The sequence below is a fragment of the Triticum urartu genome, chromosome 5A (assembly GCF_056163025.1).
Source record: "Triticum urartu cultivar PI428250 chromosome 5A, HENAU_Tu73, whole genome shotgun sequence".
Classification (NCBI taxonomy): domain Eukaryota; kingdom Viridiplantae; phylum Streptophyta; class Magnoliopsida; order Poales; family Poaceae; genus Triticum; species Triticum urartu.
This window is the reverse complement of record NC_141877.1, coordinates 551211998-551282294: the sequence shown is the minus strand read 5'-3', so window position 1 is coordinate 551282294 and position 70297 is coordinate 551211998. Positions and strand designations below refer to the sequence as shown.

The 70297-nt window shown below is 45.1% G+C and overlaps 5 protein-coding genes, 2 long non-coding RNA genes and 2 pseudogenes across 12 annotated transcripts; 2 read left to right on the top strand and 7 right to left on the bottom strand.

Annotated features, from left to right (window-relative positions):
• Window positions 1-23898: 23898 nt before the first annotated feature.
• LOC125555381 (uncharacterized) lies at window positions 23899-24477 on the bottom strand (annotated as a pseudogene).
• A 2535-nt stretch (window positions 24478-27012) lies between these two features.
• On the bottom strand, window positions 27013-28130 carry LOC147972782 (uncharacterized; annotated as a pseudogene).
• A 1650-nt stretch (window positions 28131-29780) lies between these two features.
• LOC125510490 (uncharacterized) lies at window positions 29781-32786 on the top strand. Of its 3 annotated transcripts, none has more exons than XM_048675688.2 (6): window positions 29781-29997; window positions 30772-30901; window positions 31002-31157; window positions 31246-31437; window positions 31524-31821; window positions 31906-32786. In XM_048675688.2, exons 3-6 carry the CDS (start codon window positions 31098-31100, stop codon window positions 32052-32054), a joined length of 699 nt encoding a protein of 232 aa, XP_048531645.2. In that variant the 5' UTR covers window positions 29781-29997; window positions 30772-30901; window positions 31002-31097; the 3' UTR covers window positions 32055-32786. The 3 variants fall into 3 exon arrangements, with proteins under 3 accessions (XP_048531645.2, XP_087377813.1, XP_087377812.1); XM_087521687.1 differs by lacking the exon at window positions 29781-29997 and having other exon boundaries at window positions 30648-30901; window positions 31906-32009; window positions 32264-32786; XM_087521686.1 differs by lacking the exon at window positions 29781-29997 and having other exon boundaries at window positions 30648-30901; window positions 31906-32009; window positions 32261-32786.
• A 23447-nt stretch (window positions 32787-56233) lies between these two features.
• Window positions 56234-57714, bottom strand: LOC147972781 (uncharacterized). Its single transcript, XM_087524453.1, has 5 exons — window positions 57680-57714; window positions 57460-57640; window positions 57117-57363; window positions 56759-56851; window positions 56234-56657 (listed from the first exon to the last, which is right to left on the bottom strand). Exons 1-5 carry the CDS (start codon window positions 57712-57714, stop codon window positions 56497-56499), a joined length of 717 nt encoding a protein of 238 aa, XP_087380579.1. The 3' UTR covers window positions 56234-56496.
• Window positions 57715-57720: 6 nt separating this feature from the next.
• On the bottom strand, window positions 57721-58875 carry LOC147972780 (uncharacterized). Its single transcript, XR_015603506.1, has 3 exons — window positions 58796-58875; window positions 57917-58688; window positions 57721-57828 (listed from the first exon to the last, which is right to left on the bottom strand). It is a non-coding gene; the product is annotated as an uncharacterized LOC147972780 (long non-coding RNA).
• A 361-nt stretch (window positions 58876-59236) lies between these two features.
• On the bottom strand, window positions 59237-60016 carry LOC147972779 (uncharacterized). The gene is made up of 4 exons (XM_087523649.1): window positions 59907-60016; window positions 59747-59824; window positions 59556-59661; window positions 59237-59469 (listed from the first exon to the last, which is right to left on the bottom strand). The coding sequence occupies exons 1-4, from the start codon at window positions 59985-59987 to the stop codon at window positions 59312-59314; spliced, it is 423 nt and encodes a 140-aa protein (XP_087379775.1). The 5' UTR covers window positions 59988-60016; the 3' UTR covers window positions 59237-59311.
• A 923-nt stretch (window positions 60017-60939) lies between these two features.
• On the bottom strand, window positions 60940-63877 carry LOC125510486 (protein FAR1-RELATED SEQUENCE 5-like). Of its 3 annotated transcripts, XM_087521684.1 has the most exons (6): window positions 63664-63877; window positions 63317-63552; window positions 62861-63202; window positions 62304-62761; window positions 62018-62206; window positions 60940-61831 (listed from the first exon to the last, which is right to left on the bottom strand). In XM_087521684.1, the coding sequence occupies exons 3-6, from the start codon at window positions 63192-63194 to the stop codon at window positions 61172-61174; spliced, it is 1641 nt and encodes a 546-aa protein (XP_087377810.1). In that variant the 5' UTR covers window positions 63195-63202; window positions 63317-63552; window positions 63664-63877; the 3' UTR covers window positions 60940-61171. The 3 variants fall into 3 exon arrangements, with proteins under 3 accessions (XP_087377810.1, XP_048531642.1, XP_048531644.1); XM_048675685.2 differs by having other exon boundaries at window positions 61919-62206; window positions 62861-63552; XM_048675687.2 differs by having other exon boundaries at window positions 62861-63552.
• Window positions 63878-64112: 235 nt separating this feature from the next.
• On the top strand, window positions 64113-68461 carry LOC125507326 (uncharacterized). 2 transcript variants are annotated; one of them, XM_087521685.1, is made up of 3 exons: window positions 64124-64250; window positions 66597-66947; window positions 67143-68461. In XM_087521685.1, exons 2-3 carry the CDS (start codon window positions 66600-66602, stop codon window positions 67773-67775), a joined length of 981 nt encoding a protein of 326 aa, XP_087377811.1. In that variant the 5' UTR covers window positions 64124-64250; window positions 66597-66599; the 3' UTR covers window positions 67776-68461. The 2 variants fall into 2 exon arrangements, 1 of the variants encoding a protein (XP_087377811.1); XR_015602671.1 differs by lacking the exons at window positions 66597-66947; window positions 67143-68461 and adding an exon at window positions 64788-66587 and having other exon boundaries at window positions 64113-64250.
• A 114-nt stretch (window positions 68462-68575) lies between these two features.
• On the bottom strand, window positions 68576-70233 carry LOC125510487 (uncharacterized). The gene is made up of 2 exons (XR_007284638.2): window positions 69947-70233; window positions 68576-69852 (listed from the first exon to the last, which is right to left on the bottom strand). It is a non-coding gene; the product is annotated as an uncharacterized LOC125510487 (long non-coding RNA).
• Between the last annotated feature and the right edge of the window lie 64 nt (window positions 70234-70297).

Here is a 70297-nt window from a genome sequence, read left to right as displayed (position 1 = left end):
TAACGACAAGTCGAGCTTTCTTAATGGTGATACTTACCATCATTGTCCGTCTTCCTTTTAAAGTCCATATGTACCTAACAGCCTTACGACCATCAAGTAGTTCTTCCAAAGTCTACACTTTGTTTTCATATATGGATCCTCTCTCGGATTCTATGGCCTCGAGCCATTTTGGAATCCAGGCCCACCATCGCTTCTCCATAGCTCGTAGGTTCATTGTTGTCTAGCAACATGACTTCCAAGACAGGATTAAGTACCATTCTGAAGTAGTACGCATCCTTGTCATCCCACGAGGTTTGGTAGTGACTTGATCTGAAGTTCCATGATCACTATCATAAGCTTCCACTTCAATTGGTGTAGGTGCCGCAGGAATAACTCCCTGTGCCCTGCCACACACTAGTTGAAGAGACAGTTCAATAACCTCATCAAGTCTCCACCATCCTCCCACTCAATTCTTTCAAGAGAAACTTTTCCTCGGGAAAGGACCCGATTCTAGAAACAATCCCTTATTGCTTTCGGATCTGAGACATGAGGTACACCCAACTGTTTTTGGGTGTCCTATGAAGATGCATTTATCTGCTTTGGGTTCGAGCTTGTCAGCCTGAAACTTTTCACATAAGCGTCGCAGCCCCAAACCTTTTAACAAATGACAGCTTAGGTTTCTCTAAACCATAGTTCATACGGTGTCATCTCATCGGAATTACGTGGTGCGCTATTTAAAGTGAATGTGGTTGTCTCTAATGCCTAACCCATAAACTATCGTGGTAATTCGATAAGAGACATCATGGTATGCATCATATCCAATAGGGTGCAGTTATGATGTTCGGACACACCATCATACTATGGTGTTTCAGGCTGTATTAGTTGTGAAACAATTTCCACAATGTCTTAATTCTGTGCCAAACTCGTAATTCAGATATTCATCTCTATGATCATATCATAGATATTTTATCCTCTTGTCACGACGATCTCTCACCTTCACCCTGAAATTACTTGAACCTTTCAATAATTCAGACTCGTGATTCATCAAGTAAATATACTCAACATCTACTCAAATCATCTGTGAAGTAAGAACATAACGATATCCACTACACGCCTCAGCACTCATTGGACTGCACACATCAAAATGTATTACTTCCAACAAGTTGCTTTCTAGTTCCATTTTACTGAAAACGAGGCTTTCAGTCATCTTGCCCATATGGTATGATTTGCATGTCTCAAGTTATTCAAAATCAAGTGAGTCCAAACGGTCCGTTTGCATGGAGTTTCTTCATGCATATACACCAATAGACATGGTTCGCATGTCTCAAACTTTTCAAAAACGAGTGAGCCCAAAGATCCATCAACATGGAGCTTCTTCATGCGTTTTATACCGATATGACTTACGTGGTAGTGCCACAAGTAGGTGGTACTATCATTACTAACTTATATCTTTTGACATGAACATGTGTATCACTACGATCGAGATTCAATAAACCATTCATTTTAGGTGCAAGACCATTGAAGGTATTATTCAAATAAACAGAGTAACCATTATTCTCCTTAAATGAATAACCGTATTGCGATAGACATAATCCAATCATGTTTATGCTCAATGCAAACACCAATCTCGATGGTAGAGGGAGCGTGCGATGCTTGATCACATCAAGCTTGGGAAAAACTTCCAACACATATCGCCAGCTCACCATTAGCTAGTCTCCGTTTACTCCGCAGCCTTTTATTTTGAGTTTACTAACACTTAGCAACCGAACCGGTATCTAATACCATGGTGCTACTAGGAGTACTAGTAAAGTACACATTAACACAATGTATATCCAATATACTTCTATCGACCTTGCCAGCCTTCTCATCTACCAAGTATCTAGGGTAATTCTGCTCCAGTGGGTGTTCCCCTTATTACAGAAGCACTTAGTCTTGGGTTTGGGTTCAACCTTGGGTTTCTTCACTATTGTAGTAGCTGATTTGTCGTTTCATGAAGTATCCCTTCTTGCCCTTGCCCTTCTTGAAACTTGTGGTTTCACCAACCATCAACAATTGATGCTCCTTCTTGATTTCTACTTTTGTGGTGTCAAACATCGCGAATATCTCAAGGATCATCATATATGTCCCCGATATATTATAGTTCATCACGAAGCTCTAGCAGCTTGGTGGTAATGACTTCGGAGAAACATCACTGTCTCATCTGGAAGATCAACTCCCACTCAATTCAAATGATTGTTGTACTCAGACAATCTGAGCACAAGCTCAACAATTGAGCTTTTCTCCCTTAGTTTGCATGCTAAGAAAATCGTCGGAGGTCTTATACCTCTTGACGTGGGCACGAGCCTGAAATCCCAATTTCATCCCTCGAAACATCTCACATGTTTCGCGACGTTTCAAAATGTCTTCAGTGCCTCAACTCTAAACCGTTTAACTGAACTATCACGTAGTTATCAGAATGTTTATGTCAGATGTTCGCAACATCCACAGACGACATTCGAGGTTCAGCACACTGAGCGGTGCATTAAGGACATAAGCCTTCTATGAAGCAATGAGGACAATCCTCAGTTTACGGACCTAGTCCGCATAATTGCTACTATCAACTTTCAACTAAATTTTCTCTAGGAACATATCTAAACAGTAGAACTGAAGCGCGAGCTACGACATAATTTGCGAAGACCTTTTGACTATGTTCAGGATAATTAAGTTTATCTTATGAACTCCCACTCAGATAGACATCCCTCTAGTCATCTGAGTGATTACATGATCCGAGTCAACTAGGCCGTGTCCGATCATCATGTGAGACGGACTAGTCAACATCGGTGAACATCTTCATGTTGATCGTATCTTCTGTACGACTCATGTTCGACCTTTCGGTCTTCTGTGTTCCGAGGCCATGTCTGTACATGCTAGGCTCGTCAAGTCAACCTAAGTGTTTCCATGTGTAAATCTGTTTTACACCCGTTGTATGTGAACGTTGGAATCTATCACACCCTATCATCACGTGGTGCTTCGAAACAACGAACTGTCGCAATGGTGCACAGTTAGGGGGAACACTTTCTTGAAATTATTATGAGGGATCATCTTATTTACTACCGTCGTTCTAAGTAAACAATATGCAAAAACATGATAAACATCACATGCAATCAAATAATAGTGACATGATATGGCCAATATCATATAGCTCCTTTGATCTCCATCTTGGGGCTCCATGATCATCTTGTCACCGGCATGACACCATGATCTCCATCATCATGATCTCCATCATCGTGTCTCCATGAAGTTGCTCGCCAACTATTACTTCTACTACTATGGCTAACACGTTTAGCAATAAAGTAAAGTAATTTACATGGCGTTTCTCAATGACACGCAGGTCATACAAAAAATAAAGACAACTCCTATGGCTCCTGCTGGTTGTCATACTCATCGACATGCAAGTCGTGATTCCTATTACAAAAACATGATCTCATACATCACATATATATATCATTCATCACATCCTTTGGCCATATCACATCACAAAACACTTGCTGCAAAAACAAGTTAGACGTCCTCTAATTGTTGTTGCAACTTTTTTACGTGGCTGCTATAGGTTTCTAGAAAGAACATTTCTTACCTACGCCAAAACCACAACGTGAATTGCCAATTTCTATTTACCCTTCATAAGGACCCTGTTCATCGAATCCGATCCGACTAAAGTGGGAGAGACAGACACCCGCCAGCCACCTTATGCAACTAGTGCATGTCAGTCGGCGGAACCGGTCTCACGTAAGCGTACGTGTAAGGTTGGTCCGGGCCGCTTCATCCCACGATTCCGCCGAATCAAGATAAGACTAGTAACGGCAAGATAATTAACAATATCGACGCCCACAACTACTTTGTGTTCTACTCGTGCATAGTAACTACGCATAGACCTAGCTCATGATGCCACTATTGGGGAATGTAGCAGAAATTCAAAATTTTCTACGCATCACCAAGATCAATCTATGGAGTAATCTAGCAACGAGGGGAAGGAGAGTGCATCTACATACCCTTGTAGATCGCTAAGCGGAAGCGTTCAAGTGAACGGGGTTGATGGAGTCGTACTCGTCGTGATTCAAATCACCGATGATCCTAGTGCCGAATGGACGGCACCTCTGTGTTCAACACACGTACAGCCCGGTGACGTCTCCTACTCCTTGATCCAGCAAGGGGAGAAGGAGAGGTTGGGGAAGACTCCATCCAGCAGCAGAACGACGGCGTGGTGGTGGTGGAGGAGCGCGGGACTCCAGCAGGGCTTCGCCAAGCACTACGAGAGATGAGGAGGAAGAGAGGTAGGGCTGCGCCAAGAGGGAGAGGATCTCGTGTGTCTTGCAGCCTCAAATACCTCAAGTATATATAGGGGAAGGGGAGGGGCTGCGCCCCCACCTAGGGTTCCCTCCCTAGGGGTGGCGGCAGCCCCCAGATACCAACTGGGTGGCGGCCACAAGGGGGAGAGGGGGAGGCGCACCTGGGGTGGGCCTTAGGGCCCATCTGCCCTAGGGTTTGCCCCCTCCCCTCTTGGAGGCGCCTTGGGCCTTGGTGGGAGGCGCCCCAGCCCATAGGTGGAAGGGGTTTGCCCCCTCCCCTCTTGGAGGCGCCTTGGGCCTTGGTGGGAGGCGCCCCAGCCCATAGGTGGAAGGGGTTTTCCCCCTCCCCTCTTGGAGGCGCCTTGGGCCTTGGTGGGAGGCGCCCCAGCCCACCTATGGGCTGGGGCGCCTCCCACCAAGGCCCAAGGCGCCTCCAAGAGGGGAGGGGGCAAACCCTAGGGCAGATGGGCCCTAAGGCCCACCCCAGGTGCGCCTCCCCCTCTCCCCCTTGTGGCCGCCACCCAGATGGGATCTGGGGGCTGCCGCCACCCCTAGGGAGGGAACCCTAGGTGGGGGCGCAGCCCCTCCCCTTCCCCTATATATACTTGAGGTATTTGAGGCTGCAAGACACACGAGATCCTCTCCCTCTTGGCGCAGCCCTACCCCTCTTCCTCCTCGTCTCTCGTAGTGCTTGGCGAAGCCCTGCTGGAGTCCCGCGCTCCTCCACTACCACCACGCCGTCGTTCTGCTGCTGGATGGAGTCTTCCCCAACCTCTCCTTCTCCCCTTGCTGGATCAAGGCGTAGGAGACGTCACCGGGCTGTACGTGTGTTGAACGCGAAGGTGCCATCTGTTCGGCACTAGGATCATCGGTGATTTGAATCACGACGAGTACGACTCCATCAACCCCGTTCACTTGAATGCTTCCGCTTAGCAATCTACAAGGGTATGTAGATGCACTCTCCTTCCTCTTGTTGCTAGATTACTCCATAGATTGATCTTGGTGATGCGTAGAAAATTTTGAATTTCTGCTACGTTCCCCACCAGTGGCATCGTGAGCTAGGTCTATGTGTAGTTACTATGCACGAGTAGAACACAAAGTAGTTGTGGACGTTGATATTGTCAATTATCTTGCCGTTACGAGTCTTATCTTGATTCGGCGGCATCGTGGGATGAAGCGGCCCGGACCAACCTTACATGTACGCTTACGTGAGACCGGTTCCACCGACTGACATGCACTAGTTGCATAAGGTGGCTGGCAGGTGTCTGTCTCTCCCACTTTAGTCGGATCAGATTCGATGAACAGGGTCCTTATGAAGGGTAAATAGAAATTGGCAATTCACATTGTGGTTTTGGCGTAGGTAAGAAACGTTCTTGCTAGAAACCTATAGCAGCCACGTAAAAAACTTGCAACAACAATTAGAGGACGTCTAACTTGTTTTTGCAGCAAGTGTTTTGTGATGTGATATGGCCAAAGGATGTGATGAATGATATATATATATGTGATGTATGAGATCATGTTCCTGTAATAGGAATCACGACTTGCATGTTGATGAGTATGACAACCGGCAGGAGCTATAGGAGTTGTCTTTATTTTTTGTATGACCTGTGTGTCATTGAGAAACGCCATGTAAATTACTTTACTTTATTGCTAAACGTGTTAGCCATAGTTGTAGAAGTAATAGTTGGCGAGCAACTTCATGGAGACACGATGATGGAGATCATGATGATGGAGATCATGGTGTCATGCCGGTGACAAGATGATCATGGAGCCCCAAGATGGAGATCAAAGGAGCTATATGATATTGGCCATATCATGTCACTATTATTTGATTGCATGTGATGTTTATCATGTTTTTGCATCTTGTTTACTTAGAACGACGGTAGTAAATAAGATGACCCCTCATAATAATTTCACGAAAGTGCTCCCCCTAACTGTGCACCGTTGCGACAGTTCGTTGTTTCGAAGCACCACGTGATGATCGGGTGTGATAGATTCCAACGTTCACATACAACGGGTGTAAGACAGATTTACACATGCAAACACTTAGGTTGACTTGACGAGCCTAGCATGTACAGACATGGCCTCGGAACACAGAAGACCGAAAGGTCAAACATGAGTCGTATAGAAGATACGATCAACATGAAGATGTTCACCGATGTTGACTAGTCCGTCTCACGTGATGATCGGACACGGCCTAGTTGACTCGGATCATGTAATCACTTAGATGACTAGAGGGATGTCTATCTGAGTGGGAGTTCATAAGATGAACTTAATTATCCTGAACATAGTCAAAAGGTCTTCGCAAATTATGTCATAGCTCGTGCTTCAGTTCTACTGTTTAGATATGTTCCTAGAGAAAATTTAGTTGAAAGTTGATAGTAGCAATTATGCGGACTAGGTCCGTAAACTGAGGATTGTCCTCATTGCTTCATAGAAGGCTTATGTCCTTAATGCACCGCTCAGTGTGCTGAACCTCGAACGTCGTCTGTGGATGTTGCGAACATCTGACATACACATTCTGATAACTACGTGATAGTTCAGTTAAACGGTTTAGAGTTGAGGCACCGAAGACATTTTGAAACGTCGCGAAACATATGAGATGTTTCGAGGGCTAAAATTGGGATTTCAGGCTCGTGCCCACGTCAAGAGGTATAAGACCTCCGACGATTTTCTTAGCATGCAAACTAAGGGATAAAAGCTCAATTGTTGAGCTTGTGCTCAGATTGTCTGAGTACAACAATCATTTGAATCGAGTGGGAGTTGATCTTCCAGATGAGACAGTGATGTTTCTCCGAAGTCATTACCACCAAGCTGCTAGAGCTTCGTGATGAACTATAATATATCGGGGACATATATGATGATCCTTGAGATATTCGCGATGTTTGACACCACAAAAGTAGAAATCAAGAAGGAGCATCAATTGTTGATGGTTGGTGAAACCACTAGTTTCAAGAAGGGCAAGGGCAAGAAGGGATACTTCATGAAACGGCAAATCAGCTGCTGCTCTAGTGAAGAAACCCAAGGTTGAACCCAAACCCGAGACTAAGTGCTTCTGTAATAAGGGGAACAGCCACTAGAGCAGAATTACCCTAGATACTTGGTAGATGAGAAGGCTGGCAAGGTCGATAGAAGTATATTGGATATACATTGTGTTAATGTGTACTTTACTAGTACTCCTAGTAGCACCATGGTATTAGATACCGGTTCGGTTGCTAAGTGTTAGTAAACTCGAAATAAAAGGCTGCGGAGTAAACGGAGACTAGCTAAAGGTGAGCTGGTGATATGTGTTGGAAGTTTTTCCCAAGCTTGATGTGATCAAGCATCGCACGCTCCCTCTACCATCGAGATTGGTGTTTGCATTGAGCATAGACATGATTGGATTATGTCTATCGCAATACGGTTATTCATTTAAGGAGAATAATGGTTCCTCTGTTTATTTGAATAATACCTTCAATGGTCTTGCACCTAAAATGAATGGTTTATTGAATCTCGATCGTAGTGATACACATGTTCATGTCAAAAGATATAAGTTAGTAATGATAGTACCACCTACTTGTGGCACTACCACGTAAGTCATATCGGTATAAAACGCATGAAGAAGCTCCATGTTGATGGATCTTTGGGCTCACTCGTTTTTGAAAAGTTTGAGACATGCGAACCATGTCTATTGGTGTATATGCATGAAGAAACTCCATGCAAACGGACCGTTTGGACTCACTTGATTTTGAATAACTTGAGACATGCAAATCATACCATATGGGCAAGATGACTGAAAGCCTCGTTTTCAGTAAAATGGAACTAGAAAGCAACTTGTTGGAAGTAATACATTTTGATGTGTGCAGTCCAATGAGTGCTGAGGCGTGTAGTGGATATCGTTATGTTCTTACTTCACAGATGATTTGAGTAGATGTTGAGTATATTTACTTGATGAATCACGAGTCTGAATTATTGAAAGGTTCAAGTAATTTCAGGGTGAAGGTGAGAGATCGTCGTGACAAGAGGATAAAATATCTATGATATGATCATAGAGATGAATATCTGAATTACGAGTTTGGCACAGAATTAAGACATTGTGGAAATTGTTTCACAACTAATACAGCCTGAAACACCATAGTATGATGGTGTGTCCGAACATCATAACTGCACCCTATTGGATATGATGCATACCATGATGTCTCTTATCGAATTACCACGATAGTTTATGGGTTAGGCATTAGAGACAACCACATTCACTTTAAATAGCGCACCACGTAATTCCGATGAGATGACACCGTATGAACTATGGTTTAGAGAAACCTAAGCTGTCATTTGTTAAAAGGTTTGGGGCTGCGACGCTTATGTGAAAAGTTTCAGGCTGACAAGCTCGAACCCAAAGCAGATAAATGCATCTTCATAGGACACCCAAAAACAGTTGGGTGTACCTCATGTCTCAGATCCGAAAGCAATAAGGGATTGTTTCTAGAATCGGGTCCTTTCCCGAGGAAAAGTTTCTCTTGAAAGAATTGAGTGGGAGGATGGTGGAGACTTGATGAGGTTATTGAACTGTCTCTTCAACTAGTGTGTGGCAGGGCACAGGGAGTTATTCCTGCGGCACCTACACCAATTGAAGTGGAAGCTTATGATAGTGATCATGGAACTTCAGATCAAGTCACTACCAAACCTCGTGGGATGACAAGGATGCGTACTACTTCAGAATGGTACTTAATCCTGTCTTGGAAGTCATGTTGCTAGACAACAATGAACCTACGAGCTATGGAGAAGCGATGGTGGGCCTGGATTCCAAAATGGCTCGAGGCCATAGAATCCGAGAGAGGATCCATATATGAAAACAAAGTGTAGACTTTGGAAGAACTACTTGATGGTCGTAAGGCTGTTAGGTACATATGGACTTTAAAAGGAAGACGGACAATGATGGTAAGTATCACCATTAAGAAAGCTCGACTTGTCGTTAAGATGTTTTCCGACAAGTTCAAGGAGTTGACTACGATGAGACTTTCTCACTCGTAGCGATGCTAAGAGTCTGTTGGAATTATATTAGCGATTACTGCATTATTTATGAAATCTTGCAGATAGGATGTCAAAACATTGTTTCCTCGACGATTTTCTTGAGGAAAGGTTGTATGTGATACAACCGGAAGGTTTTGTCAATCCTGAAAGATGCTAACAAGTATGCAAAGCTCCAACAATACTTCTAAGGACTAGAGTAAGCATCTCGGAGTTGGAATGTATGCTTTGATGAGATGATCAAAGTTTTTGGGTGTATACAAAGTTTATGAGAAACTTGTATTTCCAAAGAAGTGAGTGGGAGCACTATAGAATTTCTGATGAGTATATGTTGTTGACATATTGTTGATCAGAAATGACGTAGAATTTCTGGAAAGCATATAGGGTTATTTAGAAAGTGTTTTTCAATGGAAAGCCTGGATTAAGCTACTTGAACATTGAGCATCAAGATCTATAAGGATAGATCAAAATGCTTAATGGTACTTTCAAATGAGCACATACCTTGACATGATCTTGAAGGTGTTCAAGATGGATCAGTCAAAGAAGGAGTTCTTGCCTGAGTTGTAAGGTATGAAGTTAAGACTTAAAGCTCGACCACGGCAGAAGAAAGAGGAAGGACGAAGGTCGTCCCCTATGCTTTTGTCATAGGCTCCATACGGTATGCCATGCTGAGTACCACACCTAATGTGTGCCTTGCCACATATTTGGCAAGAGGGTACAAAGGTGATCTAGGAGTAGATCACCAGATAGCGGTCTAAATTATCCTTAGAGGAATAAGGATATGTTTCTCGGTTATGGAGGTGATAAAGAGTTCGACGTAAAGAGTTACGTCGATGCAAGCTTAACACCTATCCGGATAGCTCTGAGTAGAGATATCGGATACGTATAATGGAGCAACAATTTAGAATAGCTCCAAGTAGAACAGCTATTTGAAATGGCTCCAAATGTAGCGTAGTAGTTGCATCTACAAGATGACATAGAAATTTGCGAAGTACATATGGATCTGAATGCTGCAGACCCGTTGACTGAAACCTCTCTCACAAGCATAACATGATCAAACCCAGAACTCTTTGGGTGTTAGTCACATGGGGATGTGACCTTGAGTGTTAATCACATATCGATGTGCACTGGATTATTGACTCTAGTGCAAGTGGGAGACTGTTGGAAATATGCCCTAGAGGCAATAATAAATTGGTTATTATTATATATCCTTGTTCATGATAATCATTTATTATCCATGCTAGAATTGTATTGATAGGAAACTCAGATACATGTGTGGATACATAGACAACACCATGGCCCTAGTAAGCCTCTAGTTGACTAGCTCGTTGATCAATAGATGGTTACGGTTTCCTGACCATGGACATTGGATGTCGTTGATAACGGGATCACATCATTAGGAGAATGATGTGATGGACAAGACCCAATCCTAAGCCTAGCACAAGATCATGTAGTTAGTATGCTAAAGCTTTTCTAATGTCAAGTATCATTTCCTTAGACCATGAGATCGTGCAACTCCCGGATACCGTAGGAGTGCTTTGGGTGCGCCAAACGTCACAACGTAACTGGGTGGCTATAAAGGTACACTACAGGTATCTCCGAAAGTGTTTGTTGGGTTGGCACGAATCGAGACTGGGATTTTTCACTCCGTGTAAACGGAGAGGTATCTCTGGGCCCACTCGGTAGGACATCATCATAATGTGCACAATGTGATCAAGGAGTTGATCGCGGGATGATGTGTTACGGAACGAGTAAAGAGACTTGCCTGTAACAAGATTGAACAAGGTATCGGGATACCGACGATCGAATCTCGGGGAGGTATCGTACCGCTAGACAAAGGGAATTGTATACGGGATTGATTAAGTCCTTGACATCATGGTTCATCCGATGAGATCATCGTGGAGCATGTGGGAGCCAACATGGGTATCCAGATCCCGCTGTTGGTTATTGACCGGAGAGGTGTCTCAGTCATGTCTACATGTTTCCCGAACCCGTAGGGTCTACACACTTAAGGTTCGATGACGCTAGGGTTATAGGGAAAGTATGTACGCGGTTACCGAATGTTGTTCGGAGTCCCGGATGAGATCCCGGACATCACGAGGAGTTCCGGAATGGTCCGGAGGTAAAGATTGATATATAGGAAGTATGGTTTTGGCCACCGGAAGTGTTCCGGGCATCACCGGTAGTGTACCGGGACCACCGGAGGGGTCCGGGGGTCCACCAGGTGGGGCCACCAGCCCCGGAGGCCTACATGGGCCAATAGTGGGAAGGGACCAGCCCCTAGATGGGCTGGGGCGCCTCCCACCAAGGCCCAAGGCGCCTCCAAGAGGGGAGGGGGGCAAACCCTAGGGCAGATGGGCCCTAAGGCCCACCCCAGGTGCGCCTCCCCCTCTCCCCCTTGTGGCCGCCACCCAGATGGGATCTGGGGGCTGCCGCCACCCCTAGGGAGGGAACCCTAGGTGGGGGCGCAGCCCCTCCCCTTCCCCTATATATACTTGAGGTATTGGAGGCTGCAAGACACACGAGATCCTCTCCCTGTTGGCGCAGCCCTACCTCTCTTCCTCCTCGTCTCTCGTAGTGCTTGGCAAAGCCCTGCTGGAGTCTCCCGCTCCTCCACCACCACCACGCCGTCGTGTTGCTGCTGGATGGAGTCTTCCCCAACCTCTCCTTCTCCCCTTGCTGGATCAAGGCGTAGGAGACGTCACCAGGCTGTACGTGTGTTGAACGCGGAGGTGCCGTCCGTTCAGCACTAGGATCATCGGTGATTTGAATCACGACGAGTACGACTCCATCAACCCCGTTCACTTGAACGCTTCTGCTTAGCGATCTACAAGGGTATGTAGATGCACTCTCCTTCCCCTCGTTGCTAGATTACTCCATAGATTGATCTTGGTGATGCGTAGAAAATTTTGAATTCAGCAAACATTGCAGCTAGGCTATCCTTAAGCTTTTTTCGCCCAATTTCAGCCCAATCTTCATCGGATTACCCCCCAATACTTTCAGACTCTTTCGGTAACGAGATGTCATTGAAATTCTGTAATTGTGCTGGGGCAACATGATATGCTACGTTACTAGGAAAAGACACATGCGCTCTGGTAGAATTCTCACTTATTCGGCCATGAGCATGAAGGCGCGGAGCCGAATTATGAACATCTACAATTGCATATGGTGCCGAAAAATTAGTAGCATGATGTGTAGCATACGATGTTTGAGGGTAATTGGCCGAATAACTAATAGTAGCATGGCCAATTCCCCTATCCACCGACATGTTTGGATTAACATGTTGCAAATTAGTTGTCGATGAATAAAAAGATGAAACACTATGCTGCATGCCATTGAAAGTTCCTATATGGGGTGTTTCAACTTGATTAACCGAACTCATCATGTTGTTCATCAACATATAGATTTATGGGGTTGCCGATGCATGGGAGTTGGGATACATATGTTGCATGTTGCTAAAATTATATGAAGTTGAAGCATGAAGATTATTCTGAATCGGCTGTTGCACATAATTAGAGGCGTGATTGATAAAACTAGGGCTAGCCGATACAATATGCTCATTAGACGATCTAGCAACAACATATGCATTATTTGCATCTACAAAGGAGAATTGGGTATTTATATTATCTTTGTAGATCACAACTTCTTAATGACGATATCTTCGTAGCAAGAACGGGCCGGAGACCATTCAAAGCTTCGGTCCCCAGCAGAGTCGCCAAAAAGTGTGTTCGCACATGAACACGTCACCGTGTACCTTCGACGCCGGGCGTGATGCACCGCAACTCACGTCGAAGGAGACCCGTCCAGAAGCGCGGTACGCAAGCAATCCGGCGGGCGCTTTTGAAGAACCAAAACCCCACGCGCCCGGTAGGGACCCCGTCAAGGCGCGCGACGGCTATGGGCTGCCCTAGGTCGCCCTGGCCGCCCCTAGGGCCTCGAGGTTCGCCGCCCTGAAATGAAGAAGAATGAACAAAGAACAAGGAAGAAAAAAACAAGGGAGAGAGATAAAGGTAAAGGTAAAAAGTGATATATATTGATAGATCGATTGTGTGTTGTTCAATCGGGCGTCACCCCTTACATATATATGAGGCGGCATGTCCAAATCTTCAAAAGTTACCCTAACTTGGACTACGAGGGCTGGAACTTCCGGTCTGGCCCGGAACTTCCGGGCTCAAATTATATCAAGTAGCCCTCTTGCACTGAATCTGTAGGTCGCATACGACTCCGGATCACGATGGTCCCAAAAGCAAAGTTGTAGATCTTGCAATGGAGAAAAACTCGTCAGTCGATCACTTTTTCATCCAAGTTCATCTTGAGGTTGAATTCGGGCCCGCAAATCTGCAAGTAATGTTAAAACTCCAGTTTTCAGGGCGCACCGCGTGCAAACTTTCGGTTTAGCCCGGAACCTCCCCGGAAGTTGTCCGGAACTTCCGGGGCAAACTTTTGCAGCACACTGTTTTATCTCTAAATTTTGCATACGAACTCCAATTTACACGATGTTTATATCCAAATCGACAATTTCGACGAGACAAAGACAATTCGTGTAGAAAGTTTTCTCATATGAGACCATCTTGGGGGCGTAATCAGCCGAATAGTGTTTTGGATATTAAATCTTAGTAGTTCGAACACATTTTCAGCCTTAGAGATGAGACCGGATGGCTATGGCCCAAATACCAAAGTTTCTCCTTTTGACGATACAAAACTTTCTCACTTTGAGTACTTTTCCATTTGAGGCCTTCTTAATTATGTTTTTGATCATGCCAAAATCTGGTGTCAACACCCGTCCTCCCCTCAACCTCCTCCCACCGTCGTGCTGCCGCCCCCGGTCATCCCTCTAGCCCCGGGGATTCCCAGTTTTTTCCGCCGATATTGCACCACCCCCACACCCCTAAGATAGATAATGGGGGCCCCCCTGCCACAGTAAGATAGATAGTGGGGTCGCCAGCGAGCTCCTTCCCTCCCTCCGGTGAGCTTCTTCCTTCACTCCGGCTGGTCCTTCCTTCACATGAAAATCGACTGACCCAAATTCTATATTCAAGCGACATACATTTAGTTATTTTGAAAAAAATGGGCATGAAAACTGGTTTCTTTGGGCACGAGGAAGCGTCGTCTCCAACAACAGCCCTAAAATAGGGCACCCAGATCAACCAAATCATTTTATTTCTGAACTAAACATTTGAACTACTTCAGCCATATTTCACATTTCAAATAATGATCGACAAAAACATAGTTCAAATACCAACTATAATCATAGTTCAAATACTACATAACACTTAGACTACCAACTTTAAACTACACATTGTCCCGGTCAATGCCGTCGGACTCGTCACTCGATGATGTTGACCACATTGCCACCTCCTCCATTCTTCCTTTTCTTGCTTTGTGACAAGGAAGGCCCTGCCTCATCGTCATTCTTGCACTTCTCGGCCTTCTTCTTTCAGTAGACTTCCCTCTCGGCTTGCACATACTCTGGATGTGCCCGAGCAAATGCCGCCATGGTGACCTCATCACTCTTATGGATGTTTTCGCACTCATCGATAACAATGTGAGGATCCTAGATCGGGCTCAACCCAATTGTCACTGGCGGACCAATGTGCTACACATCCGCCCAAGTCCCACTCTCCAGGCTGAGCTTCGAGCAGGGGGCAAGACTCCACACTACGACGTCGTACGCACGGGCGACAATGTTGGCCAACGTGAAAGTGTCGAGCCAATACTGGTTGCCGGTGTGCTGGAACACCGCGCCGTAGCTGTCGGACGGCCACCGTCGCCTTCCATTGTAGCCGAAGGAGCTCTTGCACGAAGGAGCCATGGCGGCAGGCTGGAGAGGAAGCGGCCTCGATAAAAAATGGCGGCGGCGGGCCGGAGAGGATGCGGCGGCTCTGGAAAAGCGTCGGGGTCGGCAGGGGAATTGGGCAGCAATACGGGCGCGGCGGTGTGATTCCTTAGACCGGCGGCTGTGGGACGCGGCGGGGAAGCAAATCCGGCCGTAGGCGGGTGCGGTAGCCACAGATCTGACACCGGTGGAAGGGAGGAGTGTGGTTGCGGGTGGTTGAGCGAGCGGTTGCGGGTGGGTGGGCTGCCGTTTTTGTTTTGCGGCAGCCGGCTGCGTGACACATATTTGATGCACGAGGTGCCCCCCTTTTTTGGGATGCCCTAATTTTTTTGCAAGACTGTTAGGAATTGGCAACTATTGGAGGGTGTTTTTTGCCATCTTGTGCTCTAAATACCTTCTTATAATTTATAGGGCTGCTGTTGGAGATGCTCTTCGGTGGTTTTCCTTAAAAGATATTGTTTTCATGTCATTTATGTATTAATATTTATTGAGGGGAATGTCATTTTTTTTCCTTTTCTTCTTCAAGTTTCCTTTTTTTACCTTTTTTGGTATTTATTTTTAAAAATGTCTTTCTGAAAATACGTGAATATTTTAAAAAATATCAATACTTGATAAAATACAAAGAACATATTGAAAAAAGTTATTAACATTTTTCTAACTCGTGAATCTCATTTTAAATAAATATTTATTTTTTAAAATGCATTAACTTATTAAATTGTATGAATGTTTTCAAATTGTGAGAAAGCTTTAAAAACATAAGTGAAAACCTTCTATTAATTGTATGAACTTTTTGAAAATAAATGAATACTTAGAAAATTGCACCATCATTTTATAAAATTCACAAAAAAATCTAAGAAAATATCTGGGCACTTTTTAAAAGATTTTAACAATTAGAAAAAAAATCAAGAACACACATTTTTATTTCATGACAGAACTGGTACGAAAATTATTATTTTTAAGATATATAAACCCTATATTCAATTGTGATGAACATTTTAATGAAAACGTGAATACTTAACAGTTATTTTTAAAATTAAAAGAAATAAAGAGGTAACCAAAAAAAGGAAAGGAAACAATAAAACAAAAAGTTGGCGAATCCCGCGTAAATGTAGGCCAACGCTTGTTACAGTCACTTCATGGGCGAACCAAATCTACGCTCATGTGGGCGGCAGCGGATTAACACTCGCAGCAAGAAGCGTATAGTGGCGTCGCAGTCTCCATTTCGCGTGGCTACCTGGTTTGAACTAGGGCTGTGATAAAAGCTCAAGGCTCACAAGTCATTCACGATCGACTCTTTTTTTGGCTCGACTAGAAAAGAAACGAGCCGAATATGAGCGTTTTATATGGCTCAACTGAGAAACAAGCTGATCTTCAATCAGAACTAGCCCGCTCAATATTAGTTTGATAGCTTAAGATAATTCAGAAATTCAATTTGGCTCTAGAGAGCATATGCTCCTGGTCGCCAAAAATGTATTTTGCAAATGTCAAAAACATTTGGAAAAAATACATATGTTCATTGTCATGCTCAAATGCTACCTGCAAATTTTCAGGGGGAAACCATAAGCATTTTGATCTTTGCAAAAACAAAAAACAAATCGAATGTCAAATGTTACCTCCAAATGTTACACTTTATTTTTCTCAACAACGAAGCACTTTTGTTTTCACATGAAAATTTTCAAGCACGCTTTTTACACTATGATGAACATTTACAAAAAAAATCAGAATTTTAAAATTTTATTTACTATTTGCTTTGAATTTACTGTTCATCTGGGAGCATATGCTCCTCAGAGCCAAAATGGCGCTCCCAAGATAATTTAGTTAGCATGTTGAATGATTTTATAGTATATTAGATAATACGATAATTTATAACAATATATGTTGTGTGTGTGATTTTTCTTCAATTTATCTACAAGCAGGTGAAGCAAATTTAAGCATTTATATAGTACCTGGTCAGTCATGTGATAAGTATATTATTATTTATGGCCAAAGTTCAACAACATATGTGCCTTCTTATGTTTTTTAATGTTGGTGTGGCCTATCTAGTAGAAAAATGGTTTTAAATAATAATAATAATAATAAATTGTCTTATTTAGCTTGAAACTAGCTCATGGTCGACTTGAGATACGAATGCTTTCTATAGCTCGACTTTCAACTTCACTCGGATACGGCTCACTCGAATTTAAGTATAAACTGAGCTGAGCTTAGGCCAACTCGCTCGAACCCGACTCGCTTGAACCGCTAGGCCGCTTGGCCATTTTGCACGTCCCATGAGCCAGAAGTACAAGTGAGTTCTTGTTTACTTGGAAAACTAGATGACACCTCGCGCATTGCGGTGGGAACATGCGTGAATTGCTTGCGGTATATTATTTTGGTGAGATTTAGTTGTCTTGAATTTGAAAATTAGAGTAAAGATTTAAAATATATGTATTTTTGTATTTGGTTTTATATAATTATAAAATTAATATTAAGTAGTATCTCATATGCATGTTGAGATAAATAGTAGTGGAGTTCATAAAGTGGGGTGTGTGCATGTTCAGGGAGTCAGTATATGTAGCATTTTTGCTGAAATCTGAGATGGGCTCTAGGCCCATATTGCAATTTCTGAAAAATCTCTAAGGGCTCATGTGGGTTAAGTTTAGTCCCACCCCGGAAGTGGAAGGAGAGTTGGAGTGGTTTATAAGGGTTTCTCTTCTACATGCTATTGGAGCTTGAGAAGAGAAGAGGCACTCGCGCACTCCTCCTCCGCCGCCCGCCTCATCACGACGCGCCGCGCCGCGCCGCGGGTTGCGGGATTGAGCCGAGCCGAGCTCACACCTACGCGCTTATTTTTGCCAGTCACTAACGGAGAGTTTTCTGACAGCTAGGCCACGATCTGAGACGTCGGATCGTGGGCTGTCACGGTCCACACGGCTGCGCCTATAAGTATGTGGTGTCTCCTAACCCTAGTCGCTACGAACAGATCACATCTGCTCACGCCCACCGTCGTTCCTTTGCTGCTGCTGCCGCCGGTGACTCCATCCCGTCCGCCGCGTACACGGTCGACGGGAGAGCAGGTCTCCGAAACCACGCCCTTCTGGTTCCTGTACGGGGTGAGGGGCGAATAAGTTTTTGGGCAGCGATTACGCGACTGCTCGCTTCCGATCGTCTACTTCCTCTACGTCCGCGTCGCCTTCATCATCACCATGTCCACCGACGCCGACCGTGCCGCCGTCGAGAAAGCTGAAGCCGACAAGAAGGCCGCCGAGGACGCCGCTGCTGCCACCAAAGCCGCGGCCTCTGTGTGGCCTACTCGAGGGTATAACTCGTTTATCCCGCTCCTGATTATTTTCATATTAGCAGTACTAGCAGTATGTAGAGATTTGTCTACTGTTTGCTTAGTACGTGCATGTTTAGATCAGGGTCAGCACGTCATCAACTTAGTCAATGCCATGCTAGTGATTTACTCATGGATTAATTTAATCGAGAAATTGCCTATTTACTCAACAATTTTCATGCATGCATGTTAAAAGAAATAAATGTAACAGAATTGATGAGGTGGCATGTGTGATGGTGTGTCATGTGTGCATGTTAAGATAAATAAAGTAGTGGGGATGAACTTCTTAGGCACACTCACAAGTTTCTAAGGGTTGTCTGGGATAAGTGGACAACTCTACCTACTCAACTAGTGAAGTGATGTCGAAAAACAAGAAACAACAATGTTGCCGCATCACTCGCTAGGGCGACTAGCGTGACCACTCATCTCGGCCACTAGGGCGTCTCCTAAAATGCTTCTCTTCCTTGCTGTTGTCGGTCGACACCGCCGTGCAAAGCCCTAGGTGGCCGACGCTGGTGGCCAGCCATCTGCCATTTCTTCCCATGTCCTCCACCAACAGCAGATCTGAAAGATCGAGAAGATAGGTCTAGAGCACTTTTGTCATGATGTTTGTTATCTCCATGTGTGAGAAGATAGGTCTAGAGCACTTTTCCCTAATTATCAAGGATATGGATGAACCTTGATATGTGTAGGATCTGAAACGTTATTGTGGATACGATATTCTTTGTTGTATGCTTAGTTTAATAACTTCCTGAATGTTGTGAAGGGGCCCCACTCAGCATTTGTGCCTTATGGTCACAAAGTATGTCACCATAAAGGGCTAGGACGTGAAGGCAATTCAAGGTGACAGTAAAAGCCTTTGCCCCTATTCTTCACATTTGACCAGAAATTACGGAGAACATTTAGAGCATCTCCAACAGCCGCCCAACGTGCGGCGTGCCCATCGCCTGATTTGGCGCGGCGGGCAGCGCTGGCTCCAGCAGCCGTGCTAAAATTTAGCGCGCGCATAGCTCCAGCAGGCGCGCTAAAATGCAGCGCGCGCTATCACATGAACACTCTGGACTAGGTTGCATACATATTTTTTAGATAAAACAATACATAGTTCATAGATAAAATGATACATAGATATTTTACATAGTTCATAGCATAGATAGATAAAACTACGGTGCAACTGAAACGCCCTCGATGCGGCTATAGCTCCCACGTGTCGAGGCACGACTTAGAGACATAACCGCATTGAAAGCAATGTCGCAAGTCAGGCAATCATTACAACATCCCATGTATAATAGAATAAAAGGGGGAGATACATAGTTGGCTTACACTCGCCACGTCACATCAAAGTACATAAATAACATCCATCATACAAACACTCATGGCCCGACTACGGCGCCAAAATAGAAAAGAACCCAACATGCGACAAGGCCCGAATCAAACCCCAACTAGGCACCACTGCTGATCATCAGGAAAAGACACATAATATCGCTGAGAGTCCTCGTCGAACTCCCACTTGAGCTCGTACTCATCACCTGGAGCGGAATCACCTGGACATGCATCTGGAGATATAGTATCTGTGAGCCACAGGGACTCAGCAATCTCGCACCCTCGCGATCAAGACTATTTAAGCTTATAGGAAGGGTAAGGCAAAAGTATATGTGGAGCTGCAGCAAGCGACTAGCGTATGTGGTGGCTAACTTATATGCAAAATAGAGCGAGAAGAGGAGGCAAAGCGCGAGCGAGAATCTAGAAGAACAACCTGCGCAAGCATAACTCCAACACCGTGTCCACTTCCCGGACTCCGCCGAGAAGAGGCCATCACGGTAACACACACAGTTGATTCATTTTAATTAATTAAGGTTCAAGTTATCTACAACCGGACATTAACAAATTCCCATCTGCCCATAACCGCGGGCACGGCTTTCGAAAGTTCAATCCCTGCAGGGGAGTCCCAACTTAGCCCATGACAAGCTCTCACGGTCAACGAAGGAATAGACCTCCTCCCAAAACGTTCCGATCAGACTCGGTATCTCGGTAACTCAAGACACTTCGACAGGTTAAAACAAGACCAGCAACACCGCCTGAATGTGCCGACAAATCCCGATAGGAGCTGCACATATCTCTTTCTCAGGGCACACTCAGATTGTCCTAGGTACGGGTAGGCCAGCCCAGAGTTTCCCCTGGTGGCCACCGGTAGCTGACAGGTGGACCAACACTCAGAGGAGCACTGGCCCGGGGGGGGTTAAAATAAGATGACCCTTGAGTCTGCAGAACCCAAGGGAAAGAAAAGGCTAGGTGGCAAATGGTAAAACCAAGGTTGGGCATTGCTGGAAAAGCTTTAATCAAGGCGAAATATCAAGGGGTTCCCATTATAACCCAACCGCGTAAGGAACGCAAAATCCGGGAACATAACACCGATATGACGGAAACTAGGGCGGCAAGAGTGGAACAAAACACTAGGCGAGAGGCCGAGCCTTTCACCATTTACCAGGTATATAGATGCATTAAGATAACATAGCAATATAATGATATCCCAACAAGTAAATAAAAGATGTTCCAACAAGGAACGGTCTCCAATCTTCACCTGCAACTAGCAACGCTATAAGAGGGGCTGAGCAAAGCGGTAACATAGCCAATCAACGGTTTGCTAGGACAATGGTGGGTTAGAGGTTCAACATGGCAATTGGGAGGCTGACAAGCAAAAGGTAGGCATCGTAGCATTGGCATAGCAAGAGCGAGCAAACTAGCATAGCAAAGATAGTAGTGATTTCGAGGGTATGATCATCTTGCCTGCACAGTTGTCAGAGTTGACTGGATCCTCACAAGCAAACTCAACGGGCTCCTCGGTAGCGAACTCGTCTCCCGGATCTACCCAAACAAGACAAACAAGCAACAAGTATACAATCAACCACGTGCAAGACCAAGCAATATGATGAAATGATGACATGCTATGCGGGATGCGATGCGGGATGCAAAATGCAAGATATGACAGGAAATGCATGAACCTTGCCTCAACTTGGAATTCCAAGGGTGCCACTGGAAATATGAGATGAAATCGCTTGAAAACGATATAAAGATCATCGGAATCGGAGTTACGGTTTGGAAATGGCAAGCGTTTTAAGAATGACACCGGTATGCGATTTACAGCAAGTAGGCATCTAAATGCAATGAGATGAACATGCTACAGCCACCAAACATGACAACAAAGTACATGGCAGGGATGCACACAAGATGCTTAACAAAAGACTAGCACTGAGCTATGGCCAATTCATCCATTATGAGGTTCAAACAAGCATGGCAAAAACGCAAATGCAAAACAGATTCCAGACTTAGTGAAATTAACACTTGTCTGAAATTTCAGATCACGAAGCCCTCTTCGGAGCAGAAAAACAACATGATACATGACCTGATTAAGACAAGTAAGAACATGTAATGGAGCTACTCAACAAGCTTAACAAAAGTCCCAAAGTGACCTGGGGCCAAAAGGGATCACAAAATATACTAACGGGCACACGAACATAGCCAAAACATAATCCGTTTTCAGACTTAGTGAAAACTGAGACATGCTGAAATATAACTCACGAAGGCATGTAAACGAGCTCGATGCACTCACTAAGGTGCAAGTCATGGCAAGGCAAGCATACACCCATAAATAAGGCACAAAATACAAGCTAGACATGGCAAGAACAATGGCATAGTATGCATGGATCAACTACAACAACGCCGGCAAAATCGCAAACGAGTTGACGATCTGCCCAGATTCACCACGAAGCAAAAGTAGAGCTCGATTGACTCAAGCTAGGGTGCTCCATAATTGCAAACAAATACATGGATGGATAGATCATAACATGATTAACAAAACTCCTTTACTGATCATCCTCAAAAGAGGCACGGATCACTAGGAAACAAGCTGAACATATGGCATCATGAACTAAAATATCCCAGACTTAGTGAAAACAACAAAGTCCCTGAAAACAGATTTACCGGGTGCCTCACTTTGCAAGCTTGCACAAGTCACCACACACATCCTAAAAATGCATGGGTTGCACCTCTGGAAAGAAGACAAAATGCTTAATAAAACATATGAAGGACTCACAGGCATATCATGTACACAATAATCATGGCAAAAATGACAAAAGTCTAAGATGAACTAGCAGATCTGACAATTAACTCACGAAGCCTCCTTCTAACAGCATTTTGGGCATCAAGATGAGCTCAAATGAAAATGATGCAATGGAATGAAATGATGTACTCGTCGAGATGAACATTTTGATATACTATATGTCCAAAACAGAGCTACGGATGCGGAGATATCACTGGTCAAAGTATGCACAAAAATTTAGGGTTAGGGATGAAAAAGTCAACCGAGATGAATTTCTCAGATCTGGATCCAGATCCGCACACTTCCCGATGCACGCCAGAGTTACTGTAGCAGCTCGCCGGACTTGACGGGGAAGAAGGCCGGCGTGGGAGGAGGAGGAAGAGGACGGCGGGGCCCGGCCAGATCCGGCGATGGCCGGCGGTGCGAGGTCGGTGGCGGCCGGGCTCGGCGCCGGGCGGTGCGGCGGCGATGGTGGCGGCGAGCGGCGGTCGCCGGAGAAGAAAGGCGCGGGCGAGGTGCTGGCCTCGGGCCCGGTCGGGCGAAGGAGAGGGCCGGCCCCGGGCCTTGCGGGCCGGCGGCTGGGAGGCGGCGGGGATGTGGTCCGCCCGCCACGTGGCGGCGCCTGGCTGGCTGCGGCGATGCGTCCGGTCGGATCGGACGTGGCCGGCCGGCGCGGTGGATCTTTTTTTTAGGGTTTCGAGAGGGGAGATGATCCGAAAACGGAGGGGTGTATATATAGGCATAGAGGGAGCTAGGAGAGTCCAAATGAGGTGCGGTTTTCGGCCACGTGATCGTGATCGAACGCTCTAGGACATGGAGCAGAGTTTGGTGGGTTTTGGGCCAAATTGAAGGGGTGTTGGGCTGCAACACACACGAGGCCTTTTCGGTCCCTCGGTTAACCGTTGGAGTATCAAACGAAGTCCAATTGATACGAAACTTGACAGGCGGTCTACCGGTCGTAAACCAAGGCCGCATGACAAGTCTCGGTCCAATCCGGAAATGTTTAATCCCCACACACGAAAGAAAGCTAGAAATGACCACCGGAGAAGAACGAAGCGCCGGAATGCAAAACGGACAACGGGGAAAATGCTCGGATACATGAGATGGACACGTATGCAAATGCAATGCACATGATGACATGATATGAGATGCATGAAAACGAAAACAACACACGGAGACAAAGACCCGAACCCGAGGAATAAATATAACTTAACGCCGGAAACGGCAAGAGTTGGAGTACAAATTGGGAAAGTTACATCCGGGGTGTTACAGCAACTACATAAAAACTACAGTGCAACTACATACTACGGTGCAATTAGATAAACTATGGTGAAACTACAACCTACTCCGAGTCGTCCTCATCATCATCATCATCCTCGCTGGTGTTTTCCGAGGTATCGAGCCACATCTCGTCCCAACGAAGATCGTTATCCTCAAAGATCGACTCCTCACCTGCTTAAACGATATCGCACTGTGATATCGCCAGTGCCTTCCGCCGACGCCTGTCCGCCCGCTCTGCCCGACGCTTTGCCGTCCTTTCCGCCCAGTAGGCGCGCTCGGCGGCGATGTCCTCCGGGTGGCGCCGGCGCCACTCCTCCATGGCTCGCTCATCCTCCTCGGCGATGAGGAGGCGGTGCTGCCGCCGACCGTGCTCCGCACGGTCCTGATCCGTGATAAGACGAGGTGGAGGGGCGACGGCCTGCGCCTGCTCGTGCGTGAAGACGTCACGGAAGTTCATCTGCGACGGAGGCCTCTCTAGGCGCCACGCCACCGCATCGTACGCGCGGGCGGCCTCATGCGCGGTCGCGAACGTGCCGAGGACGAGCTGGACATTGCCGGACCGGATCTCGGTGTAGTAGCTGCCGCCGGGGCACTCGAGGAAGCCGCGGTAGCCAGACGATCCCCGGTGGCGCGGTGGCATGGTGGCACGGTGGGGGCGGGGCGAGCAAGCGGCAGAGGAAGCGGGGAGAGCGCACGTGGCAGTGTGGAGGCCGCGTGGCAAGCGCCGCAATTTATAGGCGCGCCGGAAGCGGTGCGCCAAATCTAGCGCACGAGTTGCTGCCTTTTCCCGCGCACGCTACTTTCCTGCCACCGCTGGAGCGCGCTAAAATGCCGGTTTACCCCGCGCGCGCGTCTTTTCACACCACTGTTGGAGATGGTCTTAAAGAGGTTGTGTCCACGGGGTAACCCTTAAGTATCATGAGTTGTAACCCTATGGGGAAAGCTATGATAGTGGCATGAGTGACACGAAGTCTACTTTAAGAAGAATATGTTCTGTACCCGGCTCTGCCCGACATAATCATCAACAATGGCTCAAGTACCATCGAAAAATGCCAATGGCGGCTGAGCACCAGGCCAACCGGTATCTCATCCGTCCTGGCGCCATGTGGATCCCCGCTGCCTCTGTATTATGTGTGCATCCGTTTTTTTGTGGCCGTATTCATCGACGCCGGCCCCACGCACATGGAAAGGAAGCTAGGCCTGTCGCACGCTGCTGACATGGGCCGCACAACATATCGCACTTGTACACTGATGGGCTGTTTTTTCTGGAGGGAATTGCACAAACCACCACTTATTGGGGCTGGCGTTGCGCAAAACACCTACTATACGTGTTTGTTGCGGAAAACACCACATATTGGTGTAATATATTGCAGATAGGTCTAATCTAGTATTTGGCTGCATTGACATAATTACAGACAAATGGATCCTGCTTGTAAGTGCACGCGTGGCTGTAAAAACCGGCCACATCAGCCAACATATTAGATTGTCATTACCTCCAAAACCTGTGGTCCAGTTGAGCCGAAACTTCCCCAGATTAGTATTGAATACATGTAATATTTACTGGAATTATTTCACATTTTTCTGAAAATGTCAAATTTTGAACAAAAAAATTGAATGGGCTATATAAAACTTCCATTATTTAGCAAATCATTAATCCAAATGGGGTAAAACTTTCCTGAAATGGTACTGTACACATGCGTAATTTACTAGAATTTTTTCACACTTTTCTAAAATAATATGACTAGTCTCATACACCAAAAGGTACATCCATTAGGTTTGGTACTTGCAAAGTCGCAACATGGCCATTACAAACCACTATACGCCATTCATTCTTGATGAGGTTGGTACCCTAGACCCGGAGTGAAGTAGGAAAACAATCTGTTGTCTTCATATCGTCGCATTCCTAAACGTGAGTTGCTTGCACTTGAAGATCTTCCTGTCACGGTGGATTCTTGAGAGGAATGAGCAGCTGCCCTTGGAGGAGCTGGACGTGGGGCAGCAGCGCGTGAAGGAGCTGGACGTGGGGCAGCAACGCGTGAAGGAGCTAGACGTGGAGCAGCAGGCTGCGAAGCTTCATCTGGTAGCCTCCGCACGGTCTGAAAACATTTGAAGTTTGTCAAATCTGTAAATTATGGTAACCATAGAAAAAATAGGAGAAAAACAACGATTACCTTGTGTCGTGACTTTCTTATTGCCAAGTGTGGCTTCAAAGGTTCTGCACAGTTTGTGTACCTATACCCTTATAGATTACAATTTGAGCATTTGATTGTGGTCATTCTTACTTGAACACTAGACTTGGATGATTCATGTTTTCCTTTGCATCTTTTCTTCTGTTTTCTTCCACGCTTTGGTTCATACTTAGGCGGGTCTATATCAGGTGTTTCCGTTCTCGTCCATCCATGGGGACCTGGCACTGTATATATGAGATTCTTGTATGCCTCTTTGTACATGGGCTTCTTAAAGAAGTCACTGACATAATCATCTAGAAATTCTTTTGCTTTGTAGATAGCACAAACAGCATGCTTGCAAGGTATACCGGTCAGGTCCCATTTGAAGCAACCACATTTACTTTCGGTTAAATTAACTTCATAAGTCCTTGGGATATTTGTAACTTGCCATAGACCCTTCTTTGCACATACAGCTGTGCACCATCTTGCATTTCTCTTCCCCCACTCTAATCTTTCAACATAAGTAGGAGTAATTTCCCATTGGACATGTTCTACCCCTTCTCTCCTAGATGCATATCTGGGCATTAGTTTGGTCCTAATTGAATCAATCATGGTCACTATTGGCTTATCTCTGACTTTGAGAATGTAGTTGTTGAACACCTCACTAATGTTATTGACCACTAAGTCAGTCTTGCAGTGTGTGTCAAGTGCATGACGTGCCTAATGTTTAGGTGGTATATTGCACATCCATTCCCATGCATCCTTATCCTCTTTTTTGAGTTCTTCCATGGCAACATCAAAGTCACACTTATCAAAGGCGTAAGCAGCATCATCTACTAGTTTCTTAAGGTCTCCGCCCTTGTACCCAGCACTTTAAAAATTTGCATATATGTGCCTAAGGCAGTACCTATTGCTAGACTGAGGGAATACCAAATGAACAGCAGCTAGGAGACCTTTTTGCCTATCAGACATGAAGGTATAGGTGCCAAACTGACCTGCGGTACCACCTAGTGCATACTTGAGTTGATTGAGAAACCATGACCATGTAGCAGTATCTTCCGTTCCAACGACACCGAATGCGAGCGGATAAAATTATTATTGCCATCTCGAGTTGTGACGGCAAGCACTTGTGCTCCATTACCCAACTTAAGAAAGCATCCATCAATCCCTATACATAGTAAAAAATTTAGATAAATGTAATTGACAAAGGCGAGAAATATTAAACGATAGAATAAAGAGGTGAGATATTTACCAATGAAAGGCCTACAACCATTCTTAAACCCTTCGATTTGCGCATGCAGACCAGAGAAAAGACCATGAAACCTTGGGTTCTTTTCAGGTTTGTTGATTGGACGGATTGTCATACATGGCATCTAGAACCAGGATTCTTTTCCATTACAGTTTGCAAATAATCTTTGATACGTAGGTATTGCCTATCTTCGTCTCCTTCTATAGCTTCAAGAGCTTTATTCTTCGCCCTATACGCCATGTGTCTGGATATTTCAATTCTAAAGCGCTTGTGCACAACATCAATAAGAGCAGTTATATTCATGGTTGGATCACTCCTGATCTCATCTTCATACTCCTTAGCAAGCCAAGTGTTGTTGATCCTTGATGTATCGGTGGTAGTGCCACAAGTGTGTGGCAGCATTATCTGCCTAATGCAATGCGTCTTTTCTCCCTTTATTTGAGATGATCAAACCATGAAAGCACGAGTGCCGCCCGACTACAGCAAGCAACCACCCTCTCTTGGTTATTTTTCAAATATGTGAAATTTCTGATGTGAGCTATGTGATAATTCTCTAAAGCCTTCCTTAATTGTGTGACATCATGGAAACACAAGTCCAAGGCAAACTGCTCATGTGCACTACTCTTGCTCTCGTCATAGTATGTTCTCTTCTTCACTAGCATTGCTCTGCTCTTCCTCTTTCTCACTACTATTTCTGATTCCAACACAGCACCATCATCATCGTCTAAATCTATTATCTCTTTATTGTCGTCACTACAACTATCACTAAGCACAAAATGCATCCTCAATTGTGCCTGCGGCTGCCCTTTGCTTAACCTGCCTGATCTTGATTGCTTTGGCCTTCGCATTTTTGCTTCTTGCTTCCCTTATCATAGCAGCCTTGTCCACCCTAGGATCCTCAACCAATTCTTCCTCATCAGGTACCGGGAACAATTCTTCAACATCCGTGTCTCCTTCTAGGTGAGCCTGCAGTACATCCTCAGCATCAGAACTTGATTGTTCACTGGAATGTGGCTCATATACAAGGTCTTCGGAAAAACTGGCATTCATTTGTGGAGATTCAAATGCATGCATCTCATCCATTTCTTCTCTTTGCTGGACGTGGCAACCCATGTTGAGCTGGTTTTGCACAGAGTGTTCCAGATTCAAGTCAAACTGGGTGTTAATGGGACAATCTTGATGGATTGCCCTTGGTTCCTCGATGTACCAATCGGAAGGCCACTCCATGCTGGATGGAGGATTGGTGTTGCTCTCTTTGCTACTGCCATTGGATAAAGGATAATAATCAGATATGTTGCTGAATCAAAATTTATACTGACACAGGGGACAAGGCCTTAAACACATGTCAAAATCGAGCACAGAACCTAAGTAATAACAACACAAACGCCCCAAAAAATAGGATCCTAAACAAAAATATGTCTATCGACGGCAAAATTTACACCCAAAATGTAGGGTTTCATGAGGGGGAAGAAGTCCTAGAAGGTAGGGGAGAAGATGAGCAGAGCCTGGGTGAGAGGGCGGGGGGGGGGGGGGGGGCGCTTACCCGACGATGGGGAACGGTTGGCTCCGCTCCATCACCAGCGACAGGATGGTCGTCGTCGCCGCCGCCTGTTGTTCCTGTGCGAGGTCATTCCTCTCTGCTCGAGCCACTCTGTACGAGATGGTTGTGTGTTGTTTTATCGATATGGACTTTCAGCCCATCTTTTTCTGTGAGTCGGCTTCCAACCCACTTATTAAATTGTTTTTTTAACTCTGGTCTTTTCATTTCTTGGTCTAATATATGTTGGCTGATGTGGCCGGTTTTTATTGCCACGCGTGCACTTACAAGCAGGACCCATTTGTCTGTAATTATGTCAATGCAGCCAAATACTAGATTAGACCTATATGTAATGTATTACACCAATATGTGGTGTTTTCCGCAACAACTCCGTATAGTAGGTGTTTTGCGTAACGCCATCCCAATAAGTGATGGTTTGTGCAATTCCCTTGTTTTTTCTCTGCATGTACCAGCGCGAAGACTGGCACGTACTAGCACAATCATGTGCTGTAGCGTGCGGAGAGCCACGTCCACCAGTGCATCTAGCAGCCGATGTGGCCCAGTATTGACCATGGAAGAACTAACTGCACATATCTATTTAGTTTACCGTTTAATTGGGTTTTTATTTTTATTAGAACAATCAGGAGGTTAACTGCAATACTATCATGCATAATCTGTTCCAAATCCTGCCCGCACATGATCACATTTGTGGAACACAAAATCAACCTCAAATTATGCATCGAAACACGCCATTCAATAGGTAGTTTGATTACGCAGATCCATAAATTTTTATTAATAATCACATTTCTGTTGGGAGACTAGTGAAACAACCATAATCTCGTTTCGCCGTTGGGTATCAACTAACAGCTTATTCAGTGTCAATGATTCACGCGAGAGGCCAGGTTCTGTGCAGCGTGGAACAGCTTTGCGCCGCGCAGCCCTGTTGGCTCGTCCCTGATACGTCACGTCATGCAATTTACTACGCATTCACATCATTCCTCCTCACCTGTCATCTACCTCCACCCACCTCACTCTGCTTCTTCGCCGCGGAAGGGGAATCCACCAGAGGGACCAAGGGGGAGCAACAGCCCCCTCGCCGTCGAACTACTGGACGGCGGCTAGGATCTCTCTCCTCCGACGGGCCGACAAGTGCCGGGGGCGAGGGGTGGGCAGGCCCAAAATCATCCGGCCGGTCAAGGCGCATAGGTACTCCATTCCAATCCATTCACGATCTGCTGCAAACGCTAGGTCGCCATTGTTCTTAGTTTTTTTGCTTCAATCGATTAGGGTTCTCAAAACATTTTTTAGGGTAGAGAGGGAAGATGACTGGTTTTTTAGCGGGATCCAAGCTGGTATGGTTGTCAATCGATTAGAGAACAGCGAACAGTCGCCTGAAGATTGGAACAGTGATGGGGATGGTTCAGGTGGCTCCACTGGTTTGCCTGAATCACCATGTTTCACGTCCAGGCTATCTGTGCTCAAAGTGGGTTCAGTCATAAGCAAGTTTAGTGAATTCAAGCGCCAGTTAGTCAGGGAAATTGGATTCGATGGAATGCTTGAGCTAAAATCATGGCAGAAGATCAACCTGAAATACAACGCTTATCTAATGGATAGAGTCGATGTAGATTCAAGTATAATAAATCTTGAGGGCCAAGGTGTTCTTCAACTATGTGACAAGAACATGAATTATGTGTTTGGCCTCCCATGTGGCGATTCAACCATACAAGCCGAAGGAGTCGAGCTGTCAGCAGCTTGCATTGAGTATACCCGTGTGGCAGCATCGTTTAGTGACAGAGGCACCCACAGCCTGAAAGCAGCAGAGGCATACTTAAGCAGATGCATAGTAGAATCATCTACTTAGTTAGAGTAGGACTGCTTCAAAATAGTTTTTGTTATTTTTGTTGTTGGTCATGTGCTGGCACCTACTGCGAAGCACGATTATATATCCATTGATTGCTGGGCTGCACTGAATGATATCAGCAAGATAAAGGATTGGAATTGGGGAGGATATGTGTTGAAAAATCTGTTTCAAGCTGTCAAAAAGTTCAAGGCAGATGTTTTGAGAAGAAACCCAACCGTGCATATAGTTGGATGTCATCTATTTCTGCAGGTGTGTGTTCGTGTTTTTCTTGATGAAAACCATTAGAATTTTTCTAATGAGTTAGTCGCACATGCTCACATGATTTTCCTGTTGTTGTTTTCATTTGCAGCTTTTTGTGCTTGATAGCCTCGAGCTGGGTGTTCTAAACAGGGCAAGAGGTGTAACCCCGCTTATAGGCTTGTATGACTATGAGTCGATCAAGAATATGGTTGAGAAAATTACAGTGAATGTTGCCCCGGGCGAAGTTTCCTTTCACGGCGCAGCGGTAAGCAAAACATGCCAAATCGAAGACATTTTTTATGTCAATTAGTACTACATCAGAACATGATTCTAACATGCGTTCAAATCAATAGGTGTGTAGCAAGCTCTCTATGAGAAACCTAATTGGATGCAGTCTGAAGGAAGTCTGTGCAACAAAAACACCAAAGCCCACGAGAGCGCCAAAAAAGGCAAATGCAGCGTGCACACCAATTCTACGGAATAGCTGTGCCAAAACCGGCCCGCAAGAGTTTTCAAATTATATACGAACACGCTACCCAAGCATAGTATGTCTCCTAAAGCCATTGTCCATGTTCATCAGCTACTTACAATTTGACTGCCACCTAACCTTTTTTTATATGTATTTATGTAGTCAGCGGAGAAACTTGGTATACTTCTTCGGGAGCAGAATGCCCGTGGGCTAGCAAATATTACAGAAATATGTCAAGCGTTCCAGTCCAATATGTTCACTTTCACTGACAAGCCAATGACATGCATAGCAGATAGCTGCACTTGTTGCAAGGCGCATGGAAGCAAAAGGTGCATCTTGAAGAGGGAAGACACGAACACTGACCATGTACCTCGCATTGCATCAGTAGATCAAGCCCAATTCAGCACGCCTTTAGTAAGCAAGATTGGACCCCGATTACCAGCACCAGGAAACCACGAAGGTACATGATCAATCTTTTAAAATCATACAAACGATCTTATGGAACTTGGGCATCCCCATGACCCTACTTGATCTGCCTTGCCAGGCACCGTGTCGGCAAACAGTTCCGTGTCTAGGAAAAGAGATGGCAGTTTATCTTCAAGCATACAGTCAGGCACAACAAAGAAAATCTGCTCACGTGATCAGCAGGTTGTTGTTGCAGTAACCCCTGATATGTCTTCAACGTATCTATAATTTTTGATTGTTCCATGCTATTATATTATCAACCTTGGATGTTTTATATGCATTTATATGCTATTTTATATAATTTTTGGGACTAACCTATTAACCTAGAGCCTAGTGCCAGTTTTTGTTTTTTCCTTGTTTTGAGTATCACAGAAAAGAAAAACCAAACGGAATCCAATTGACCTAAAACTTCATGGAACTTATTTTTGGACCAGAAGAAGGACATGGAGTAAAAGAGTTGGGCCAGAAGATTCCCGGGCTGCCCACGTGGGTGGGGGGAGCGCCCACCCCCCTGGGCGCGCCTCCCTACCTCGTGGACAGCCCGGAGACCCCCCTGACTTGTTCTCGACACCAAAACCTCTTATATATACTAAAACTTCCAGAAAGAAACCTAGATCGGGACTTCCGCCGCCAGAAGCCTCCGTAGCCATCGAAAACCAATATAGACCCGTTCCGGCACCCTGCCGGAGGGGGGGAATCCATCTCCGGTGGCCATCTTCATCATCCCGGCGCTCTCATGACGAGGAGGGAGTAATTCTCCCTCTGGGCTGAGGGTATCTACAGTAGCTACATGTTTGATCGCTCTATGTGTTCTTGATTCGGAACGATGTTGATGTATCGCGAGCTTTGCTACTTTAGTTGGATCTTTTGATGTTTCTCCCCCTCTACTCTCTTATGATGAATTGAGTTTTTCTCTTTGAAGTTATCTTATCGGATTGATTCTTCAAGGATTTGAGAACACTTGATGTATGTCTTGCATGTGCTTATCTGTGGTGACAATGGGATATCATGTGATCCACTTGATGTATGTTTTGGTGATCAACTTGCGAGTTCCGTGACCTCGTGAACTTATGCATAGGGGTTGGCACACGTTTTCGTCTTGACTCTCCGGTAGAAACTTTGGGAAACTCTTTGAAGTTCTTTGTGTTGGTTGAATAGATGAATCTGAGATTTTGTGATGCATATCGTATAATCATACCCATGAATACTTGAGGTGACATTGGAGTATCTAGGTGACATTAGAGTTTTGGTTGATTTGTGTCTTAAGGTGTTATTATAGTACAAACTCTAGGATAGATTGAACGGAAAGAATAGCTTCGTGTTATTTTACTATGGACTCTTGAATAGATCGATCAGAAGGGATAACTTTGAGGTGGTTTCGTACCCTACAATAATCTCTTCGTTTGTTCTCCGCTATTAGTTACTTTGGAGTGAATCTTTGTTGCATGTTGAGGGATAGTTATATGATCCAACTATATTATTATTGTTGAGAGAACTTGCACTAGTGAAAGTATGAACCCTAGGCCTTATTTCAACGCATTGCAATACCGTTTTCACTTACTTTTATCATTAGTTACCTTGCTGTTTTTATATTTTCAGATTACAAAACCTATATCTACCATCCATATTGCACTTGTATCACCATCTCTTCGCTGAACTAGTGCACCTATACAATTTACCGTTGTATTGGGTGTGTTAGGGACACAAGAGACTCTTTGTTATTTGGTTGCAGGGTTGTTTGAGAGAGACCATCTTCATCCTACGCCTCCCACGGATTGATAAACCTTGGGTCATCCACTTGAGGGAAATTTGATGTTGTCCTACAAACCTCTGCACTTGGAGGCCCAACAACGTCTACAAGAAGAAGGTTGTGTAGTAGACATCAAGCTCTTTTCTGGCGCCGTTGCCGGGGAGGTTACCGCTTGAAGGTATATCTTTAGATCTTTCAATCGAATCTTTTAGTTTCTTGTTTGATCACTAGTTTAGTCTATAAAAGAAAACTACAGAAAATGGAATTAAGGTTGCCTCATATGCTTCATCTTTTTAATGTCTTTCGTGAAAATAAGGATTCCGATAATTTTGCCAAAGTGTTAGAAGAAGAATGCATTAGAATGTTTGGCACTAAATATTTTAATGATGAGCATGATTGCAATGTTGTTAGTACGAATTCCTTGAGTATCCATGATGCTAATGATATGCAAAGCCACAAGCTTGGAGAAGCTATGTTTGATGAAGATGATATTTTTTGTCCCCCAAGTTTTGATGAGAAAATTTATTATGTTGAAAGCATGCCTCCTATTTATGATGATTATATTGATGAAAGTGGATTTGGAGAGGTCGTGGCTTTATTTAGTGATGAATCCACTATTTCGGAAGAGGTTCCAATTGATTATGAGAACAAAGTTGCTATCTATGATGATTATTGTGATGACATGTATGCTATAAAAGAATAATGATAACCATGAAACTTGTCATCATGATTTTAGTTTTTAATTGGATTATGCCTCACATGATAGTTATTTTGTTGAGTTTGCTCCCACTATTATGAATGAGAAGAATTTTGCTTATGTGGTGAGTAGTAAATTTTCTATGCTTATAGATCATGAAAAGAATGCTTTATGTGATGGTTATATTGTTGAATTCATTCATGATGCTACTGAAAATTATTATGAGGGAGGAACATATGCGTGTAGGAATTGCAATAATATCAAGTTTCCTCTCTATGTGCTTAAAGTTTTGAAGTTATGCTTGTTTTACCTTCCTATGCAAGTTGATTCTTGTTCCCACAAGTTGTTTGCTCACAAAATCCCTATGCATAGGAATTGGGTTAGACTTAAATGTGCTAGTCATATTCTTCATGATGCTCTCTTTATGTTTCAATTCTTATCTTTTATGTGAGCATCATTTAAATCATCCTGCCTAGCTAGGGGCGTTAAACGATAGCGCTTGTTGGGAGGCAACACAATTTTATTTTTGTTACTTGCTTTTTGTTCCTGTTTAGTAATAAACAATTCATCTAGCCTCTGTTTAGATGTGGTTTTATGTTTTAATTAGTGTTTGTGCCAAGTAGAACCTTTGGGAAGACTTGGGTGAAGTCTTTGTGATCTTGCTGTAAAAAATAGAAACTTTAGCGCTCACGAGATTAGCTACCATTTTTTACTTGAGAGTGCTATTAATCTAATTCTTTTTGAAGATGATTAATAGACAAATTCCTCATGTACAACAATTTATTTCAGAATTGTTTGAGTTCCAAAAGTATATGTTGATACAGATTACTACAGTTTGTTCTGTTTTTGACAGAATCTGTTTTCTATGTGTTGTTTGCTTATTTTGATGAATCTATGAATAGTATCGGAGGGTATGAACCATAGGGAATTTGGAATATAGTAGATATTACACCAATGTGAATTTAGAATGAGTTCACAACAGTCCTTAAGTGGTGATTTATTTTCTTATACTAATGGAGCTTACGAGTTTTCTGTTGAGTTTTGTGTTGTGAAGTTCTCAAGTTTTGGGTAAAGATTCGATGGATTATGGAATAAGGAGTGGCAAGAGCCTAAGATTGGGGATTCCCAAGGAACACCAAGGTAATATTCAAGGACAACCAAGAGCCTAAGCTTGGGGATGCCCCAGATGGCATCCCCTCGTTCATCGGTAACTTTACTTGGAGCTATATTTTTATTCACCACATGATATGTGTTTTGCTTGGAGTGTCATTTTATTTTCTTTTGCTTTGCTTGCTGTTTGAATAAAATACCAAGATCTGAAATTCTTAAATGTTAGAGAGTCTTCACATTACATAATTATTCGACTACTCATTGATCTTCACTTATATCTTTCGGAGTAGTTTGCCATTTGCTCTAGTGATTCACTTATATCCTTTTAGAGCATGGCGGTGGTTTATTTTGAAGAAATAGATGAACTCTCATGCTTCACTTATATTATTTTGAGAGTCTCTTAGAACAGCATGGTAATTTGCTTTGGTTATGAAATTAGTCCTAATATGATAGGCATCCAAGAGGGATATAATAAAAAATTTCATATAAAGTGCATTGAATACTATGAGAAGTTTGATACTTGATGATTGTTTTGAGATATGAAGATGGTGATATTAGAGTCATGCTAGTTGAGTAGTTGTGAATTTGAGAGATACCTGTGTTAAAGTTTGTGATTCCCGTAGCATGCACGTATGGTGAACCGTTATCTGATGAAGTCGGAGCATGATTTATTTATTGATTGTCTTCCTTATGAGTGGCAGTCGGGGGCGAGCGATGTTATTTTCCTACCAATCTATACCCCTAGGAGCATGCGCGTAGTACTTCGTTTCGATAACTAATAAAATTTTGCAATAAGTATGTGAGTTCTTTATGACTAATGTTGAGTCCATGGATTATACGCACTCTCACCCTCCCATCATTGCTAGCCTCTCTAGTACCGCGCAACTTTCGCCAGTACCTTAAACCCACCATATACCTTCCTCAAAACAGCCACCATACCTACCTATTATGGCATTTCCATAGACATTCTGAGTTATATTGCCATGCAATTTCCCACCATTCCGTTTATTATGACACGCTCCATCATTGTCATATTGCTTTGCATGATCATATAGTTGACATCGTATTTGTGGCAAAGCCACCGTTCATAATTCTTACATACATGTCACTCATGAGTCATTGCACATCCCGGTACACCGCCGGAGGCATTCACATAGAGTCATATTTTGTTCTAAGAATTGAGTTGTAATTTTTGAGTTGTAAGTAAATAAAGTGTGATGATCATCATTATTAGAGCATTGTCCCAAGTGAGGAAAGGATGATGGAGACTATGATTCCCCCACAAGTCGGGATGAGACTCCGGACAAAAAAGAAAAAAAGAAAAAGGCCATAAAAAGGGAGAAGGCCCAAAAAAAGAAAAAAGAAAAAATGAGAGAAAAAGAGAGAAGGGGCAATGGTACTATCCTTTTACCACACTTGTGCTTCAAAGTAGCACCATGATCTTCATGATAGAGAGTCTCCTATTTTGTCACTTTCATATACTAGTGGGAATTTTACATTATAGAACTTGGCTTGTATATTCCAATGATGGGCTTCCTCAAAATGCCCTAGGTCTTTGTGAGCAAGCGAGTTGGATGCACACCCACTTAGTTTTTTTTGAGCTTTCATACACTTATAGCTCTAGTGCATCTGTTGCATGGCAATCCCTACTCACTCACATTGATATTTATTGATGGGCATCTCCATAGCCCGTTGATATGCCTAGTTGATGTGAGACTATCTTCTCCTTTTTGTCTTCAACACAACCACCAATCTATTCCACCTATCGTGTTATATCCATGGCTCACGCTCATGTATTGCGTGAAGATTGAAAAAGTTTGAGAACATCAAAAGTATGAAAACAATTGCTTGGCTTGTCATCGGGGTTGTGCATGATTTAAATATTTTGTGTGATGAAGATAGAGCATAGCCAGACTATATGATTTTGTAGGGATAGCTTTCTTTGGCCATGTTATTTTGAGAAGACATGATTACTTTGTTAGTATGCTTGAAGTATTATTATTTTTATGTCAATATTAAATTTTTGTCTAGAATCTTTCGGATCTGAATATTCTTGCCACAATAAAGACAATTACATGGATAAATATGCTAGGTAGCATTCCACATTAAAAATTCTGTTTTTATCATTTACCTACTTGAGGACGAGCAAGAATTAATCTTGGGGATGCTTGATACGTCTCCAACGTATCTATAATTTTTTATTGTTCCATGCTATTATATTATCAACCTTGTATGCTTTATATGCATTTATATGCTATTTTATATGATTTTTGGGACTAACCTATTAACCTAGAGCCCAGTGCCAGTTTCTGTTTTTTCCTTGTTTTTGAGTTTCGCAGAAAAGGAAAACCAAACGGAGTCCAATTGACCAGAAACTTCACGGAACTTATTTTTGGACCAGAAGAAGGACATGGAGTAAAAGAGTTGCGCCAGAAGAGTCCCGGGCTTCCCACGAGGGTGGGGGGAGCGCCCACCCCCTGGGCGCGCCTCCCTACCTCGTGTACAGCCCGGAGACCCCCCTGACTTGTTATCGACGCCACAACCTCTTATATATACTAAAACTTCCAGAAAGAAACCTAGATTGGGACTTCCGCCGCCAAAAGCCTCCGTAGCCACCGAAAACCAATCTAGACCTGTTCCGGCACCCTGCCGGAGGGGGGGAATCCCTCTCCGGTGGCCATCTTCATCATCCTGCCGCTCTCATGACGAGGAGGGAGTAGTTCTCCCTCGGGGCTGAGGGTATGTACCAGTAGCTACGTGTTTGATCGCTCTATCATGTTCTTGATTCGGAACGATGTTGATGTATCGCGAGCTTTGCTACTATAGTTGGATCTTATGATGTTTCTCCCCCTCTACTATCTTGTGATGAATTGAGTTTTCCCTTTGAAGTTATCTTATCGGATTGAGTCTTTAAGGATTTGAGAACAGTTGATGTATGTCTTGCATGTGCTTATCTGTGGTGACAATGGGATATCACGTGATCCACTTGATGTATGTTTTGGTGATCAACTTGTGAGTTCCGTGACCTCGTGAACTTATGCATAGGGGTTGGCACATGTTTTCATCTTGACTCTCCGGTAGAAACTTTGGGGCACTCTTTGAAGTTCTTTGTGTTGGTTGAATAGATGAATCTGAGATTGTGTGATGCATATCGTATAATCATACCCACGGATACTGGAGGTGACATTGGAGTATCTAATCTTGGGGATGCCCCGGAAGGCATCCCCTCTTTCTTCAACAAGTATCGGTATGTTTTCGGATTCGTTTCGTTCATGCGATATGTGCAGATCTTGGAGCGTCTTTTGCATTTAGTTTTCATTTTTATTTTATGCACCATGCTGGTATGAGATAGTCCTTGGTTGATTTATAGAATACTCTCTGCACTTCACTTATATCTATTGAGTATGGTTTTATAGAATGCTTCATGTGCTTCACTTATATCATTTGAAGTTTGGATTGCCTGTTTCTCTTTACATAAAAAACCGCCATTTGTAGAATGCTCATTTGCTTCACTTATATTTGTTAGAGCGTGGGCATATCTTTTGTATAAAGAATTAAACTCTCTTGCTTCACTTATATATTTTTAGAGAGATAACAGGAATCGGCCATTCACATGGTTAGTCATAAAATCCTACACAAAACTTGTAGATCACTGAATATGATATGTTTGATTCCTTGCAATAGTTTTGCGATATAAATATGGTGATATTAGAGTCATGCTAGTGGGTAGTTGTGGATTGTAGAAATACTTGCGTTGAAGTTTGTGATTCCCGTAGCATGCACGTATGGTTAACCGTTATGTGATGAAGTCGGAGAATGATTTATTTATTGATTGTCTTCCTTATGAGTGGCGGTCGGGGATGAGCGATGGTCTTTTCCTACCAATCTATCCCCCTAGGAGCATGCACGTCGTACTTTGTTTCGATGACTAATAGATTTTTGCAATAAGTATGTGAGTTCTTTATGACTAATGTTGAGTCCACGGATTATACGCACTCTCACCCTTCCACCATTGCTAGCCTCTCTAGTATCGTGAACTTTCGCCGGTACCTTAAACCCACCATATACCTTCCTCAAAACAGCCACCATACCTACCTATCATGGCATTTCCATAGCCATTCTGAGATATATTACCATGTAACTTCCATCATCATCGTATACATGACTTGAGCATTTATTGTCATATTGCTTTGCATGAGCGTGAGATAGCTAGCATGATGTTTTCATGGCTTGTCCATTTTTTGATGTCATTGCTATGCTAGATCATTGCACATCCCGGTACACCGCCGGAGGCATTCATATAGAGTCATATCTTTGTTCTAGATATCGAGTTGTAATATTGAGTTGTAAGTAAATAAAAGTGTGATGATCATCATTATTAGAGCATTGCCCTAGTGAGGAAAGGATGATGGAGACTATGATTCCCCCACAAGTCGGGATGAGACTCCGGGCGAAAAAAAAGAAAAAAAAAAGAAGAAAAAAAGGCCAAAAAAGGGAAGGCCCAAAAAAATGAGAGAAAAAGAGAGAAGGGGCAATGTTATTATCCTTTTACCACACTTGTGCTTGAGAGTAGCACCATGTTCTTCATATAGAGAGTCTCTTGAGTTATCACTTTCATATACTAGTGGGAATTTTCATTACAGAACTTGGCTTGTATATTCCGATGATGGGCTTCCTCAAATGCCCGAGGTCTTCATGAGCAAGCAAGTTGGATGCACACCCACTTAGTTTCTAGTTTGAGCTTTCATACACTTATAGCTCATAGTGCATCCGTTGCATGGGAATCACTACTCACTCACATTGATATCTATTCATGGGCATCTCCATAGCCTGTTGAAACGCCTAGTTGATGTGAGACTATCTTCTCCTTTTTTTGTGTTCTCCACAACCACCATTCTATTCCACCTATAGTGCTATGTCGATGGCTCACGCTCATGTATTGCGTGAAAGTTGAAAAGGTTTGTGAACGTCAAAAGTATGAAACAATTGCTTGGCTTGTCATCGGGGTTGTGCATGATGTGAATATTTTGTGTGGTGAAGATGGAGCATAGCCAGACTATATGATTTTGTAGGGATAACTTACTTTGGCCATGATATTTTGAAAAGACATGATTGCTTTATTAGTAGGCTTGAAGTATTATTGTTTTATGTCAAATGATAGACTATTGCTTTGAATCACTCGTGTCTTAATATTCATGCCATGATTAGATATGTGATCAAGATTATGCTAGGTAGCATTCCACATCAGAAATTATCTTTTTTATCATTTACCTACTCGAGGATGAGCAGGAATTAAGCTTGGGGATGCTGATACATCTTCGTCGTATCTATAATTATTGATTGTTCCATGCCAATATTATACAACTTTCATATACTTTTTGGCAACTTTTTATAATATTTTTGGGACTAACATATTGATCCAGTGCCTAGTGCCAGTTCCTGTTTGTTGCATGTTTTTGTTCGCAGTAAATCCATATCAAACAGAGTCCAAATGGGATTAAAACCGACAGAGATTTTTTTGGAATATATGTGATTTTTGGGAAGAAAAATCCACTCGAGACGATGCCCGAGGGGGCCATGAGGCAGGGGGCATGCCCCAGGGGGGCAGGCGCGCCCTGGGCCCTCGTGGCCACCCCGTAAGGCGGTTGGTGCCCTTATTTCGCCGCAAGAAAGCTAATATCCGGATAGAGATCGTGTTAAAATTTCAGCCCAATCGGAGTTACGGATCTCCGGGAATATAAGAATCAGTGAAAGGGCAGAATCTGGGAACGCAGAAACAGAGAGAGACAGAGAGATAGATCCAATCTCGGAGGGGCTCTCGCCTGTCCCACGCCATGGAGACCAAGGACCAGAGGGGAAACCCTTCTCCCATCTAGGGAGGAGGTCAAGGAAGAAGAAGAAGGAGGGGGGCTCTCCCCCCTCGCTTCCGGTGGCACCGGAGTGCCACCGGGGGCCATCATCATCACCGCAATCTTCACCAACAACTTCACCGCCATCATCACCAACTCTTCCCCCCTCTATGCAGCAGGGTAACCCCTCTTTTACCCGCTGTAATCTCTACTTAAACATGGTTCTCAACTCTATATACTATTTCCCAATGATGTATGGCTATCCTATGAGGTTTGAGTATATCCGTTTTGTCCTATGGGTTATTTGATAATCGTGATTGGTTTGAGTTGCATGTTTTATTATCGGTGCTGTCCTATGGTGCTCTCCGTGTCGCGCAAGCGTGAGGGATTCCCGTTGTAGGGTTTGCAATATGTTCATAATTTGCTTATGGTGGGTGGCGTGAGTGATAGAAGCACAGACCCGAGTAAGTAGGTTGTTTGCGTATGGGATAAAGAGGACTTGATACTTTAATGCTATGGTTGGGTTTTACCTTAATGATCTTTAATATTTGCGGATGCTTGCTAGAGTTCCAATCATAAGTGCATATGATCCAAGTAGAGAAAGTATGTTAACTTATGCCTCTCCCTCAAATAAAATTGCAATAAGGATTACCGGTCTAGTTATCGATTGCCTAGGGACAAATAAATTTCTCGTAACAAAAAGCTCTTTACTAAAACTAACTTAGTTGTGTCTTTACCTAAACAGCCCCTACTTTTTATTTATGTAATCTTTATTATCTTGCAAACCTATCCAAAAACACCTACAAAGTACTTCTAGTTTCATACTTGTTCTAGGTAAAGCGAACATCAAGCGTGCGTAGAGTTGTATCAGTGGTTGATAGAACTTGAGGGAATATTTGTTCTACCTTTAGCTCCTCATTGGGTTTGACACTCTTACTTATCGAAAACTGTTGTGATCCCCTATACTTGTGGGTTATCAGTAGGCGATGTTGCAGAAGCTGATGTTATATTATATCAAAACTGTTGTAGGGTACAGACCATTAACATGTGCATTTGTATGCAATGGTACATCCCGGCAATCCTACCTGATAGTTGGACAGTATATGCATTTGATATGCTCAGAAAAAGGATCATCGTGCTAGACCCAGTCGTAGGGCCGTTTGGGTATAGCAATCTCCGAGTAAGCATGCATGAATTTGTTAGCAACAAACTCCATACTGCTTTGTTCAACTGTCTGGAGAACTTCGTTAGCTCATGGCACAGTGAATCAAGCCATTGGGGGCGCACTTTTCCTATCGTAATGAGGGAAAAGATTGATACGTACATTTGGCGCAGCTCAAGTACATTTTTAACAGCGACTCGATGTCATACCCTCCAAAATTTGGTTAATTTGAACTTGTCCTCACTTGTATACAAATGCAGGGATCAGACTGGGATGTGTGCCACATTCTTTGCTTGGAACTACGATGGCGACAAACTACAGATACCACTAAACAAGGTATGTTGTTTATGTGCCTGACACACCACCCCCACCCCCAAGCACCCCATAGTTACTGCTTGCTCATTTCGTCTACTAAATCGCTGCATTTGTGTAGGACACGCTATCATCGCACAACAGCTTGATGATATATGAACTAATGAGGATGCAAGGGAACCAAACTTCAGTGGCAAACGACGCCCTCGAAGCTGTCAAAGCGTCGTTCACAGCCCTATAAAATAGCACAGCGTTGATCGGTCTGCTCATGTAATTTTGATGATTTATAAGCAGAACAAACTTGTAGATTAAGTTTCCCAAGTACTACGACGATCATCGAGTGATCCTATCTAATGCAGGCAAATTCTTAGCCATTAACTAGTACACCAGAGCTTATCGAGTTACAACCTTGAGATATAGCTCACATGCCAGCTACAAGTTTATTTCCCTATGTAGATTGACACTGCTGCTGCAAGCAGCACGATCGATGCAAGCGCCTTCGCATAGTTGATCCCTTGGTTGACGGCTACATTATCTTCAGGAGCTGGTTGAACAGCTATTTGCGCAGCTTGCCATTGCTGCACCGAAGTTGCTTCAGCTCGTAACTCTGAGTTGATCCTCTCTAGCTGACACACCCTGTCGCGTAGATCAATGACCAGTTGCTTGTGGAACATATTGTCAATGGGATCGTCGAACCACTCGTACATCTCACATCCTCCCATCTGATGTAAATTGAGCACAGGAAAATCTCAATAGCTATGAACCACTAACAATTGTAACCACACCCAGAAAAACTTTCGCATTTAGAACACATACCCATGACTGGGCACATGTCTTGTATCTTCTCCCTGGGTTGTCGTCGCTCCACGAGATCCACATGGCCGCCTTGGGCCTATCCTTGCACCAACATGGTGTCGCTGGCTCGTAGTCCAGCAGACCCACCCTGTAACGCACCGGCGACCTGGTTTGGCCATCTGGAGCGAAGCGCCTCTGGGATGAAGATGCCGCCCTTGAGCTTGAAGAGAAGGAGGAAGAAATTTGCTTGGTGGGGGTGGGTGGGGGGAGTGTGTTTTCGCTGCTAGTGGAGTGACTGTGATGCAGTGTAGCCGTGTGGTCTTTATATAGGCTGGTCAGTGCTCACCCCAACGGTCACTTTTCAAACGTGTGGTGGCCAAGCAAACGGTTTCCATCAGATTTTTCCAAGGGGGCTTGCAAGGCACACCCGCCACATGCCAAACACACTCCACTCCATGCACAAGTTTTCACAACAAGGGAGGCTGATCTCATCCAAGCTAAGGTTAACCGATAAATACAGTAATAAGTGTGTGAATGCTAACATACTTGAACATATCATCCTTAGGCAAATTCTCCTTAGACATAGGTCCAATGGCTAATGAAATACTTAGACAAATTCTATTTAACCTTAGTTCCAATGCATGGTGCACCCATCATACAAGTCATGGGCATGCAGAACTGTCTACCAGACAGCTACAAAATGGTACAGTAGGCCAGAATCTAACATGTCCTTGGACGCAGCAAATCCAAAAGCGGGACACGTACACGTCAGCATCCTAATCTTCCCCCTCAAACTCCTCCATGAATCCAGGGTGAGGATTTGTGTTGCCTGAGCAGGCAATTGTCTCGTACAACATCCTTTTGCGACCCGCCGGAAGACCAACCTATGCACCACACCAGAAAAAAACAAGCAGCTGGTCAATATCTGTTTCAACACTAACGCAACTAATAAGCATGGTTACTTTATAGAGGCAGAATTACCTCAGGAACTTCTTCCTCCAGCTCGTAAGCGTTAAAGTTGTCTGCATATGAGCAATGTAGCCAGGTGTTTCTCCGCTGCAAAATGCTTTTTGTCAGCAAGTCATCCTACCAGGGAACACTATGAATTCTACACTTGCACTCACCTTTGGCAAGGTATGTGCATGTCAGTGTTGTACCGAATAGTACATTTTGATATCTCCATTTCCCATCCATCCAGCATCATCGTACCAAGGATCTTGAGTCCTCTCAAGAGCATGCGCACGGTCGCCCCGTGCTTGGCCTCGTACACAGGGGTACCCACCTGTGTGTACAATGGGTCCATAACCGTGACCCTAGTCAGCTCCATGTCGAACACGTACAAGGACCACTCCTGGATAAGCCACATAGGGAACATTGTCTGCAAAGCATGCTACTGGTTTTAGTGAACAAGTCATATGAAAATCGAAATCGTGTGTGTACAAGGAAGAAACGGTGGCACTGGGAGTAGACATACCAGGCGGCACATGCATAACAGGAAACCAAGCTTGGGTGTGGAAAGCAACGCCATTAGTACTGCACGAGTGTTGTCAAAATCAATGTTTTCCATGTGGAGCTGCAAAAAAACACATGCACGCCAATTTGTCAATTCAAACCACTAGCAAGTGGCATTCAAAATCATTCCAATCATATATCCAACGTACCACGACATCAGGTGGTAGTAATCCTCTCCAGTTTGGAAGATCAACTCTCTCCATCAGCCTCCGTTCCCTATCGTTCCAGCCACGCACCCACGCTTCAGGACCAGTGTACATTATCTCGCCATGCAAGCTAAATTGGTGCTTCAACTTGTGTCCATCTATCCTGAGAACCGAAGGAGTGTGATGTTCAAACCAGGTCCTGCTTACAAAAAAACAACACTCATACCATTAGAGGCAGCCATATAGTCACATTCGTTATGTAACATTGCACACATGGAAAATAAACGCACCTACTAAGCACAGAATTCTCACTCAGAAGCATCACAGACTCATAGAGATCAGCACACATGTGGTCCGGATAATAAACATGGCGGATATCAAGCTCAAATGATGAATACCCGTAATCACGGGCAGGTGGCAAAGCAGGAACAACCGCTGCAAATACACAAACACAAGGTTAGATTCTGTTGTGCATTTTTTGTTGGAACAAGTCAAACAGTTGTGCACACTAACCAAGTGCGACGGGCCGGCTCTGTTCACCATAATCAGGCAGTGCAAGCCTCCTGTTGCCTATGGGAGTGGTCGTGGCAATCCCCTAGCATGATAATTTTGCTGCTCCAAAGCATCCGGCACAACGGCTGTACATGCAACAGATGGACCAGTTTTTAAAGAAACTTTTAGATGCAAATGGCCCTCGACCAAATTAGATGGTCATTTGATAAGTTTACCTTCACTCATATCAGTGTCTAACAGTGCCATCACCGCTGCCATCACTGGGTGATGGACAGGCACAACCTGGTCCCTAGAAGAAGCACCTCCCACTCCCAGGACCTCATGCATGGTAGTCTGTCGACTGCACCTACGGTAGACCACTGTTGCAAGATATGGCAGGGTGAATGATAACCCACAAGTATAGGGGATCGCAATAGCTTTCGAGGGTAGAGTATTCTGTTGGAAATATGCCCTAGAGGCAATAATAAATTAGTTATTATTATATTTCCTTGTTCATGATAATCGTTTATTATCCATGCTAGAATTGTACTGATAGGAAACTCAGATACATGTGTGGATACATAGACAACACCATGTCCCTAGTAAGCCTCTAGTTGACTAGCTCGTTGATCAATAGATGGTTACGGTTTCCTAACCATGGACATTGGATGTCATTGATAACGGGATCACATCATTAGGAGAATGATGTGATGGACAAAGACCCAATCCTAAGCCTAGCACAAGATCATGTAGTTCATATGCTAAAGCTTTTCTAATGTCAAGTATCATTTCCTTAGACCATGAGATTGTGCAACTCCCGGATACCGTAGGAGTGCTTTGGGTGTGCCAAATGTCACAACGTAACTGGGTGGCTATAAAGGTACACTACAGGTATCTCCGAAAGCGTCTGTTGGGTTGGCACGAATCGAGACTGGGATTTGTCACTCCGTGTAAACGGAGAGGTATCTCTGGGCCCACTCGGTAGGACATCATCATAATGTGCACAATGTGATCAAGGAGTTTATCACGGGATGATGTGTTACGGAACGAGTAAAGAGACTTGCCGGTAACGAGATTGAACAAGGTATCGGATACCGACGATCGAATCTCGGGCAAGTATCGTACCGATAGACAAAGGGAATTGTATACGGGATTGATTAAGTCCTTGACATCGTGGTTCATCCGATGAGATCATCGTGGAACATGTGGGAGCCAACATGGGTATCCAGATCTCTCTGTTGGTTATTGACCGGAGAGTCATCTCGGTCATGTCTGCATGTCTCCCGAACCCGTAGGGTCTACACACTTAAGGTTCGGTGATGCTAGGGTTATAGAGATATTAGTATGCGGTAACCCGAAAGTTGTTCGGAGTCCCGGATGAGATCTCGGACGTCACGAGGAGTTCCGGAATGGTCCGGAGGTAAGGAATTATATGTAGGAAGTGCTATTTCGGCCATCGGGACAAATTTCGGGGTCACCGGTATTGTACTGGGACCACCGGAAGGGTCCCGGGGGTCCACCGGGTGGGGCCACCTGCCCCGGGGGGGGGACATGGGCTGTAGGGGGTGCGCCTTGGCCTATATGGGCCAAGGGCACCAGCCCCAAGAGGCCCATGCGCCAAGAGAAGAGGGAAAGGAAGAGTCCTAAAGGGGGAAGGCACCTCCGAGGTGCCTTGGGGAGGAGGGACTCCTCCCTTGGCCGCACCCTTCCTTGGAGGAAGGGCCAAAGGCTGCGCCCCCCCCCCCCTCTCCCTTGGCCCTATATATAGTGGGGGAAAGGGAGGGCAGTAAAACCTAAGCCCTGGCGCCTCCCTCTCCCTCCCATGACACATCTCCCTCCTCCCGCAGCGCTTGGCGAAGCCCTGTTGGAATCCCGCTACTTCCACCACCACGCCGTCGTGCTGCTGGATCTCCATCAACCTCTCCTCCCCCCTTGCTGGATCAAGAAGGAGGAGACGTCGCTGCTCCGTACGTGTGTTGAACGCGGAGGTGCCGTCCGTTCGGCGCTAGGATCATCGGTGATTTGGATCACGACGAGTACGACTCCATCAACCCCGTTCTCTTGAACGCTTCCGCGCGCGATCTACAAGGGTATGTAGATCCACTCCTCCCTCGTTGCTAGATGACTCCATAGATAGTTCTTGGTGACACGTAGGAAAATTTTGAATTTATGCTACGTTCCCCAACATATTCAACCCAAATTTATTGATTCGACACAAGGGGAGCCAAAGAATATTCTCAAGTATTAGCAGTTGAGTTGTCAATTCAACCACACCTGGAAACTTAGTATCTACATCAGAGTGTTTAGTAGCAAAGTAATACGATAGTTGTGGTAACGGTAACAAAAGAGTAATGAAAGCAAAGTAATATTTTTGGTATTATGTAGTGATTGTAACAATAGCAACGGGAAAGTAAATAAGCGTAAACCAGTATATGGAAAGCTCGTAGGCATCGGATTAGTGATGGATAATTATGCCAGATGTGGTTCATCATGTAACAGTCATAACATAGGGTGACACAGAACTAGCTCCAATTCATCAATGTAATGTAGGCATGTATTCCGAATATAGTCATACGTGCTTATGGAAAAGAACTTGCATAACATCTTTTGTCCTACCCTCCCGTGGCAGCGGGGTCCTAATGGAAACTAAGGGATATTAAGGCCTCCTTTTAATAGAGAACCGGAACAAAGCATTAGCACATAGTGAATACATGAACTCCTCAAACTACGGTCATCACCGGTAAGTATCCCGATTATTGACACTTCGGGGTTAACGGATCATAACACATAATAGGTGACTATAGACTTGCAAGATAGGATCAAGAACTCTCATATATTGATGAAAACATAATAGGTTCAGATCTGAAATCATGGCACTCGGGCCCTAGTGACAAGCATTAAGCATAGCAAAGTCATAGCAACATCAATCTCAGAACATAGTGGATACTAGGGATCAAACCCTAACAAAACTAACTCGATTACATGGTAAATCTCATCCAACTCATCACCGTCTAGCAAGCCTGCGATGGAATTACTCACGCACGGCGGTGAGCATCATAAAATTGGTGATGGAGGATGGTTGATGATGACTGTCGGTGTCAAAACCGGCGGATCTCGGGTAGGGGGTCCCGAACTATGCGTCTAGGCTAGATGGTAACAGGAGGCAAAGGACACGAAGTTTTACCCAGGTTCAGGCCCTCTTGATGGAGGTAAAAAACCTACGTCCTGCTTGATTAATATTGATGATACGGGTAGTACAAGAGTAGATCTACCACGAGATCGGAGAGGCCAAACCCTAGAAGCTAGCCTATGGTATGATTGTTGAGGGAGTCCTGGATTAGGGGGTGTCTGAATGGCCGGACTATACCTTCAGTCGGACTCCTGGACTATGAAGATACAAGATTGAAGACTTCGTCCCGTGTCCGGGAGGGACTTTCCTTGGTGTGGAAGGCAAGCTTGGTGATACGGATATGTGGATCTCCTACCATTGTAACCGACTTTGTGTAACCATAACCCTCTCCGGTGTCTATATAAACTGGAGGGTTTTAGTCCGTAGGGCAACATACAGAACAACAATCATACCATAGGCTAGCTTCTAGGGTTTAGCCTCTCCGATCTCGTGGTAGATCTACTCTTGTACTACCCATATCATCAATATTAATCAAGCAGGACGTAGGGTTTTACCTCCATCAAGAGGGCCCGAACCTGGGTAAAACTTCGTGTCCCTTGCCTCCTATTACCATGCGGCCTAGACGCACAGTTCGGGACCCCCTACCCGAGATCCGCCGGTTTTGACACCGACATTGGTGCTTTCATTGAGAGTTCCTCTGTGTCGTCGCCGTCAGGCTTGATGGCTCCTACTATCATCGATAGTGATGCGGTCCAGGGTGAAACTTGTCTCCCCGGACAGATGTCTGTCTTCGGCGGCTTTGCACTGCGGGCTAATTTGCTTGGCCATCTGGAGCAGATCGAAAACTACGCCCCTGGCCGTCAGGTCAGGTTTGGAAGTTTAAACTACACGGCTGACATCCGCGGGGACTTGATCTTCAATGCAGTCGAGCCACTATCGAGCGCGCCGCACTGTCACGACGGGCATGATCTAGCTCTGCCGCCGAACAGTGCCCTGGAGGCCGCACCCGCATCGGCTTCGACCCTTAATTCAGAACCAACTGCGCCGATCGAGGATGGGTGGTTGGACGCCGCCTTGGGGGCTGCGATCCCAACGACGATCGAGCCGAACACCAACCCCGCACTCCGCGAGACTCGTGACTCCAAGGAGCCGGACTCCTCCCCGGACTCCGAACCTTCCGCGCCCCTGCCGATCGAATCCGATTGGGCGCCGATCATGGAGTTTACCGCCGCGGACATCTTTCAGCACTCGCCCTTCGGCGATATTATGAAATCACTAAAGTCTCTCTCTTTGTCAAGAGAGCCCTGCCCGGATCATGGCCAGCAGGATTGGGATGCGGAAGACGAAGAAATTCGACGCCCACCCACCACCCACTTTGTAGCCACTATCGACGATTTAACCGACATGCTCGACTTCGACTCTGAAAACATCGACGGTATGGACGACAATGCGGGAGGTGAAGAAGAACCACCGCCCACAGGGCGCTGGACGGCCACCTCATCATATGACGTATACATGGTGGACACACCAAAAGATGACGACGAGGAGCGGAAGGACGCACCGAAGGCTTGTTCCCTCGAGAAGCAGTCAAAGCGGCGACGCAAGCGCCGCCCCAAATCCCGCCTCGACAGAAATAACGATCACACAGACCCAGCGCTGGAGCAGGGCGAACCGCTGCCGGACAACGGCAATCCGGATAATCAAACCGAACAAACAAATTCTATCAAGGATAATAGTCCAGACGACATAACGCCGAACAGGCACCCGGAGCAGCAGAATGCCCGTAAAAGGCTTGTTGCCACCGCGAGGAGTCTTAAAAAGCAGAAGCAAAGGCTCAAGGCCGCGCAAGACACACTCCAAATCAGATGGAGTAAAATACTCAACACAGCAGCGAGATACGGCGACAATCGCCCCTCCAAGAGCTACCCAAAGCGGAAGCTGCTACCTGAATTCGATGAGGAGGCCTCAGACCCCCCACAACCAAACATCAAAGCAGCCACCTGGCCGGATAGACGACCCCTCTACCAACACAAAGCGGCATACAACGCTACTCATAATACAACACGCGACCCATGCGAGGGCTCGCACCCAAAGGACAGCGCAACAAGATCCATCTATGGACAACGCAAACGCGCCCCAGCATACAATGCAACACAATAAACATCCGAACAACGCGGTACACCCAGCTACAGGGGTGCCGCACACCCCCTATGTTTCACCGATGAGGTGCTGGACCATGAATTTCTAGAGGGATTCAAACCCGTAAACATAGAGACATACGACGGAACAACAGACCCTGGGGTCTGGATTGAGGACTACATCCTTCATATCCATATGGCTCGAGGAGATGATCTCCACGCCATCAAGTACTTACCCCTCAAGCTCAAAGGGCCAGCTCGTCACTAGCTTAAAGGCCTCCCCGAAAGCTCCATTGGAAGTTGGGAAGAGCTCGAAGATGCCTTTCGGGCAAATTTTTAAGGGACTTATGTCCAACCTCCGGATGCGGACGATTTGAGTCATATAACTCAACAGCCCGGAGAGTCAGCCCGAAAGCTTTGGAACAGGTTTCTTACTAAAAAGAACCAGATTGTCGACTGTCCGGACGCCGAAGCCTTGGCAGCTTTTAAGCATAGCGTCCGTGACGAATGGCTCGCCAGACACCTCGGCCAAAATAAGCCGAGAACGATGGCCGCATTAACAAGCCTCATGACCCGCTTTTGCGCGGGTGAGGACAGCTGGCTAGCCAGATGCAGCACCAGCGACCCCAGTACATCTGAAGTTGGAGATGGAAACGGGAAATCACGGCGCAGCAGCAATCACAGACGCCGGAATAAAGAAGACAACACGAAGGGCACGGCAGTAAACGCCGGATTCAAAAGCTCTCGGCCAGGTCAGCAAAAGCCACCCTCTAAAGGCACCGGGGATGAATTGTCCAGCCTCAACAAAATTCTGGATCAAGTATGCCAGATCCATAGTACCGCTGGTAAACCTGCTAATCATACCCACAGAGAATGTTGGGTCTTCAAGCAGTCCGGCAAGCTCAACGCCGTACACAAGGGGGAGGATACACCAAGTGAAGACGAGGACGAGCCTCCCAAGCAAGACACTGGGGACCAAAAGAAATTTCCACCAGAAGTCAAAAAAGTAAACGTGTTACACGTGATCAAGGGAAAAAAACAACGCGGCACTCCCAGGAAAATATACCCAAGTGCCTGTCACCACGAATTCCTTCCACTGGTCGTCTCAACCGATCACTTTCGACCATCGCGATTACTCAGCAAGTATCCGACGCGCAGGATGGGCTGCCCTGGTATTAGACCCAGTAATTGGCGGATGCCACTTCACACGAGTCCTGATGGACGGTGGCAGCAATCTAAACCTAATATATCAGGATACAATCCGCGGGATGGGGTTAGACCCAACAAAAATTCGCCATAACAATACTACCTTTAAAGGAGTAACGTGAGGCCCAGGGGCTCGTTGTACAGGCTCCCTCCTACTACAAGTTATATTCGGCTCCCCCGATAACTTCCGTCGCGAGCATTTAACCTTCCACATCGCTCCATTCCAAAGTGGCTATCAAGCACTGCTCGGACGCGAAGCTTTCGCTCGCTTTAATGCAATACCACACTACGCCTCCCTCACACTCAAGACGCCCGGTCCACGTGGCATCATTTCAGTGAACGGAAATATCAAGCGATCTCTGCGGGCCGAAGAGAGTGCGGCTGCCTTGGCAGCCGCACACTAAAGGCGCCCGGACTAGCGAAAGCATCCAATAGGTCATCAAGACCTCAGACACAACTAATCAAGTCCGGCGCCGCTATTTATACCGAATAAATGGTCACACCCCTATTTGTCAATACAAGGGGCTCAACGCACGCAGACAAGTGGCAATTTTTTCTTATCTTGAATTATACATGGTTTCTTTAAAAACTATCTTTTTGCACGACAACTTTTTCACCTAAATTCGCTCTTTTACAGACGATCATCGTGCTACACCCGTCCAGGATACGGCACAACGGAGACACAGGCGCAGACGTGCAGTAGGGACCCGCTCCAAGGATTCTTTTTAGATTAAGACCCTGCGTAAACCTTTTTTACTGTCTCTTGTCGACACATATCCACCATTGTGAAGGATGCTGACGTCTTGGCATGTGGCCACGCCAGAACAATGCACGTATCTGGACACAAGGGGCTTCTTACAAAGGCCATTATTTAGGCCCGGTTTATACCACAAAGACCAAATACCTTAGGGAGTGTTCGGCGTCGCGAGTTTGGCCCTATATGCATCAGCTCCGAATCATTGTCTTTGGTCAAATGTTGGGTTTGCCCGGCTCCTGTGTTTTGGTGCCTTACGTTCCACTTTACCGGCTAAGGTAGCACCAGGAGAACTACTGCGATTGTGCCCTAGTTCATCCGGACGAGCACCTCAGTAGAGAAAGCCGAAAACTGACTGTCATGATATAGCGTGAGACTGGTCAACCACTCGATGACCTGTTGGAATGTTAGAATTCCTCCGCCTTAACGAAGGGCCGTTTTCCGGCCAGGCATGTACGCACCCCGGGATCGGGAGAGTGCGGAGCCACCAGGGACTATCTAGTAGCCCCATTGTCAAACTCCTATGGCTAAGTGAAAGTGCTAAAGCATTATAGTCCGATTGCCTCGCTCGCTCCGCTATCACCTCCTTAATAGGACCAAGACATTGGGTTAAGTGTGAACGCATGTTTTTTGCGAGCACCTCCGCATTATATGCGTGGGGGTTGAAGCCGACGGCTGCAATCTTTCAGGTTATACACATGTATACATAAACGGCCGCCCAGGAGGCATCATATTACTTTCAGGCAAAAGTATAAAAATAGCCTTATAAAAATTTATAAAAGCATTTTGCTTACAATGAGATTACATATCACTCAAACATAATATTTTTTGAGCACTAGGTCTCTATCAAACGAGCACCCTCAAGAACTTCTTCAAAGTAGTGCTCAGCAGCCATTCGGCCTATGCGTGAGCCCTCTATGCATGCCGACCTCTTCATCGCATTAATGCGCGGCACCACGTCAAGGAACTGTTGCACCAAGCTGAAATAGCTATTCGGTTTTGGCCTTTCCGGCCATAGCTGATCCACAACAGACCTCATGGCGAGTCCGGACAACCTATTCAGTTCGGCCCATTCGGCTAATTGGTCAGTCAATGAAAGCGGACACTCGGGAGAATGGAATTGTGTCCAAAACAGCTGGTCCACTTCACGGTCCGTCTGACCCTGGAAGTACTTGGCCGCATCGGCAGCGCTCGCCGCTAAATCCATATACACATCCTCCGAACTCCACAGCCGGTCCAGAGGGGCGTACCTCGCTGCTGTGTTGAGTATTTTACTCCATCTGATTTAGAGTGTGTCTTGTGCAGCCTTGAGCCTTTGCTTCTGCTTTTTAAGACTCCTCGCGGTGGCAACAAGCCTTTTACGGGCATTCTGCTGCTCCGGGTGCCTGTCCGGCGTTATGTCGTCCGGACTATTATCCTTGATAGAATTTGTTTGTTCGGTTTGATTATCCGGATTGCCGCTGTCCGGCAGCGGTTCGCCCTGCTCCAGCGCTGGGTCTGTGTGATCGTTATTTCTGTCGAGGCGGGATTTGGGGCGGCGCTTGCGTCGCCGCTTTGACTGCTTCTCGAGGGAACAAGCCTTCGGTGCGTCCTTCCGCTCCTCATCGTCATCTTTTGGTGCGTCCACCATGTATACGTCATATGATGAGGTGGGCGTCCAGCGCCCTGTGGGCGGTGGTTCTTCTTCGCCTCCCGCATCGTCGTCCATACCATCGATGTTTTCAGAGTCGAAGTCGAGCATGTCGGTTAAATCGTCGACAGTGGCTACAAAGTGGGTGGTGGGTGGGCGTCGAATTTCTTCGTCTTCCGCATTCCAATCCTGCTGGCCATGATCCGGGCAGGGCTCTCTTGAGAAAGAGAGAGACTTTAGTGATTTCATAATATCGCCGAAGGGCGAGTGCTGAAAGATGTCCGCGGCGGTAAACTCCATGATCGGTGCCCAATCGGATTCGATCGGCAGGGGTGCGGAAGGTTCGGAGTCCGGGGAGGAGTCCGGCTCCTTGGAGTCATGAGTCTCGCGGAGTGCGGGGCTGGTGTTCGGCTCGATCGTCGTTGGGATCGCAGCCCCCGAGGCGGCGTCCAACCACCCATCCTCGATCAGCGCAGTTGGCTCTGAATTAAGGGTCGAAGCCGATGCGGGTGCGGCCTCCAGGGCACTGTTCGGCGGCAGAGCTAGATCATGCCCGTCGTGACAGTGCGGCGCGCTCGGCAGTGGCTCGACTCCGTCGAAGATCAAGTCCCCGCGGATGTCAGCCGTGTAGTTTAAACTTCCAAATCTGACCTGACGGCCAGGGGCGTAGTTTTTGATCTTCTCCAGATGGCCAAGCAAATTAGCCCGCAGTGCAAAGCCGCCGAAGACAGAGATCTGTCCAGGGAGACAAGTTTCACCCTGGACCGCATCACTATCGATGATAGTAGGAGCCATCAATCCTGACGGGGTCGACACAGAGAAACTCTCAATGAAAGCACCAATGTCGGTGTCAAAACCGGCGGATCTCGGGTAGGGTGTCCCGAACTGTGCGTCTAGGCTGGATGGTAACAGGAGGCAAGGGATACGAAGTTTTACCTAGGTTCGGGCCCTCTTGATGGAGGTAAAACACTACGTCCTGCTTTATTAATATTGATGATACGGGTAGTACAAGAGTAGATCTACCACGAGATCGGAGAGGCCAAACCCTAGAAGCTAGCCTATGGTATGATTGTTGTTCTGTATGTTGTCCTACAGACTAAAACCCTCCGGTTTATATAGACACCGGAGAGGGTTAGGGTTACACAAAGTCGGTTACAATGGTAGGAGATCCACATATCCGTATCGCCAAGCTTGCCTTCCACGCCAAGGAAAGTCCCTCCCGGATACGGGACGAAGTCTTCAATCTTGTATCTTCATAGTCCAGGAGTCCGGCAGAAGGTATAGTCCGGCCATCCGGACACCCCCTAATCCAGGACTCCCTCAATGACGGCGGCGACGAATCCCCCTCTCCGGAGCCCCGAACGGACTCCAGATTAGCCCTCCCGAGAGGTTTTAGGGCTTGGCGGCGGCTCCGTATCATAAAACGTGATGAAATCTTCTCTTCTATTTTTTTTCTCCCCGAAAGTAGATATATAGAGTTGGAGTTGGAGTCGGGAGGTCTCCAGGGGGCCCACGAGGTAGGGGGCGCGCCCTAGGGGGGGCACCCCCTACCCTCATGGACAGGGTGTGGGCCCCCTGGTCTTCATCTTTGGCGAGGATTTTTTATTATTTATTATAAGATATTCCGTGGAGTTTGAGGTCATTCCGAGAACTTTTGTTTTCTACACATAAAACAACATCATGGCAATTCTGCTGAAAACAGCGTCAGTCTGGATTACTTTCATTCAAATCATACAAGTTAAAGTCCAAAATAAGGACAAAAATGTTTGGAAAAGTAGATACGACGGAGACGTATCAGTGAACAAGTGAGCTCATGCAATTTGCAGATGCATTATTCAAAACATGAAAATGATGGCGTCACTTACAGTCTACAGCCATCCCCTTTCATTTGTGGTCCACGATCATAGTCTTCTCCATTGGTTCATCAACACCAGCCCAGCAACATCTGCAAAACAAAATAGCACAAACTCCATTTAGTGTACCAAAATCACACCGGCCAATCAAAATCGCACTTACAAGAAACAAACTCGGTTAAAAAATAGTAGTCAAGGTTATTACCTTTCCCATATGCACTTACATGCACTGCAGCTTGTGAGTTGATGTCAGTTTCTTGCACACGCGTTGATGCACCCGCCACCGCACTCGTCTCTAATAAACATATACAAAAAAACACACATATAAATTGTTTAGTACCAACGCTAAACTAATTTAGTCAATGGCTTTTTTCAATGTAATGACCTACAACGTACCTGGGTTGCCACGTGGCTCTTCATTAACTACAACTACTGACATCAAAGCCCTAGCAACTTCCCTTGAGGTTTCAGCCAGATCTTGCGTAATATCTAACAGAGAAACAAAAAAATGAGTCCACCACGCTAATTACCGTCATATCATTAATTAACGAGAAATCAATGCGCCCACGACCGCTGTTCTATTTCCCAAGCACGGCAGGGGCGCATGGCCCACCATGCATGCATGCATGCATGGCCCGTTTTCATGCAAGCGCACGTAAACAGGAAGTGGCTTAGCACCTCCAAGCGACAACAACTCATTACCATACCAGCATAAAATATATTTTTTCATCCTTGGATCTGTGACATAGATTACCTGTACTTGCCCTGGGCCGATGCGAGGTTTGGCTCACATTAGGAAATGCGGCAGCCATCGGAGCTTGCCTCTTCACTCGATCCATGAAATCGCCAAGCGTGTCCTCCGGGTCTTTGTGCCGTTTAGCATCTGCCTTGCTCTTGATTTCTACAAGCACTTTGACTTGTGTCTCCTCTACCATCTTCATGAATTCCTGCTCACGCTGCTTCAGTTGATGCTCCACTGCCTCCTTGAACGCATCAAGAATCTGGGACAGGAGATAGCAAGAAGACAACTAAATTAGTTAATGCAACAGGACAAACTTGCATCTAGTCTCACAAGCGAACAAATTTCAATAACTAACCTCTCGTGGTATCTCTGTCGCATGGTCCACACGAAATCCAGTAGGAGGAGCATGCACACTAGAACTTGGCGTGGCCCAGCCATGTTCTTGAGTTGCGCTCCCACAAACGGCATTGATTACCGGCGACCTGGGGACATCCACTGCCTGCAGGGAACAATCAAAGTGAATCTTAGCAACCACACTGTATTTATTGAGGCCTCATTTAAGGCGAGAAATGTACCTCAAATCCAGTGTCCACACCATGCCTTGCTGCATGCTTGCGTTGCGAATCTGCAGTTTCATCATCAGATCCGAGTACGAGGCCAAGCGAGGGAACGACAGGGTCTCTCGTCCCTCCATCCTGTGTTCAAGGTAATCACAGAAAATGATCTACATTTTATAGGCAAAACAGAGAGCAAATGTGTGAGAAAACACCCAATTTTTTTTGCAAATATTGAACCGGTAGCACTTTGCTAACCTGAGGGATGACAAGGCACCCTTGGAGACTCAGCTGAGATGGGTCATGCAGGAGATCCTCCCAAAGCTTGGCAGCACCCTCTCTCAACCCCTCCACAACATAATCACAGAAATCGTAATCGGAGATTTGGGTCGGCTCAGCTAGGACCGGAAGGATTTCATTCGCAATTTTGGCGTGCGCTCCCCTAGGCAGGAGAAATGTTGAAGCGGCTATGATTGTACATGCCACTATCATCTTCTCCTTTTCTGCTCCTACAATCGCTACCTTGCTTGCGTTTTGTATGATTTTCTTCACTTTGACGACAGGGATCCTACTTGCCCTAGACATGGTGGTGGCTAAGATGGCATGCAAGTTCTCTAGCAAGCCTTCCCTGTTCGCTAAGTAAGCCCCGCCCGGGATATCTATCTTCCTACCACACGGCGACAACCCTAAACATTTCGCCACCTCCCTATAATTGACAACAACATGATTCCCATCGCCCATATACATCTTCATATCTTTAGGATCTATCCTAGCTAACATGGACATGCTAAAGATACGGTTATTGTTGCCCATGTCCTTGATCTTGCACAGCTCCTCCATGCCTATCCCGGAAAACACACCTTTGATGTTTGGATTCCAGTCTCCGGCGATGGAATGCAGCATCCCCGAATTGTACGCCGTGTTGAGTGCGGGCACCTTCTTCACGGGCACCATAGTTGAGGAAGAAGCTCCATCTATCGCAGCTGCTGGCGAGGACAGCTTGGACCTCCGGCCCATCTGGAACAGTGATCTGCACAATGGCACACCAGAGAAGAAGAGGAGCAAGTGAGAACTCGAGGAAATGGAACATCCGAAGGAAGAAGAAAACCGAGAGGCCATGGAAGCACTAGCACATACCTTTTGCTTCTCTTGTTCTCCCCAAGCCCTAGATACAGTTGTGCTTGTTCTTTGTGCTGGGAGGCTCCGGTCCAGGGAGCTGTTTCTATACACATGCGCCGGTACTAGTGCCCCTGTGCTCACGTCCACACCCTGACCAAGTGGCTAGAAAGTGGGCCACGTATGCCGTCTGGAGGCACCACACTCTTGCTCTAGTGTGATTCAACTAAGCTCCCAGCCCCGCTTAAATTAACTAATCAAGCAAAAAAGGCAAATCTTATTAGAATACAGAACACGGAAATATTTGTTTTTTTGCATGAAGCAATTTTTTGCAACAAAAAATAATAATAATTAAAAAAGGGTCAATCAACGACATCTTTCTATCGAACGGCCAGGTAATTCACTCGAAACACGGAAAAATGCACGTGCCAAATACTTCCATTATTTAGAGAGACTCCGCTTACATATCAGCAAAAGCAGTACAAGCAGCTACAAGCATGTGCATGCATTAACCTAATACATGTTATTGTGGAATTTTCATATTCTAGCACGCTTGCATGGAGGGCTCTCTGCATCATCTTCTTCGCTCCCATCTTCACTAGCACCTGTCACCGACATTTGGTCCCCCTCCAACAGCTCGCATGCATCAACCGCACTTGCAGGTATAGCGCAAGGGTCAAAATCTGATGTCTCTTCTCCAACCACCAATCAGGGACGTCCACGGCATGATCAACCTGCAAACAAAAAAATGACCACCATAAATTAGATCACATGCAAGAACTTTCATAATGGCAGTTCAAAAACCGGGAAAAACTCATAGTAGCGACTGCCGGTGCACCTAAGGCAATCTCCGTGTCGATCACCGGTCCTTGTGCCATTACACTAGCCTACGCAACGATTATTCATGTTAACTTGTAGTCAGACAAGGTGCTCTGATGAAAAACAAATCAAAACTTGGTAAAGATCGGAGACCTCGTCAGCAAGGCTGTCAACAACAGACAACGGATCAGGGAAAACGAGACCATCCAAACCTACACCATCACTAAGCACCTGACCATGGAAGACAATTTTGTAAGTGCATTGCACAAGATCGGTTGCTTGCCATGGTTAGTTCCTAACTACAAATACTAACCTGCACACCGCCTAGTGTCAGTGTGGAGCTGGACGCTTCGGTCAGCACTGAAGCTGGGGAAACCGTGCTGTTGGGCGCCATCTTCGACTGGTTTTGATGGATTTTCACTACTCCGCGCCACCTGTATATATACAGAGCGAAATTTTTTGGTTTCCCTCCAGAGCAACCAAGTTCAAAATTCAAACAAGCAGGGGCACATGGGGGTGGAGTTCAAATTTGAATTTTGTGGATGAGGAACACACACGCGACGCCTAGCTACCAGGCTTTCTCCACCCCTCCGGCCATGGCTATCTGTGCGTATTAAAACCGGAACACATGGACGGCGCGTTGGACCTGTGCATACATCTTGTCAGCCAACTGCCATGCCATGCGCTCCGCAAAAGCAGCATCATCATGTCCAGTGTGAAGAAATCTTGGTAGCAGCGCTTCCATCACCTGTCACTTCATGCAGCCAACAGCACGCGTCGGTCGAGCATGGCTATGCATTGCCCATGACACAATTAGCCGAGGCACTTGCCAATCAACTATCAGGAAAATCCCCGCCAAGATGAACTTGTGCAGGGTTTTTTTGCTAATTTTTTTCTCGAAACTCGCATTTTAAACGTCGAATTGATCAATGAGCAATGATGTATCATCTTGATGGTTACCATCACACTGAACAAGCACACCAGCCGATGCCTCATTCGTCAAGATGCATGACATGCTTGTTCATGTAGTCAGCCACATGCACGACATGCCCAAACGAGAGACATGCGAGCAGGCATTGAATGCATGTGCCATGCGACAGGCACACCTGTGTCCGCAGACTAGGCATGCTCACCATGCGCCCATGCTATAATCAAACGTCCTAGGAAAAACTAGCCTCGTGCCTCTGTCATTTCGGCTTTGGTCATCGCTCGTCTCTTGGCTCTGTCACATCACTATTAACCACACGCACACACGGAGGCCAAGGTCCATCTCCCCAGTTTTTGCCAAGCATATGCCTTCGACCCAAAACAACGGTTCTGAAAGAGACTTGCGATTACCAACTCAATTAAGCACACCCAAATAAAAATGATATCCCAAAGATTGCAGTTTTCTCTACAAATCACAACATCAGCAACAGCAAGCTATCACACGCAAAGCTAAGATTTGCAGCCTACAGAAAAAAAATTCCATCACCGCCAACATTAAGTATGAAATGCGCGTGTTTAGATGACAAATTCGTATGCAGTCCTTGGTCCTGGCGAAGATGAAAATGAAGGCACAGCGTGCAGCAGTCTCGCTTACAGAAAATTAGGCTCGAACGGTCCAGATTTCTTGGTGCCACAAGCATTACTCCTGTGTCCAAGCACACCACAATTTAAACACTTTGGCAATTTCCTTGGCGCCTTGGGCACATCGCCTCTCTCTGGGCAAGTTGTGCATTTGTGGCCCTGACTCCTGCAGATCGTGCAGAACTGCAATCTCTTCAAATGTTCTTCATACAGAGCTTTGTCACGGCTTGTTGTAGGTCTACCCCTCGGCCGTTTTTTCTGTTGTCCTACAATCACTGAACAACTTGATTCACCATCACAGTGAGACCTTGTCGCACAGCCTTGCAACTCAAGTGTCTCTTGCTCGTTCTGAACAAGTAGCTGATTTTGTTGTTCCCTTTCTGCTAGTCCCATGCCATCCTTATCACTGCTTAACGGCACCAGAGCGGCTTGCACCTCCTTCATCATAGCCATGAAAACATCATAGCACTTAACATTACTATCACCAAGCAACACACATTCAAGCGCCTTCATGTACATTGTGTGATGCCTGAATGTGTCACTAGAAGGAGGGCCTCTGTCTCTTTGGTACCGTACCAAATATGCAGGGAGAACATCACGTGCATCTCTTGTCCATCGTTTCATTATATGTTTCTCGGGTATCTTCGATAGACGGAAGAACACCATAACCTACATTGAAACCAGTGAATTGTTTTCATTATGCAGCAAATGACTCATAACTACAGCCAGAGGAGAGCAAGCAAAAACAACCCTTGCCTGCAATGCATGGCAACACACCAAGCCAGAGTGTTCAAATGTGCCACATTCGCAACTAAAAAAACTCTCATCATCATTCACTTCGATCTTGAACTCTACCTTACTCCATTTTTCTCTTGCCGCCGCATCTATATGGGTTGATTTATAAATCTTTCTCGGCACAATCTCATCCAATACATGTGTGCCACATTTATATAGTTCTTCATCAAATTTCTCGAACATGGCTCGGGTGTACACCTTGCTAGCATGCCTCTCTATTGGCAGGTTTAGTCGAAGCGAGACACCACTCTACAAATAAACAGAACACACAAGAGCACACGAAGTCAGTATAAACAAGGTTAACACGAAACCATTCTAGGACAGTTTTTCTCAGCTGAAAACTTACTAGCAATGTACTCTTCTCTTGGAAGCTCTCTTCTGACTCCCTGTCAAACTGAAGCTTTTCGAATTGTTTCAAGAAAAGGTGCATAGGGCACCCCGATGGAACATAACCCTTCAGCAGATGGTTAGCACTTTCACTTCGTTGTGTGCTATTCATCTTTGCACAAAACACGCCTCTAAAATATGGCTTTGCCCACTTATGCTGCACCTCATATATTTGCGTCAGGAATGGATGCTTCCTCAAGTTGTACTTTTCCAACATGTCCTGCCAACCAGCTCCAAATTCTTCCTCTGTGATCATGTGATGTACAAGCTTGTGGAACTCCATCTTAAAATTACTGTTCTTGCTCCAGAGCACACCCATCGACTCATTCGCCTTTTTCAAAACGTGCCACTTACACCAACGGTGTACTGTGTTTGGTAGTTCTACCTCAATAGCCAGCTCCATAGCACGCGCCTGATCTGCATTACATTTTAATCACACATTACGCTCAAAACATCTATATTTTTTGTCAACAATATGCAACAAGTCAAGAGCAGCACAGTTCATTTGTTACTAACTAGTAAGAATCGTCTGCGGGTGTTTCCCGCCAACCATGCGGATGAACTCCCTGACTATCCACTTGAATGTGTCCTCTTTCTCATCCCTCATCATTGCGCCACCAAAAATTATGCTTTGAAAGTGATTGTTAACTCCAACAAAAAGACCGAAAGGCATATCATATAGATTGGTACGGTATGTTGTATCAAAAGTTATTGCATCTCCGAAGCACCTGTACTGATCAAAACCTCTGCTTGTTACCCACATCAGTGTTTTTATACGGCTCTCCTCATCCACTTGTACTGTGTAATTGAAATCAGGATCATTAGCCTTCATCTCAGACAGAATCTCCATCGTCTTCACTGCATCCATGTCAGACTACTCTCTGTTAGTTTCCTACATAGTGTCTTCAATGACCTCTTTGTAAATGGCACATTATCTACTGAACCGAAAAAACTACCAACGATGTTGAACACCTTTCCAAGCCCCACATTATTGTCTCTCAACTGTTTCACTAGATCCTTGGTGTATCTATCTATATGTCTATGAGACTTCCAGTGCACCTTCTACCCACACGTCAAAGACAGCGGGTGATTATGCGCATCTTTGTGTTCTGCAATATACCACCCTTTGTCATTTGACCGCAACAGCCTTATCATGGCGTTGCAGCCACACACCTGGACGAGCGGCTGTTCTCCCTGACTGGTTTGCCCTGCAAAGGGCAAAAAAAGCAGATCCAACTTGTCAAATGCCAGAAATCATACTCATTGCACCTTAACATAAGGCTCTAGCATAATAAATGTGCGGGTTCCAAATTACATACCGCACACGCACACATGATCTCTTGCATGCATCTCTTCCTGTCGACACTCAGTCTACTTTTCGCGGGCCTAACTCCAAAACCACATTCCCATGAATAAAGATTGTAGAACTCATAAGCCTCGTCAATAGAGTCAAAGCTTGTTCCAATACTTGGACAGAGAACAGGGCCATCCTTCTTATCCGCATAAGCACGGAGGGGCTGTTTGGATGACTACCAATAGTTGCCTTACCAAAATATTGGTCACGCCCGACCCTTTTGGCCTCCACCTGGATCACGACCAATTTTGGCTCGCCCCAGCGCGCCCGCGCCCATTTTCGCCAAATCGCGGGCGAAACGGCGGCGCGAAAATCGGCCGCCAAAAAATTGGCAGCGCGCGAACTGGGCGTCGAGTATAAAAGGTAGGCAGCGAAATTTCCTCGTCGGTTCCTTCACTTTCCTCTTTTCATCCCAGGCAAACACACAGGAGCGAGTGGAGGGCAAGATCTGCAGCTATCGCCAAGGCCGCCGGATTCCTGCGACAATACGAGCTTCTCCGGCCGCCGCCGGCGTTCCTCTGTCTCTCGTTCTCATCTCTCAATCCACCCACGGTCAGCAGCTCAACTCCCCTTCAATCCCACCCCGATCTCCTTTTCTCTTGGCATGATTTGCTTCAATCCGACCTTTTTAATTGGTGATATGCTGCACGTACGTATATACTTGCCAGATCTAAGTACTTGCCTGCCAAATCCATGCCCTTTGCCCCTGCTCCCAGTCTTAGATCTCCATATGCAGCATCCGTGAAGTTATAAGGCAGCCAAGACACTAGAAATTAGACATGAGAAGGATATTTGACACAGAGCTAGTTATGAGTCCATATGACCTCTGTTTTTAGAACATTGTTGTCCATAAATTTCTTAGGAGCCGGCTGGACATATATGCTTAATTGTTGATTGGGACTTATTATCTCTGTCTCTTATTTCTGATTCACAAATAGTCAAGCACATATCTGTATTTTTTGTTAATGATTTAGGTGGATCTTTTTATAAGTTACTCATCACTATTATTAGTTATAAGCAGCTCTGATTTTGTACAATGTAAATATGATTTAGATCATTCATATTAATGTACTTGTTATATTGACCCAGATGGACTTGGATCAGCAAAAATATTATTATCTCACCATGTTGTGGCGGAGAACTCTGTCTGTCATTGTTCTTCTCTTGGCTCTTTGGTATAGAAACAAAGATGGTAGAAAATTTAGAAGTGGAGGAAGAAAGTATGGTCCACTAGTTGAGAGAGACATCTACAGGACTAATGTCCTGGTTAGGCTAATTGACACATCCGATGCAATATGTATCAAGCAACTGCGGATGTCTCGAGCTGTGTTTTACAAGCTATGCATTAGGCTCAGGCAGAAAAAGTTGTTAATTGATACACTACATGTTTCAGTAGAGGAACAAGTAGCAATGTTCCTATACATGATCAGTCAGCATCACACAAATTCATCCATTGGATTTTGGTTCTGGCGATCTAGTGAAACAGTGAGCAGATATTTCAATATTGTTCTTCGTGCGATGGGGGAGTTAGCTCGTGATCTCATTTACATTAGATCAACGGACACACACACAAAAATCACTAGCAGCCCGGACAGATTCTACCCGTATTTTGAGGTAACCCTTAGACCGTAGATTTATTACCGATTATACAAGATCGACCTAACCCAAGCTTGACATGAACTCCCCTTTCTCATATTCATAGGGATGCATAGGGGCACTAGATGGCACTCATGTTAAGGCTTGTGTTCCTGCCCACATGGTCGACAAGTTTAGGGGCCGCAAGTCATACCCCTCCCAAAATGTGCTAGCAGTTGTTGACTTCGACCTTCGATTCACATATGTTCTAGCTGGTTGGGAGGGCTCTGCCCATGATTCTCTTGTGCTAAAAGATGCCCTCACACGTCCAGGGGGATTAAAAATACCCGAAGGTACATATACAACGTAACATACATGTTTGTCACTGTGTTGTTCCAACTTGACTTCAACTCATTGTTAATACAACATGGCTGTAGGGAAATATTTCTTGGCTGATGCTGGGTATGCTGCGAGGCCAGGGATATTGCCTCCTTATCGTGGTGTGCGCTACCACCTAAACGAATTTGCTGGAGACCGTGACCCAACTACCCCCAAAAGAATTGTTCAACCACCACCATTCATCACTTAGGACCACAGTTGAACGGGCATTTGGGACTCTTAAGAGTCGCTTCAAGATTCTTACTCAAAGGCCCTTCATACCTTTGAAATCTCAGATTAAAGTGGTAGTTGCTTGTTGTGCTTTGCACAATTGGATATTAGAAAATGGTCCAGATGATTATGTTGTGGATGAGGCGACATGGTATGCCAATCTCCCTAGGAGTACTGGGCGGGTTCGTGATCAAGAGGCTGACATACGTGAGTGGGCTGCCAAGCGAGATTTAATCGCTCAGCAAATGTGGACAGATAGAGAGAGTGCACGTGACAATGAGGCTGATGCTATCCCAGCTTAGTATCTTTGATGTATTTCCATGTGAGGGAACATTTGAAGGATGTACTGTACCTTTGATGTATTTTCATGTGAGGGAACATTTGAAGGATGTACTGTACCTTTGATGTATTTCCATGTGAGGGAACATTTGAAGGATGTACTGTACCTTTGATGTATTTCCATGCGAGGGAAAAATTGAACGATGTAGTGTTTCTATTCTAATGACTTTGTGTAAATTATCGTATCCTCGTAATATTGTTTGACTTATTTCAATTTAATCTGGTCTCTCTGTCCTATTAAATAAGTTTAGTTCTGTCCTGCTGTAAGTTGGATCTGTGATGTTTCATGTTCGTATGCTGACATTTTTTTGAGGGTTTTTGCTTCCAACTCACTTTCTTAATAACTAGTTGTTTGCAATGGTGACCTATCTGTAGGTCATGGGGAAGCATAAGCTCACTCTGAAGACCGAGGAGGACTCCAATCCTCGTGATAAGTACATAACCTGGACTGACGAGGCGACAAGGTTTATGCTTGAATGGTATATCGACCTTCGTAAGGACAAACCTGCAACTTTCAAGTTCAAGAAACAACACCACTTGCAATGTGCTGATGCTCTAAATGGCAAGTTTTCGCTTGGTGTCACTCAAACCCAAGTGGATCGACACTATCGTCAATGCAAGGAGAAGTGGGGCTGGGTGCGTCGTGCCATGGCCAATAGTGGAAATGGCCTTGACAGAACCACTTTCACATTCACACTTTCTGAGTCAGAAAAGCAAAGACTCAATGTAAGTTCTTAGTAGTTTTTTCTCTTATTTATATCATGGTCTGATTTTAAAATGAGTGGATAGCTGCTATTGTCTATATATATGTATGCTTCATATTCAGTGTCTCTTGTTGTGTTTTTTTATACCTGCAACTTCTCTCATGTTTTGTGTTCATAACATCATTATTTTACTCTTTTTACCTTACCTTGTGTGCAGAAAACTGCAGTCAATTATCTTACCAGACCCATTAGGTTCTTTCATCAATTGGAAGAGTTATTCTCGGATCAATCTCATGCTGATGGCTCACTCGCAGTTGACCAAACCACTGTCAATGTAGATGATGGTAGTGATGACAGCGAGGATGTGAGGGAACTTGAGGGAAATCTAATTCCAGCAGACAGTGATGAAGCTGACTCTGACACTATTGATCGTCGCAGTCCTAAAGTCGACTTGGATGGCAATCCATTAAACAAGAAGCGCAAGTGTGCATCATCATCACCTTCCAAGAAGCCAACCAAGGGCAAAGCAAACAAGAAGGGCAAGGTATCTAATGATGATATGGTAACCAGTATCAAGAAGCTAGCTGAATCCCTTGCATCCCCTATTGTGTCTGTGCAACCAATGCCACCTGCAGATCCTTATGCAAATCTTTGGAAGCGGATCAATGCCCTTACCATCCCAGCTAAGGATAAACTTGAGATTGTTGCCTATCTATCCAAGCCAGACCAAGATATTTTTCGTAGTTATCTTAACTATGCCGATGAAACAATTCTTCGAGAGTGGGTCATTAGCTACTTTGAGCCTCAGTTTCATGAAGGTGGCAATGATGGATCTGCGGCTGCTCACTGAATTGCCACATGGTTAGATAGAGTTTGTGGCAACCTTTTGTTTATATGGCTAGGAACGCTTTAACACGTAGTGGGAGCATGGATAACATCATCATGCATATTTTGTCTATATACAACAAACTTGGGTGCATCATGTACTGTTTGTATGGAGTGCATTTGGTGCATGGCTGGCTGTTTATGTCCTAGATGCTATGGTAAAGGATGTGAACCTTATTCCGTCTATCATGTATCAGACAATATATGAGCTACTTAATGTATGAGTTTAATTCTGAAGTTCTGAAAATGCAGAGTTTGTGTGCGTATGTGTGTTGGTTAATTCAAATTTTTATTTTTTTGTAGCATGTGATATGTGACTGCTTGTTTACACACAAGCGTTCTTTTATTTGGCTGGCATGCAATTTTCAAATTTTGAAACCAAACCAAACACATGCCAGTCAAATGTGCCAAATATTTGGCTTCAAACCAAATGACATCCAATGGTTTTGCCAAAAAATTGGCAAGTACTAATGGCTACAATCCAAACAGCCATGACTTGCCAATTTTTTGGTCATGCCCTGGAATTGGTGATGCCAATTATTTGGTAGGGCAAGATTGGGCTCAATCCAAACAGCCCCGGAGAGACAATTCAAGAGCTGATTTCCTATTTGGGTTCATCTCCCTTTCCTCCGGGGCTTTCCCGATCCTCACCCTGGATAATCATCTCAAAAAAAGAGACAAAAAAATGGATGAAAACCATTAGATCATCCACACACCGAAAGCAAGACGGGATTTTTCATGTTCACAGTTGCCACACACTCACCATACAGTTTAAAGACCATCGTTTTGCAATTACATAATTAACCGGATACGTAACAACCAATTACAACATCTTCCCTCCTTACATAAATTTGTGGCGACCTGCTCGCATGAAGGTGTTGTAAAAACAATCGGCCAGCCATTGACTATACTCAACACACATCACAAACAATCCAACACAGCTGCTGATCAGCGACATATCAAGAAATGTTTTTGCAGCAAAACTATATAAATCTAACCCACCCAATCGATCGATCGTAATCAATAACACTATCCTTGTATACCAGTAATAGCACCAGGCGACAAAAATTCCTCGTAAGTTCAATCATGGCACAGATCCCCCAATGCCCATACACCAATCTAAATTGCGCAGCCACAAAACTCTAGTTTCCAATCAGCAAACTAGAAATCCAACACACCAACCTTCTGCCATCATAATATACCTCATTATCACTAACGCTTTTCTTACATCCGTATTAAACTCCCTAATACAACTTTTCATCTCAAGAACACAATATAAGTCACTGCAAATGAAGATACCCAACAAGCTCCAGTCCTCCGCGGTCAAGCTTTGCTAATCCAACAAGCCATCCTAAATTCAATGATGGCACAGACTCTCCGATGCCCACACACCAATCTAAAATGCACACCCACAAAACTCCAATGTACTCTAAACAAACTAGAAATCCAAGACCATCACCCTAATGCCATCATAAAATACCTCATTATTCGTATTAAACTTCCTAATCTAACTTTTCATCTCAAGAACACAACATAAGTCACTGCAACTGAATATACCCAACAAGCTCCAGCCATCTGTGTTTCACTACCTAATGCTATCAACAAATCATCAATAAAATCCAACAAACCCCAACCAGTTGCAGTTTACTACCTAATGCTACGATCAGATCATCAATAAAATCGAACAAACTGCATCAAATTATGTAGTATACTACCTAATGCTAGCATCAGATCATCAAACCAAACCCAACAAAAACAACACACTTCTTAAACTCTTTTGTACCTAAGAACCATACTATAAATTAGATCTACCATGTGAGGGGCACCCAAACTAAAAATTGCAGCAGAGCAAAAACAGAGCAATTTTTCACTGACATGCGTGTCCAGCCATTGGTTGCTTCAGAACACACCTCGGCCCTCGCTGCATCCCCGACTAGCTGCGCATCACCTCCGGTGCCAAAGGTATGGTTGGGACGCTCATCGAATCCTGTGACTCGTCTAGATAGGCGCAGCTGTTCCATGCCGCGAGCGAAGCACACATCCTATATGAATCCAATCGGAGGCAACTAGTAAGAAATCTGAAGAACACGCGACAGAAAATTAAGAAACATGATGCAGGGACCGTGGTAATCATACCCATCGAGCTCGACGCCATTGGTGGACATCTTGCTGTGCTGTGAAAGACCCGTTCGGCAAACGGATGGAGACGGCAATCAAGTAGATATCACGACGGCAGCGTTGCCGCCGCCGTGCCCCAAACAGATGCAGATGGGGATGGAGCAAGTCTCGGCGGAGCAGCACAGTCGCCGCGGTCGAGCCATATGGATGGAGATGGGGATGGATGGGTGTCGGCGGTGCACCAGATATTTTCCCTGGAGCAGCAGACCGGTTGGCTGGTTCTGGTTTACTCCACGCAACTCTGGTCGTGCTGGAGAGATTCCCTATTTTTTCCTCGAGGATTCTGTGCTATTTCAAACAATGGTCATG

What these genes read in the sequence shown, in the direction of transcription:
- LOC125510490 (XM_048675688.2), top strand. Translation starts at nt 31,098, where the DNA reads ATGGTTGAGAAAATTACAGTGAATGTTGCCCCGGGCGAAGTTTCCTTT. An exon ending in GAACACGCTACCCAAGCATA is followed by an intron (nt 31,438 to 31,523) that starts GTATGTCTCCTA and finishes GTATTTATGTAG; the next exon opens with TCAGCGGAGAAACTTGGTAT. An exon ending in AGCACCAGGAAACCACGAAG is followed by an intron (nt 31,822 to 31,905) that starts GTACATGATCAA and finishes CTGCCTTGCCAG; the next exon opens with GCACCGTGTCGGCAAACAGT.
- LOC147972781 (XM_087524453.1), bottom strand. Translation starts at nt 57,714, where the DNA reads ATGCAGCAAGGCATGGTGTGGACACTGGATTTGAG. An exon ending in GTGTGGACACTGGATTTGAG is followed by an intron (nt 57,641 to 57,679) that starts GTACATTTCTCG and finishes CAATAAATACAG; the next exon opens with TGTGGTTGCTAAGATTCACT. An exon ending in CGACAGAGATACCACGAGAG is followed by an intron (nt 57,364 to 57,459) that starts GTTAGTTATTGA and finishes CTCCTGTCCCAG; the next exon opens with ATTCTTGATGCGTTCAAGGA.
- LOC147972779 (XM_087523649.1), bottom strand. Translation starts at nt 59,987, where the DNA reads ATGGCGCCCAACAGCACGGTTTCCCCAGCTTCAGTGCTGACCGAAGCG. An exon ending in TTGACAGCCTTGCTGACGAG is followed by an intron (nt 59,662 to 59,746) that starts GTCTCCGATCTT and finishes ATCGTTGCGTAG; the next exon opens with GCTAGTGTAATGGCACAAGG. An exon ending in TTTGAACTGCCATTATGAAA is followed by an intron (nt 59,470 to 59,555) that starts GTTCTTGCATGT and finishes TGGTGGTTGGAG; the next exon opens with AAGAGACATCAGATTTTGAC.
- LOC125510486 (XM_048675685.2), bottom strand. Translation starts at nt 63,212, where the DNA reads ATGGATGCAGTGAAGACGATGGAGATTCTGTCTGAGATGAAGGCTAAT. An exon ending in AAGAGAAGAGTACATTGCTA is followed by an intron (nt 62,207 to 62,303) that starts GTAAGTTTTCAG and finishes GTTTATTTGTAG; the next exon opens with AGTGGTGTCTCGCTTCGACT. An exon ending in TGTGTTGCCATGCATTGCAG is followed by an intron (nt 61,832 to 61,918) that starts GCAAGGGTTGTT and finishes GTTTCAATGTAG; the next exon opens with GTTATGGTGTTCTTCCGTCT.
- LOC125507326 (XM_087521685.1), top strand. Translation starts at nt 66,600, where the DNA reads ATGGGGAAGCATAAGCTCACTCTGAAGACCGAGGAGGACTCCAATCCT. An exon ending in CAGAAAAGCAAAGACTCAAT is followed by an intron (nt 66,948 to 67,142) that starts GTAAGTTCTTAG and finishes CCTTGTGTGCAG; the next exon opens with AAAACTGCAGTCAATTATCT.